Source organism: Corapipo altera, unplaced genomic scaffold, assembly GCF_003945725.1.
Source record: "Corapipo altera isolate COAL_440 unplaced genomic scaffold, ASM394572v1 53, whole genome shotgun sequence".
NCBI lineage: Eukaryota > Metazoa > Chordata > Aves > Passeriformes > Pipridae > Corapipo > Corapipo altera.
This window is the reverse complement of record NW_020884900.1, coordinates 7,005,066-7,077,154: the sequence shown is the minus strand read 5'-3', so window position 1 is coordinate 7,077,154 and position 72,089 is coordinate 7,005,066. Positions and strand designations below refer to the sequence as shown.

At 38.6% G+C, this 72,089-nt stretch overlaps 2 protein-coding genes across 6 annotated transcripts; one reads left to right on the top strand and one right to left on the bottom strand.

The window, feature by feature from the left end:
* Positions 1 to 15,199: 15,199 nt before the first annotated feature.
* On the bottom strand, positions 15,200 to 51,478 carry POLR3A (RNA polymerase III subunit A). Of its 2 annotated transcripts, XM_027649506.1 has the most exons (32): positions 51,362 to 51,478; positions 50,434 to 50,569; positions 49,753 to 49,890; positions 49,046 to 49,217; positions 47,726 to 47,880; positions 46,517 to 46,756; positions 45,435 to 45,597; positions 45,103 to 45,239; positions 44,430 to 44,533; positions 43,586 to 43,727; positions 42,994 to 43,134; positions 41,785 to 41,854; positions 40,974 to 41,101; positions 39,398 to 39,536; positions 37,269 to 37,433; positions 36,824 to 36,996; positions 35,528 to 35,639; positions 34,102 to 34,220; positions 32,610 to 32,747; positions 30,985 to 31,155; positions 30,086 to 30,199; positions 28,751 to 28,786; positions 25,808 to 25,894; positions 25,639 to 25,721; positions 24,086 to 24,256; positions 23,365 to 23,458; positions 23,162 to 23,254; positions 22,539 to 22,703; positions 21,706 to 21,870; positions 21,257 to 21,388; positions 19,879 to 20,011; positions 15,200 to 17,154 (listed from the first exon to the last, which is right to left on the bottom strand). In XM_027649506.1, the coding sequence occupies exons 1-32, from the start codon at positions 51,403 to 51,405 to the stop codon at positions 17,006 to 17,008; spliced, it is 4,209 nt and encodes a 1,402-aa protein (XP_027505307.1). In that variant the 5' UTR covers positions 51,406 to 51,478; the 3' UTR covers positions 15,200 to 17,005. The 2 variants fall into 2 exon arrangements, with proteins under 2 accessions (XP_027505307.1, XP_027505308.1); XM_027649507.1 differs by lacking the exon at positions 28,751 to 28,786.
* A 767-nt stretch (positions 51,479 to 52,245) lies between these two features.
* On the top strand, positions 52,246 to 59,473 carry RPS24 (ribosomal protein S24). 4 transcript variants are annotated; one of them, XM_027649541.1, is made up of 8 exons: positions 52,246 to 52,314; positions 54,153 to 54,218; positions 54,809 to 55,018; positions 55,491 to 55,601; positions 55,720 to 55,722; positions 56,448 to 56,464; positions 58,506 to 58,541; positions 59,379 to 59,473. In XM_027649541.1, the coding sequence occupies exons 1-6, from the start codon at positions 52,312 to 52,314 to the stop codon at positions 56,451 to 56,453; spliced, it is 399 nt and encodes a 132-aa protein (XP_027505342.1). In that variant the 5' UTR covers positions 52,246 to 52,311; the 3' UTR covers positions 56,454 to 56,464; positions 58,506 to 58,541; positions 59,379 to 59,473. The 4 variants fall into 4 exon arrangements, with proteins under 4 accessions (XP_027505342.1, XP_027505344.1, XP_027505345.1 ...); XM_027649543.1 differs by lacking the exon at positions 55,720 to 55,722; XM_027649544.1 differs by lacking the exon at positions 56,448 to 56,464.
* The last annotated feature ends 12,616 nt before the right edge of the window (positions 59,474 to 72,089 follow it).

Genomic DNA, 72,089 nt, shown 5'->3' with positions numbered 1-72,089 from the left:
TCTCAGATTTATAACCTCTAATACATCTAAAATTCACTTTTTATACATTTCAGTGACACTTAAAGAGCATTACGGGTAGTGGTATTAACCCCATTACATCAAATAGGAACCAAAATTATCTGACAGCTTGCTGTCCAAACAACCATATCCTTTATTTAGTGTCCAGAGAGCTGGACACAATGAGGGGAAGCCATTGTTGCCTAAAATCTTCTGTTAACACACCCATTTGGAGAATTTAGGTGCTGAACTAAGTTTCAAGTCACTTATGTAGTTGAACAGATGATGATTTCTCTCATATATGCATAATTGTGCTATGCATTCTACTACTACTAGTGAAGGTAGAGAATAAGAGGACATAGGGATTTTTCTTAGCCTTAAAAGTCATTATTTACAACAATACTGGAAGGTATGGGGTGATTTTGACACACATTTTTCCATATTTGGTCCATTTATGGTTATTTAATGCTCTTATAGATTCACTTCTTTTAACTTTGCATCCATTGCTTTCTCAACAACTGTCTTTGCTATACAAAGTACAGAGATTAGCTTTTTTGCATAATTATTACTGTTGCAAACTCCTGCAAACTGTGTTCTATCTAGACTATTTAAATTTATCAGAAAATCTGCCTATTTCTCTCCAGTAAGTTGGGCAAAGTTTAGCCAGTAAAGTGATTGTGCGTTCCCGAAGTACTGGTTAACACTAGTATGCATTACTTATTTGTTTCACCTCAGCAAAACAAATTTGAAACAGAACAGAGTCAAAAGCTATGGGTAAGAAGTGAAACTCGCCTCCTGTCCCCCAGTGTGCAGCCAAAGCACAACCCTCTCGGCCAGTGTAAGAGCAGGGCACCTCTGTGCCTGCCACAGGACACAGGGCACAGCACCGCGCAAGGGACAGCTTTCGGAAGGCAAATGCCCAACACCACTGAAAATTATTCAAGTATGTCCTAGTTTTTAAGACTGTCTAATCTCAACAGTCCTTTAAATATGGTGTTTTGTTGTGTGTGTGCTTATACAGTTTCCTGTGAAGGAAACGAGACAAACCACCAACTTTCATTACGAGTTATTATGATAAGAGCCAGACTTCAGGTCTATGCAGCAGTCCTCTGCTATTTGAAATAATAAAGACAATCTTGGTTTCTCTCCTCTGCCTGATTTGGCACTCTGATAGGTGCCTTTCTCCAGGCGTTGCAGTAACACAGGCATGGCATCGCTCAGGCAGGGCATAACTCAGCTATCTTGAGTCCCATTTGAAAATCTAGAGGGAGGTGTGCCTTGGCAAGTGTTTACCCTGGACTCTACTTAGTCCTGCCTTTGCCAGAAGTGTGCTTTAGTCCTTTGCCTTCTCTTCCAAATAAAACATCCATCTTCTCCTGCAGTGCCTGCCTCGCCTTTTGCTTGCAGATTCACATCTCCTGTTACCATTGTTCAGGTAGTGCCAGATAGTAGGTAAATCCCTGCTGTACCAGGTTTCTTTCTTCCTAGCAATGCAGTTTCTATCTTTTTGACATACCTGAGTCCCCTACGCTCCGTTTTTCTTGCAAATGCCAAGTTGTCTTTGCTCTGAAAAAATCAGATAAATTTCTTATGGCACAGATAAATGTCTCTTCCCTGAATCCAGTGGCAGCCACTTGCCTGTATAAGAGGGGGACCTTACTGTTACCTCAATTACTTAACTCAGTATAGACCTTCTCTAGAAAGTTCACGGGAAGTCTTCATAAGATTTAGGCATATTTTGAAGACTCAACCTGTGAAATGGATGCAAATTTATTATGCCAAAACTTTAAAAAGTAACCCAAATTCAGATCACTACAGTACTGCAGAATGTACAACTCCACTGCCATACAAAGAAGCAAACCCAGTTTTCAATTCATTCCTTTCTCCTCAAGCTCCCATAGAAAAAAAAATAAATAGGCAAAACCCTTTGGTTCCTCTGCCAAGTTTTTAGAAAATGAATATATCTGTGGAATAAGTTTTCAGAACTAAAATCTAAGTTAATCAAAGACAGATCCTTGAAATTAATTCAAGTCTACAACTTGGACAGACTGTGCAAGAATCAACCAGGTGTTTATCGGAGTACCAAAATAAAGGCAAGTTGTTTGTTTGTTTGTTTAAACCAAATGAAAGGAAGGATTTAAAAAATTTAATTAAATATGGAGCTCTGACAAAGGATGTCATGGATACTTGTGTAAAATTGGATTTAAACCACAATTTGACAAACTAACAGAAGAAGATCGATAGATTTTTATAAGCCGTGGAAAAGCTTTCAATTTTTTTTATTTTTTAGAATTGGAAACCAGGCTATTGAGGATGTATGCTTTGGGCATTAGAAAAAAACTACTGACTATCTGAAAAAGAGTATTAGGCTAGCAATAACTATGCCTATGAAATCTGAGAAAGATTTGGGAGATAAGATGGGGACATGGAGGCAAAAATTGAAGTTTATTTTTAGCCAATTTTGTACCTTCTTTTCAGAAAGAAAAGGAGAAACACACAAGTGTTACCACGCAGAAATAAAGCCTTTCAAATATAGATAGAACATGTGAGGCTTAAGAAGCTATCAGACCTTGGAATTGATTTTCTAAGGCAGAGATTAGAATTAGAAGAATCAAGTTATCTTGATTCAAGATATCTTGGTGTATCTGCCTCTGAGATAACCACCCTCTGTAGATTCAAGATGGGCAGCAAAGCACTGAGTTCCCATCTTGTAGAATTTTCTGTTGGGAGGACAGGATCATCTTCAACAAAAGCATTAAGTTTCAGCAAGACTCACTCCTGCAGGTGAAGACTGTGTCTATAACCCTGTGAAGTATATGAAATCCCTCAAATTCCAAAATATTAACTACAGTGTACTTTAAAAAAGCAAACATGCAAACCTTTGAAAATATTAAGATCAGAATCAAGAACAGGATTCAACCTCTGTACAAGATTTTCTTCCTGTAACTGTCAATGCACCTTTTTTAATACGCAATAATCATCATGTTTGTGTATGCAAACAGCACATTTCCTGAAATATAGTGTTGTGTCATACATTCACACTAGGAACTAAAAAGAGATTCAAAGTCACGTAATCCAGCACTTTAAAAGTCTATCTTCCATACAGATCAGAGAACTTCAGACTGAAACCAAGAAGACTCTGAACAGCATGATGATCAAGCAAAAAAGGGAAAAGGGAGAGCAGAGGAAAGAAGAGGAGAAAAAAGAAGAGAAATAGAAAAAGAGAGCCTTCCTGTTTTCAAGATGGATTTCAATAAGATCGTATAAAATGTTGCACCTGCAATAACAGGGACTGCACCCAGTGACTGTTCTTCTGTCTTGCAAAATCTGTGCTTCCAAAAGCCTCTAGGCAATAAGATTTATATTCTGCATCACTCATCCACATATTGACTGACACTATCATATTATTTTAGCTTGGTATTTTCTGATAAGACATCCTTCAGGAACATCTAGATTTTAAAACAGGCTTCTTATAGTCATTTTACTAGGAATCTTCACAGGACAAAAGTCTACCATGCAAAAATACCCATCACACCTTCTCAAGCACTTCCTCCTCTGCTGCTTACTGCTGCCCAAGTCACAGCAGCAGCTCTGCTGGTGTAAGTTTGCTGGTAAATCCCCTCCTCAAAAATCATCAATTTGAACCAATCAGAAATTCTAATGGCCAAAAGTAGAGGACTTTCTTTAGAATTGGGAATTTTTTTCTGTTATTTTTAAATGCATGGGAGACATTTCATGTGCCTTTTTTTTTTTTTTTGGAGCCCTTAGGGTACGGGTCTTCAAGCTTCATTGGCAGTCATGTATGCTAGAAACGGTTTTGTAACAAAAGCTAAGCTTCTCATGTAATCATAGGATTCAAGCAACTACAGATTTAGAGAAAAATATTGAGAGATTTACAGTAAGTTAATAGAAGGTGACAACACTGTGTGGATCCTGGGAAGGAAGGTTATGCAATATCCAAGACAGCTATATAGCTATATGAAAAATCACCAAGTAATCAACAAGGTAAGATTAGAGCTCTGTAGATAAAAGTAAACACCACAGAGACTTTGTCATAGGTGTCATATGAAACACCAGCAGCTAAGTGGTTCTCAACAGCAGCTTATTTTTTCACATTAGTGTGACCGATAGACAATTAATTAGCATTTTCAGGATAGGAAGGTGCTGGTCTAATGGGCCGGCAGATCAAAGGATCTCATTCATCCGTAAAAAAACCCAAAACCATAATGTGAGCAGTCTGGGCACTGCCCAGGGAAAACATTTCACCTGGCAGTATTGTCTCCAGGAATGGGCTATGCCCATAAATCCTGAGGTCCTCAGAGCTCCTGCTGAAGCTGCAGAGTGACGGAGCTGCTGTTGGACACACACAGAAGCACAAGGATCATTTATCTTCCCAAAAATATGTAGCCATGAACTCCAGGAAATGGTTTAGCTCTCTCTTAAGTGAGCTCCTATGACATACAGTACGAGGGAAAGCAGACCTTTTTTTTTTATTTTATTTTTCTGTAGCCATAAAACCTATCAGTCACTTCATCTTGTACTACACTAGGCAGTTTTCAGATAGAAATTATTGTGGTCTTTTCCCAACCTGGACAAATTAAAATGAAGAAGATGAGATATTTCAGTCAGCTTCAACAGAAAGAAAACAACATTGTTTGATGAAGGTTTTAGATTTCCCTGGGCTGTTGAAAAATACAAATAAAAAAGTTGTTTTACTTGGAAAGAAAAGGGCTTCCTCAAAGGCAAAATACCTGGCAGGAAGGGTGGTTGTTTGTTTGTTTGGGGCAGGGAGGGGGAAAGAAATGGGTAGGCAAATCATCTCCTGAACCTGTGAATACACACAATCGCTTCTGTTTCTCAGACAAAAAAAGGCAGCAAAAGAAAACCAGAAATACTAGAGGCACATTGGTGGTGATACTGCAGGGCAGTAAGAATTTCGGCTTTTGTAAGGAAGATACTCTGCAAGCAAATCCCAAGTACCCATCTGCTTAGAATAGATCAGGGAGTGATTTAATTTTCTTTCCAGGACTGGCCTGACTTGTGATGTGGTTAACTTCTATAAGCAAGCAGATGTTAAACAGCCCCTTTAAAAGCTGTTGCTTGCAGTTTGTTATTGGTTCAGTTTCTAGGTCAGTTTTCAAGTCAAGCCAAGAGAGATTATTTATACCAATCATTTGCTTTTACTTCTTTTAACACTAACGGGGAGATAAAAGCAAACGGGTGCCCTAAACAGCCACAGGCAACTTCTATAAACAAGCCATGCACAAACTGGGAACTCATAAGAAGAAATCCCAAACTGCAGTTAAGAAGGTAGACAAATGCAATAGTAAGGACTCCGGAGAATGCCTCAGCACTTTTTCACCCTCTTCACTGGTTTTCTGTCAGCAATGAGCATTTTCAAACTGGATTTGAATCTAAAGGCTCTTGAAGAAGGAAAGGGATTTCCTTATGTTCCATTTCTTAGATCTGCTAAGAATTGCATATGTACTTTAAATAGCAAGTAGTTTCTCTGCTCACTGACATGCAAAGGTGTAAGAGTTGAATCCATCTCAGTTACAAACTAAGTTTTCCAGGGTCTCCTGGGACGGTGCTTTTATTTGGCACAACTGGACTCAAAAAAAAGGCTCCTGATGCTGAACAGAAGCTAGTATTCCTTGAAAATTCTAGGGCAGTCCAAGTATCTGTAGTCTAAGCCCAAAGAGTTTTCTCCTTGAGGAAATGGAGACAGGTACTCATGCAATCGTGGTTCTGTTTCTCTAGATACTGAGTGACACCTGTCTTTCCACACATGCCTGAAGAGCTCGTCCCACAACTCACCTATTTTGCAATGCTCAGGCTAAGCAGAAAAGAGAGGTGGCAGACCAATTCCTGAAAAAAACCCAAAACCCAGCAGATCTACACGTGAGAACAGACCAATACTCAGATTTGGTTGAACTCCAAAAGCTTATCGTGCATGGCAGCAGATAAGCAGGACTGGGGGGTGCATCCAGCTGGAGGGGATTATTACAGCTTCGTAATGAATGCTCTAGCATTCTGAATTAATCTGTTTTATTACATAGGAGAAACATTTCTGGTGTACTTTCATTAATTGTGTACAGTTTTACAAGTGCCTGTGAGAACCAGACAAATGTACATGCTCAGGATGTTGAAAAATCTGCTGGGCTTTCAGCAGATCCTGTCATACCCATAGCTGACACTTGAATTGCCATTTGATAGTGATATATAGATTTCTGTTTACATAAATACTGCATAAATTCCATATGCTTCTCATTTGAGAAGAAAGTTTTATTTTTAACATTGCTGGATATTTCTTGGGCAGGAGAGGGAAATCATTTCTGTTGGAGATAAACACAAGACTGGAATTACAGTGAGAAAAAAGTCAAAGAGAAACCCTTGTACAACTTACTATAATCAGTTTGCTCAGGCAAAGCACACCATGGGCCAAGATGCAACTTAAGACTGAGAAGTGTTTAAAATGATAAAAATACTGGACTTAACTAAAATTAGTTCTGAAAACAGTAACTAACGTGAAATGAAGTAACTCCTAAAATACACTCTAATTTAGAAGGCAAAAGTAATACAGTCTCTGTGCCAGCCTACATGCCTTGGAAGGGATGGGAAAGCCATCAGAGAGTTCCAGAATGAAATAATGTCTCATCTTGGCACGGTGGCAGCTGCATTAGCTGGTTCCACAAGGTTTGGTCATCGAGTTTAAACTGAGCTACAGATCTTCAACACATCTGTATTTTTGACCCTTATAACACAAATGTAAAAATTAAACACTCAACTGTGGCAATGGATTTGCCATATGCAGGATGGAAGAAGTCCTGTCAGAGATGGATTAGTGAAGAAAATGAGAGCAGTTCAAATGTTACAGAAACTGAAGTTTTTAAGGTGGTTTAAACAGGTTTTAAAATGGCTTTTACCTTTTTGCAGAGTCATTGCCTCTTCTTCCCAACACCCCCTGTGCTCCCACACAAGGTGTCCTGGGAAGGTGTCCTGAGATGTTTCCCATTGGCCTTTGTTAACCCCTTTCTATTGGCTGTTGACCCTTCACCTGATGGTTTTTTCTGTGTGACCCTGAACTTGTGATTGGTCCCCTTTTGACCCTCCTGAAAGCCTTATAAACCCCTACCCCACAATAAACTTCCTCTTTCGTCCGTCCCTCCCTGGTGGTCTGTGTGCTCCTTGCGGGGTCGCAGGGCCACGTGCTGGGGCGGGGGGAAGGGCATTCACCTCGCAGGTAATGGGCTAGCAGCCTAAAGCCTGGAGGTCTCCCCCATTCCCACTAATCCGTCGGACTCAACAGTTCAAGTTAACTAGTATTTTCTAAAGAAAAATGCCATAAAAGTAATTTAGAGCTTAAATTATTTTAAATACCAGGATTTGTCAGAATTGAACAACAAATAAACTCCTAAAACAAATATAAAATCCTCACCTCGATACTAAATGGAAACGAACATACACAGCATGGCCCAGAATAAGCAGAAACATCTGAGACAAAGTCCTGAGTGGCATGAAAGCTTTAAAAAGGATTTAGGTTAAATTTATTCTTTTTGAATCAAGTGTGCAGGAATGAAGTTTAGAGAAGTGTTGTTCAACTGTTTGAGACTTATAAAGATGCATTAACTGGTGGGAGTTTGATGGACAGAAATATTTAATATAATGCATATATCAAAGCTCATCCAGTTCTGCTGAGTTCTCTAATTGGTTTCCAGGGGACTTGGATTAAGCCCCAGTTTGGTCATAAAAATACTGTGCAAAAAGAATAACTGAAATAAAAAGTCTCCAAGTCTGCTAGAGATATTCCATGAAGAATAAATACACTTCATCAGCAAGGCAAGCCAAATATTATCCTTTTTGCTGTGGGCTATTTGTACTGTTTGAGTTTTTTCCCTTAACTCGTCTTTAGAGCTGCCACCCTCCCTTTCCAAGAATATTAACGGGCAGTCAAGAGCTTCACTGCTTTGCCCTCTCCATTTCCAGCTGAAGTCCACGTCTGTCTTGCAGCTGACTTCAAGAGCACTAACTACTAACCTTTTTCACTCACTTTAGAAGATGACAGAATAAAATGAACTATATATAGCAGATGCTAATCACATCCTTAAATCCACACATCCTATTTACTAAATATTCCTATAGCATGTAAGTTTTCACAAGCACAGGCCCTTCAGTCACATTGATTCTATCATCTCCTCTCATAACTGTGTTGCCCAGGAGAGACTATTATAATTTAATAGTCTTTAACAGACTGAATCTAAAGTATAGAGAGTCTAAAGATTTCCCCAGGTCCTACAAGTCTGTGGCAGCAAGTTACCTGATTCTACATGTGCCAGCTACCTACCAAGCTGCTGTGCTGATCCCTTATATTTATTCTCAACAGAATACATACAAACACAAGCAGGGGAAACAATACTGGTGTCAGCTAAGTAGGGAGGACCAGAAGCAGGCTAAAGACAAAAGTAAGTGGAGACTTAAAGGGCTGAATACAGTTTTTAGTGCTGACAAAGAGCCATGTGAAACAGGGATGCTTTTCAGTTTAGAGTATGAATATAGTCTCTTATATTATAAGGTAATTTTTTTTTTCCCCAGAGTTGTTTGACCATAGCTCTAATTTTGATGGCAGTAAATTTCCACCTCCAGATGTGCTGAGGAGATGTTTTTTCCTTGAGTGGTTTAATTATGCTGCAGGCAATCGTTCACGGTAACCTTGCATGGCTGAGTTGACTCCAGCCAGTGGCACAGTATGGTTGACATAGCACTGCTGCAGGGAAGCAGTGTCACCAGCAGTGACAGTCACTACGGGTCCAGAAGGGACGACTCTGTGTGAGAAACAAGGACAAGGAGACAGAAATAAATGCAAAGGGAACTAGAAAATGCTCAGCAGTGGCATAAGTCAGAAGAACTATATATCTTCTGAAAAAACAGAAGTTTAAAGGAAGTCTCTGAAGTAACTGCAAAATGTCTGCATGAGCAGAAAATCTGGAAGAATTGCATATGGGAAAGGGAGTAAGTTATTGTGTGGGCTTGTCAAAGTACCAACACATACAGCAAACATTTTAGCACCATTGCATTGAAAAAGTGCAGGGATCAAGGTAGATTAAGGAGTGAGGTCATTCCTTCCAGCAAGTGCATGAAAGATGCCCAACCCACTTTGCCCTTCAGAAACAAGTCCCACAGTGTCACTGCTGGTGCTTCAAGCCTGCTTTATGGCATGGCCCAAGCCATCCTTGTCACTCCAAAGACAATCAGCAGTTTACCAGAGATGCTGTGAATCAACCTGGGCCAAAGAATCCCCCATCTGTGTCAAACCTGAATGAATCACACCACACTGCTAACCAGTTCCCAGAAACCAACAAAACCTTGAAATAAATTAATTATAAAGTCTCACACCTAATTCTGGCATTTTCTGGGACTCCTGAAGTTTACCAGCACAATTTCACTATCACTTTTGCATTTCTTGGCAATAAATTTCTTTATTTTGCTTTTAAAAATCCACACAAGTTAACATTTAAAAGGGGTGCATGCTGAGAAAATTGCCATATGTATTGAAAGATTAGCTGTTAGGGCTAACCAACCTATGTTTGGACAAAAAGGAGAATAGAAAGCCTATGATTAATAATCCAGGTACCTGCTGCTTTCAGAACAGCTTCATTTCTGGCCAACACTGTTGCCAACTGACAAAACATCACCATCGAAGGGGAGAAGGAACTTGGTATGAAATCCTGGGGGGTAACCCAGGTTTCTGTAGACCCTGAAAGCCACAATCAGAGGTACCTGCATGTCCTGTTTTACCCATAGACTAAAAGCCCTCAGCACTATCCAGCTCTGAAAACAACATGACGATAGCACTGCAATGGTAAACATTAATCACAAACAGCCCTAAGTTTTAACTATAACAGAAAAATCTACATAGAATAGCTTTCCTTTACAGACTTCAGCAAATTATCCATCTGATCTTCATAGCTCTTGTTGTCCCTCTTCTAGTATGACACAACACATAAAATTTAATTGTTGCAATTTCTCAGTAGCAGGACCTGTATATTATTAAAAAAAGTAAGATAAGGATTTTCCTGGAATATTTCTGATCTCCCTTCAGGTATCAACACTAAAAGAGAGATTCTGATTGACCTGCCAATTATAGATATGATCTTCCTCGTGGGCTGTAGCAGAACCCACCAGGAACAGCAGTTTTTGTGCTTAGCTGCAGCATATCACTGCAGTTCAGCAGCTGTAACTACGCACAGTTGGCTGAAAGAGCAGTATATCCAAACTGATACAATAACTGAAGGAAATAATTCAGAGTTATTGCTAATTAGTAGTCATTGCGTTATTAGTTATTGCATTATTAATAGTCATCTACCAAAAGAATGATGATTTAATTATTGTTTGTTACAGCCAGTAACTGATCTCCAGTACAAATGATGAAATCTTAGTTCTCAGGAACACCTATCTTTTTCCCAGCTATTTCCATCACTTCACTAGGACTCCTTATAGAGATTATGAATATCTGTGCATCACTTCACCTAGGTGCCACCTTTCTGTTTCCTCCCCAAACAGATCTGAACTCCCACTGCTTATCCTCTCGCTTATCTTTACATGCCCTGCCTTTTCAGCTTTCTTTCCTCTCTTCCCAACAACTGCAGAAGCCACCATATTCCTGTACAACATCAGTCCTTCCTACCTACAACAGGAACATGCAGTTTTTCCTTATCTTGAAGGCTTGGACTCACAGGACACACTTTAGATGAAGGAACACCTTTCAACATCTGATGCACACGGTGGCTTTACATAAACCCAGAAGTAACTGTGGTGGTTAAGTCAATACAGTACCCAGAGCAACTCAGAGCCCACAGAAACCCTAAGCACAGCCAGCCAATACCAAGTCCTCACCACTGTGAATTGTCACACATAGGATAGGAACTAAGAAAGCTACAGGCACCCTTGTAGCTTTCAGACGTTAAAGTGGAAGTCACCTTTCATAAATCTTGCTGTTTTCAGCTGTCTGTACACAGAGAAGACCACCTGTTTCATATTATTTTCAGTCCTAAACATTGGTCCCTTGCATCGATCAACATCACCTTCAAGTGTTTTTAATACAGCCTTGCTTTGGAGTTCTGCAGCAGCTGAAGAATGTGAGACACTACCCAGTGAGCTGCCAGGACTTCACGCTTCAGAGAAGCTCTCAGAGCTGCATTTCAGTGCTCACTGTGGAGAGTGAGCGCAGATTGTAACAATCAGTGCTGCATGGAAAATGCTGCCACAAAAGACATGTCCCAGTTCACAGGACAGATTTGCTGTTCTCACTTCCCTGGAGTAACTTGCTACATTCGTTTGGGAATCACTAGAGCCTTCTACTTAAGTACTATTTTTGTTTGCTTATTTGGTTGGTTTTTAAGCCAGATTGACAGAAAATATGCAAGTGAAAATGTTACTAATTCATGAAAAAGCCTGTGTGGACTCTGGCTTCTCCTTCTTAAGAAAATGAATTCCCTTTATCTCCTTCCTCATGTATATAATTTTAACAGGTGACCTTCCTTCTCATATTTCAGAGTCCTCATATTATAAAAAACCATTTTTAATAGAAAAAAATAAAGAATTGCTATCCAAATACCTCTTTTCTCAAAAGAAAATGCTGCTCTCTAGTGGAAGATGATGATGCTATAATCTAATTTCATTAGAAGAAACGTTCTAAAATTTTCATTTTATCAGTTACAGGAAACCTTAATTCATTTCCACAAGCACTGATACACAAAAGTAGCAGGGCTGGTTTGTTTTCTATGGGTCTTTCCAATTGGCCTGTGAGATTTTGGTATTTATTCTTCAAGATAAACTTGCTATGCTTCAATACCATAATCGCATCCAAATAACCTGCCAAGTATTTGTGCATTAAAATATTAACACATTTTATAATTTTATCCCTTTAATTTTTCTGTTCTTAGACAATATAAAAACATAGGTCAATTTTTCTTTTTTTTTCCCCCCACATATTTAATTACTGATAGACTTTCCTAGGTCTGTATACAGAGCTTTAGCTAACCACTTTGAAGATACATTTATCAGTTACATTCATAGAAGATTTTAAGCAAATATGCAGATACTATGAAAATCTGTATCCTGTCTGCAAGCACAGTGATACAAAATTGAGGAATTCCTGTTGTAGTGGTTCCTTCAATTTATACTGAAACAGTGACAAATGGTCAGTCATCAGGGAGCATTTGCACTGAAATAGCCAAATTTTATCCTACTTGTAGTTAACTTTATAAAACACACCATTCATGTGCTTTCCTTTTTTTTTAAGCATAGATAAACAAAAAGGTTCAAGGTATGAACCAAAGCAGCACAATTCTGGATGTACTTCCAACTTCCCATAGTCATAACAGGAAACCTATATAGCACGTGTTGCTGTTTTCTTATCTCTCTGCAGATATCAGACATGTGTAAAGTAGTTTCCTGATAAATATACCAAGAAAGTACTTCATAAATAGTTTTTTTTAATTGAAGTGCCTTTTAAAAAAATTACTCTCTGCTTATTGGTTTAGTAATTAATTTTAACTACAGTTTTTGCCTACATACTCCTTTTACCTTGAGTACTCTTCTCCTCAAATGCAAACAATATGGGGAGAGAGCAGTAATTTATCAAAGCATATAGATTAAGCAGTAACAGACTGCTAATTAATATAAACCTTACTGTAAAAATTAGAACCCTGGCAGGTCTGTATTTAGTCTTCTGTTAAAATTATGTAGGCTGTTGTTGTGGTTTAAGTCCAGCTGGGAACTAAGCACCATGCAGCCGCTCGCTCAGCACCCCATCCCCTCCCCGGTGCAATGGGGAGGAGAATCAAAAGTAAAACTGTAGGCTGAAATAAGAACAGTTTAATAATTGAAACAAAGGGAAGTGTAATAATAACAGTAAATAATAATCACAAAAAGGAAAAAAAAAGTGATGCAAAATATGATTGCTCATCACCCACTGGCTGATGCCAGACCCCATCCTTGAACCCATATTGCCTGCCCTCTGGATAACTTCCCAGCTGATAAACTGGGCAGGACTCTGTGGTGCGGAATATCCCTTTGGCCAGTTCAGGTCACTTGTCCACACTTTGCTCCCTCCTCACTCGCAGAGCATGACACACAAAAAAGTCACAGAATCACAGAATAATCTGAGTTGAGAGGGACCCACGAAGATCGAGTCCAAGTCTTAGTCCTGCAGAGGACCATCCCCAAGTCCTTGCTTTAGGATAAACATGACTTAGCAACAACTAAAACATCACTTGATTATCCAAGTTATTCTCATACTGAATCCAACTCACAGCACCTTAACAGCTACTGAGAAGAAATTACTATGCCAGTTGAAACTAGGACAGCTGTATATATTGTAGGATAACAAGGCTTGAAAAAACACTCCAGCTTAACTTCAACCCCCAGGAGCTGAAGCTGCACACCCTCACCAGAGCCCTGCCCAGCACCACGGCAAAGGGTGGCCCCTCCTGCAAGTCCCCAGCTGCAGTTTCCATCTGCACCACTGCCAGACATGCCCTTCCCAGCAAATAGCTCATCCTCCTGCAACAGCCTCAGGAAATGGAGCTTTACTTACCTTCGCCCTTTCATTTCTTTATTGTGTGCTCCCCCTTCACTTACACTCCTGCTCATGTCCTGCTCTGTTCCCACCTCCCAGCAGACGCTGCCCTCACTCCCAGCTCCGCAGATCCCTCTGCACTGTTCCTACTTCCATTGCCAGATCTCCAGGCTGTTCCAGCCCAGCTGTCACCAGCCTAACAGGTGTTCTCAGCACAGGGACCACAGGTTGGTTTGAATTTGTTTTTAGGGCAAAGAGAGACAGAGAGAAGCTTAACCCCATCTCCAAGCATCTACTGAGCTATTGTATAATTGTTCAGCTACTCCTATTGTTAGACAGAAAGAAAACATAGAGATGGAAGGGGCTTTTTTGACCCATCACACATAAAATCCAGAATGGCTAATCATGGATGTATACAAATGAACAATATCTCTGCTTTGCCATTTACCTGAGATTAAAACAGAAAAACTATTTTCAAGTTTTAGTGCAAGTCACAAGTAAAGTACTATTTTCAGTAGACATCACTGAGAAAAAATAAAATGATAAAAATTCAAGGACCAGTTTATAGATAATGACTTGGAGATGTTTCTAAGCCTGACATTTAAGGAAAAGTTGCAATTTGTTTTAAAACAGATGAAAAATTTAATGAACTTTGGGAGGCAATTTTTGCCTTTTAAAACTGTACCAATATGGATGTGGGTTCCCATCTCAGGCCACCCACTTGCAGCTGGCCCTGCTGCACCACTGGCAATGCAGCTCATGCCCGAGATTCTTCAGCAGCCCGACCATTCTAAGTCAACATCCATGTTCTACATGAGCTGGACAATGTTGAAAATTTTAAGGGCATCCAATGATCAGTTTAGAATGATAGTACCTGATTGTTCCCATAACCTAGCATGTAGATTTTAGCATTAACTTTGAACTTGCTTTTACTGCATATTAAGTACACAAACAATTGTGAGACATCATAAATGAACAAGAGATGCTTTTCCATCTTTTCCATGCAAAGAAGTGTTGCCTGTCTGTGATGTTCTTTTCTACGGCTTCTATTGTTATCTACTAATTTTTTGGAAACAAAATTGTGTTTCTTTAAAATTTTACATTTAACTTACTATTTAATTTCAATTACCACATAAATTATAAAATAGATGAAAATGTACATATGTTATCTATAAAATAGATAAAAAAGTAACTTTTTTAAAAAATGAAGCCTAAAGCTAAGAAAATTAATAAAAATGTAAATTTTAATATCCCAAAATTCCATGGTTTTGACTGTTAAAAATGACCCTTATAAAAAACTGCTTATGAGTGAAATCCAACAACTAATTTGTTTACTGACTGTACAGAGAGCTCAAACAATAATTACTAATTCACAGTGCTCTTGTAAACAATCTATTTTTGGTTGAAACACTCATGAGATGCAGAGCATGCTCAGAGGACATGACGTGTTGACTTCATGCAAGATAGGTTTTGTATTAAATATTCATTTAGGCTGTAAATACCTGAGATTTCAACTCAATAATTCTCAAGTGTCTTAATAACTAAGCAAATGAGAGAGATGGAGGTTAGCTCATCCATAAATTAATTATGCACAGATATAATGCATCAATAAACAAACACAAGTTTTACCTTTTCTTTACCTCTGCCCATTTTTATTATCAAAGACAATGATAAGAGGTGACATTTAAATCATACTTTTAAAAAAAACAAGAGAGTCAACCCACCATTTAAATAGCCCATTTCCCTGTATTTAGAGAAAAAAAAAAAGAGAAAGATGTGGTTGTTGCAATACAAACCCATTCAGACCTTGAGAAGAATCTTTATTCACAAAAATGCCAAACACTTTCAATAGAACTTCCCATGATAAAATGAAGTACTTAACCACAGGACAGTTTTATGGGCTTTCTCTTCATGTAGCCCCTAACTGTGTTAAACTTATATCTTGAAAAAGAAATAGACAAATCAGTAAGTGGCAATCTCACTGAGATCACAAAGAAAAATTTAATTTATTCTTAAATTTCTATTTTTAAAACAGAGATAGCAATATACGTATATGGCTTTTACAGCAGATGCTAAATGCACTACATTTTCCATCTTTACCCTACCAAAATCTAGGCAGAAGTAGATCTTAGCATCACACCAAAAATACAAAATAATTTGAGAATAGCTTTGTTGAATTTCTTGTGAGATCTTGTCTGCATGGAGGATGAATTAAAAAATAAACACAGTGGAACCTTAAGACTTAAAGCTACATTCAGAGACTGTAAGTCTGTTGTTTTACGCTTTTCCTTTGGTGCTACATAAAGACAAACTGCAGCACAAACTTGTTCCTTTTTAAATGCAGCCTGCTTTTATTTCATGAGGGCACAACTCCAGTTTTTTCCTCTACTTTCTCTCCAACTTTGACCCAATGTTATGAACACACCGAATACCTAAACCCTGCTGACAAAACACTAAGATACTTCCCCTCCATAGCACCACAGTCAATTTACACATAGTACTCTGAAATAATTGGAAATCTATATACATTGTAAAAACTGCTCCAATGGGCTAAAGCTAAAAATACTTTAAAATTATTTCATGGCAATGCATAAAAACAGTAACCCTTTCTATTTCTACTTTATATAATAAAATAAAACTAAGTTTTTCTGATGATCCTGCTCAATTATGAAACTTTCCCAAAACTAAGACTGCTGTAAAGTTCAGATTCCAGCAGACATCTCCTGTCATATCAGAAGTCACTTATAATTTGCAATATTCTTACAACAGTTCTCAGAATTTAGTAGCAGCTTTATAATGTGCAGCTTCTTGCAAATGTGGTCCCAAAACAGAATCCTGGGGAGGAAACTGATTTACTGGATAATAACTCGGGATAAAGGAAAACCAATTAAAAACACCACAAGCAAAGAGCAAATACTTCAAACACTTTGAACAGCACTCCTGAACTCAGTATGAATTAATCACAGACTCAGTTCCAGCTTTCTGAAGTTTCTGTTCTTAACAGCTGTAGACTGACCTCTCCTGCTTAAAGGCCATTTCCAAATGCACTCTGGACAAGCTCACAGAACTCTCGTGCAATTTTCTATTTATTTTGTTTTTTAATAAAATCTGAATACACGTGTAATACTGAGTTAATAAGAGCTTCCACCCATTAACAGTAACACAAAAAGCTAATTCTATCACATGAAAAAGAAAATGTTATCAGGTGATATCCACTTCAAATTTCTTTTCACTCTCTGCTGCAGAGAAGCCTCTCCCTTTCAGAGTCTCTATTAACAACAGGTGGCAAACAACTGGGCAATTCTTTCGCTAGTATTTCACTTACCAATTCATAGTTATTGAGACACAGAACTGAGAACACACATTTTTAAATTTAAATTATATTTGCTTCTTATTTCTTGTTTTGCTATGTTGCATCATGTCCAAGTGCTATGTAACAATGGGAATATGAAATTCATTATGATCAAATATCAGAGGCCTCCTAGGAGGGGTTGATTCTCTGTCTGCTTTGTGCAACAGTTTAAAAAGTCCCGTTCCAATATTCATTGGAATTCCCATGATGATGCACTCAGAGACACCTAGGGGAAAAGAAAACCAAACATGGTGAACATCTGAACAGTAAGGATTCACAAAACTATTTTCATTTGTCCATTCTGTTCTATCTCCTTGAACCTCACATGTAAGGGCCAAGGCCTCTTCACTAGATCAAGTTAAATGTTACGGTCATCAGATCAGTATATTACTTAAATAGTGTTAAATTAAATAGTGTTAAATTCTAGACAGGACCTAGCCTACATCCCTTCTCTAGTAATGGAAGTGCTTCAGAAGGTTTGTTTTTGGAGCAGACACATTCCATGCAGTGCCTGTAGCAAAAGATGCAAGGCAAACTTACTTGTCCATTCTCTGACTCAGTGCTAAGACTTCAGTCACATCTGACCAAGTTCCCTTGAAACCCCTTCAAGTTCCCAATGAGAAAGGCACAGTAGTTGAGCTATAATGCTTTTGACATTTTCAGCATTCAAAGAGTGCTTGTTTTGAATTGAAAGATTTAGTCTGTCCCAATGATTTCGACAGCTCTAACACTTCCACTGCAATGTGCTGACACATTTATACTCCAGATCTACTGATGTACACTACTTTTCTAAAGAACATTCCACATTAAAAGCGAGCTATCAGATACCAGTGTTTCTTTCTTAGCATAGTTATGATCCAAACAACACCTTTGCACATTCTCAGGAGTATAACAATACTGTCCTTCACAAAAATGTTTAAGAAAGTAGCAATAAACAGCTGTACCTTTGAAAGCACAAAGGATGAAAATAAATTTGCTTAAAATTCTGGCAAGATGTGATGGGTAATTTAAATGTATATGAATGAAGAGTCTGTATTTTTGCTCTTAGACCATTGCTGCATTTCTGCTCTACTATTTGCCAACAACATGCATTTAAAAATCTTGTGCAGGATATAGAATTCTCAGGAGGTACTGTAGATTGAGGCCCCTACAGCATGCAGGTTACAACAGAAAAGGAAATACCTTTCTAAATCTAGCAGAATAAAACTTACCTGGTTTTGCACAATAACCTTTCAACCTGAGCCAACCAATGAGCCATCAGAACTGTATTTAGATTTTGGACATTCCTCTTCCCTTGCAATACTTTCATGTATACAACAAGAAGCCTACCTCCCCACCTCCCTTTGGCCTCACAGACCAAGTAACAAGTCAGGCATCTGCACAGCAATTTTTCACACAAGCAAGCCACTATCATCTCTTCAGTTTTGGTAAGCAGATAACAATTGCTGTTGTGTCCATTGCATTTCCTTATTTGAACTAAAACATTTATATAAAAGGCAACATCAAAAGACCTTTGGTTTTCACATTATTCAAAACAAGATTTTACCAGCTCAGAGGGGACTTAGAAAAGATTTTCTTTTGCTTACTGTCCAGGATCAAATCAGTCTCCCATAGGATCATTGCTGTAATCACAGGCAAATAATAATTAAAGAAAAAAAAAATCCCACCCATGTGGAATGCTGGAGAGCCAGAAAGTGGCAGAGTTCTTAAAATACAAACTACTAACACAAGGGTTTCTAACAGATTCCAGTGATTCAGAAAATACTGTCTACAAAAGCCCTGCTGGAAATTGACTGTACTAAGACTACCTACACATACACACAAACTAGTCAACCTAACTAGTAAACCTAGTAAACATAACACACTCATATTTTTTATTTCACTAGCACCCAGAAACTCCCCACAAGCAATTCCAGCTCGAGGATGGTAGGCCTTGCATAAACTGATGTTGAAACCTGCTTAACTTCTTCTTTCTGTTTAACCCACCAGACAGAGACTTGTTAACAAATCATTCCCAAAATGTATGTGAGCTTAAATGACAAGAAAATCTGAGAGCAAAGAGATAAAAGCATTCAAAAAACCCAAAAAATAACTTCAATTCCAAATATTGGAGTGCATGGCAAAAATACAAAATAGAGACAATCAGAAGGCCAGAACTCATCTACTGATTTTTTTTACTGTATGTGAGCATGCATGCACTTGTGCACATGTAGGCACATAGTTCCTAACTCTTACCAGATTATTCAATGAATTCAGTGAGATGATTCAATGAACTTAAATTTAAACCAGATACATTTAAAAAGAAATTTCTGAGGACAGGCATCTTGTCTGTTCTGTTAATGCATACTGATAAACAGAGCTTCTAATTATAAAAATTAAGAAACAATTTTTATCTGTTTAGATTAGAATTAATTGAAGAAGTCAAGAACTTGGCCTTTCTGTTTATTTCTAGGTATAACTGCCAAATCCCCTAAGTAATTGTGTAAGGCTGTGATCTTCACCTAGGCTGAGACACATATGCCTTCCTACTTCTTAGCAGGAATGAAAATGAAATGTAAATACTGAGCGAGGTAATAGATTTCTTCATCAGCTCTAAGTGTTGTAGATACACAAACTTTCACAATGGAAAAAACAGAACTACTGATAGTGGGACAAATTTCCTGGTATTTCAATGAGATCCAGGGTGAGAAGAAAAACCAAATTACTAAAAGTCTATTTTAAGAAACATACAACAAATGTCTGACATAAAGATCTCTGACTGAGATTAGAAGTAGAGAAACATACACCAAACTTCTAGGACCAAGAAGATCCCAGAAAATGGATCAGTCTAAGACCTGAAGTTTTTGACAGGTAAGCTGAAGAGGAAGCTTAACAAGGGCAAAAACCCATTGAAGAGGTTTACAGACACTGGTTAAGGACCACAGGCTGCCACAGACTTGGAAATACCTACCACAAACAGAATCCTTCTGTCCAAAGTAGGCAGCATCAAAGAGATGGTCTGCAGTCTTTTCAAAAGAAGCCAGCATCAACACACTTTCCTTCATTTTTGCCAGTCCAAACCTAGTAATGCCCAGCACTTCACCCTTGATTGAGAGGAAAAACCAAAGAATAAGACTGAGTAAAAAAATACACTACCTACAATATAGCATTGTCATAATATGCTGCTTCACAGTTCAGCATTCTGAGGGTTAATAGTTTGGCAGTAATCAATATTTACCTAAAACAAAAGTCAGTATTCATACAAAACAGAAACTATTATAAATGCTTAATAGATTATTTTTTTAAGCAAGAGTATTGAAAAGATTGAAAGAAACATGGCCACGAGAAAAAACCCCACAGTTGTAAACTAGCTGCTCAGCTACAAACTTCAGTGGGGTCTGAGAGCACTGTGCTGAATCCACTGCCCATTGTCTGCAGATAAATCTGACTTCCACTGCCAGAAGATTACAGAAGATGCTAAATCTTCATTTTTCCACTCTCCAGAAAAAAGGTAATTAGCTGTTTAAACTAACTTGGAGTTATTTCTGCCTATGTTTGTTAGAAACATCCTGATTATATCAGATTGTGCACAGAAGCTTAAGTCAAGAACTGCAGTCACAAGAACACATGCTAGGAGCCCAGCATATTTACAACATGGCACTCTGATGCCCTTTTCCACTGTTGTGCTGCAGCTCCACAGGGTCAGCCCTGGGGACTGCTGCAGCTCAGTACAACAAAGCTCTACAGTTTTGGAACAAGTCAGAGCTCCATCCATTTCACCCAAATTAAACCCTTGTGCTCTGGCAGGCAAATTGGAAAATCTTACTTCACTACATGTACTTACTCCTTCATTGGATGTGAAGTAAAGAAAATCAATCAATAAAGAACAGATATGATTTTCTACTAACAAGTTCTGTAAGACTGGTTCATGTAATCTGATTCTATTTGTCTATCTGTATCCTTTGACTCTTTCATACAGTGCAGCTGTTATGAGCCACACCCCATGTGGTTTTCTGCACAGCAAGCCTTAGATTGCATGCATGGTTACCCAAACAGTTAATTTTCATATCATAATTCTGAGGATTCCTATTTCCACTATGAAATTATGGTTCCCTACTCATTATATCAACTTGTTTTCAGTCAAAATAGGTCCCCTTTCCCCGCAAGAACTAGAGTAATTAAGCTTTTTGTTTAAAGTACAAATAACAGTATTTGGTCAGTACAACTTTGAATTCTAAAAACCTAGAATGGACTTCCATCTCCTTAGCTCACCTGTCCTTCTCAAACAATGCTAAAATTAATTTGTATAAACAGGTTAATGTAACATTTAGAAAAAACATAGTACAGACCTTGTAAGTCATTAGATCAGACAGCAACATAACGTGTCTCCTGTCAATGCTCATACCGTGGTTCACCATCGTATACTGAATCTCATTGATAATGGTTGTCCGAGCAGCTTCAATTCCTAGTGTCTTCTCTACCTACACAAGGGATTATCTTAGGTTAATGAAAATCCGAATGCTTGGTGCAAGTATAGCTCTAGAATAAGTACCATCCATTATCATATTAATACTCCATTCCCATTACTACCCTTTTGTAGTTCTCCATTTGAAAAATATTTATAGTAACAGTTTCTTTGAAGTGCTGCCACTCGATTTATTCTCTCATGTTAATGCATTCTGACATCTATTAGTGAAATCAGGCTTGATTTGGTATCAAATGCTGCATCTGAGCACAAGCAAGCACTTGTAATAAAGGTGCCACAGGGAAAAATCCACAGTACCCATTTAAACATTACCTCGTAAGTGTTGTTAGAGGATGTTTTTGTTCCTTTCACTCCATGAGTAGCCATAACAGCTCGCAGATTATCACCTTCAACTAGAAGTTTGTATTTTTCCTTTCCACTTTGTTCATCAACATGAATGACAGCTCGGGAAACCTCTGGTATACCTTGCACTACAACCTTCAGAAAACAAAAAAACCCTAGTAACGTTGATATATACAGTAATGCAGTATTAAAGGGTAACTCTTATCAGCATTCAAACCTACATAGGAGCTCCAGTATATGGAGTAAATGCTCACTTAGAACACATACAAAATAAGATTTCTTGCTCCTAAATACACCATTGCAAAATTGACATTGACACTGTACTATAAACCTTACTCACTACCTACATTTTATATTTTATGCCAGGTATTCTCACACTCAGACTTGGGTATCTGAATGGTGGCAGGCCCACACAAATAAAAGGACATGCTGCCAATAATAAAGCTTCACTTATCACTATTTTTAAAATCCAAAGCAGTCTCCTCACAGAAAACTAAAAACATGCGAGATACTGTAATTTGGTTCAAGAAGCAGCTGAAAGAAGATACAGCTGCTTCATGCTGCTGGAACTTGGAATGCTTCAGTAAACTTAAGTATCAAAGCTTCAATTTTTTTTACAAATATTAAAGGACGGCTTAGTTTCAACAGCAAAGCAGTACCATCACAGTCTAACAGTTACAAACTCAGCCCATCTATCTTCATTGGCAATACTGACAAGAACTATTTCATGTTCCCACCATGGACCCTCAAATTATCACTACTGATTACATCCCACAAAAGCACAAGACAGCTTTTGCTTTTACCTTTGGTAGTTCTTCCTTTAGGGACTGCAATACATAATACATTGAACTCTTGCTATTTTCACGAGGGGTCACACATACAACTGCTTCTCCATGGACAGCAACATCCCCAGGTTTTACTCTGAGTTTGGAAATGCAAATAGAATAGCGCACAGTCTCTGCATTCACCTGTGGCAAAAGTCAGCCAGCAAACATCAGGGTTATCTCTAAACATCTATCAATCTGCTCAAATAACTGCAGTAGTCTTTCAACAGAATATAAAGAGGAAGAATGTAGGAAAAACGACCCCCAAATATATTCTTATAAATTACCCTTATAAATTGCATGAAATGCTATGCTGTGCTGAGGGTGCCAGCCTGTACATTAATCAGTGGACAGAAACGTCATCCCAATGTTTAGCAAGACATAAAGGAATGTATGTTCTGTCATTTCCAAATAAGGGGGACATTATCCACTTTGCAAGGAAAAAAAAGAGACCCCTCCAGATGTAATTGTAGCCACAGGACATCCTTCATTCACTTCTTTTTTTTAACTTCCACTGATGTGATTTCTGTTTCTGAGCCAGGATAAAGAGACCCTTAGGAACATGCCCAAGGCATACTCTGCATAAGAACTGAAGAACTCACCTCTAACCTCAGTAGTCTAATGCGCTCTAAAGACAGCTTCACTAGGATGAAACAATCATCGGGAAGAAACACTTCTTCAATATATTCAGAAATCTTTAGGAAACAAGGACAAAATAGTTAGCATGTGAAAATAGCTCAAATGCCCCATAGCAACTGGCTAATGCTTACATTTAAAAGATTAGCATTAACACAATTTTTCTTACCTCTCCTAACAAAGTTTTTTCAATTCTTCCTTTAACTAGACGGGCAAAATCAGGATCATCATCTTTGTCCAAATGTGCTGTTATAATAGGGGTGCTAAAAAGAACAAACAAACACATACACACACACACACACACACACACACAAAACCAGTTAGGAAATTGCTCAGCTAGATTACAGATGGTAACTTGAATTACAGCCTGCTTTATGGAATTTATCTTGTATCTACAGTACTATTTAATAAAATAAAGAGATCTTCAGGTTCCTCAGGTATATTTAAGAAAGTTATTGTTCATGTACTTCAGGCTGGTAAAAATAAGGAAATGCATGAGAGGTTATAAGATATGTACTAGTGACTGTTTTCATGGTGTATGCTATTCTAGTATTATTTAATTATGGCTTCATACATACCTAGGAATAGGTATGCTTCACCTACTGCTAAACACCAGAAAGCTTCACAATATATGAGACAGATAATGGAACATTAAACTTAAATAATCATTTTCCCTCATTTGATTTTCAGAAAAATAAAACTTTGCCATCTCTGGGCCTATAACCTACAGCTGGGCAGACACTAGATTCTTGTTTTGAGTATTTGCTTTGGATGATATCTAATATCTTGCTGAGAATAGGGAAATGCTATCATGTAATGCAAATTAATCCACCAGGTTTCACTTAGGCAAAGGAAAAAAACTGCCAAACAAATCAAAACAGTGTTAGTACCTAATAGCCTTTGAAGCATTAATGATTTCTTTGATTCTTGGCACACCCAAAGTAATGTTCATTGAAGCAACACCAGCAAAATGGAAAGTCTTCAGAGTCATCTGTGTGCCAGGCTCTCCAATACTCTGTGCACAAAGAGCTCCTACTGCAGAACCAGGTTCCATCTGTGCCCTGATAAATACAGAATGAAACATAGAACTCAATGAAGTATCAAGTCCTAAGCACACAACAGAAACTATTCTGGTAGATATACAAGAAGTTTCTTAATATATTACTGGGTTTTAATCAACAAACAAGAGAGTGGTTAAAAGGTCACCAATACTTAAGATTGAAAAAGATGCCCTGTCATACAGGCATTCCACAGATTCAGTGCAACTTCCATAACAGATGAAATGCTTATCCTCTTCCTCCAAAGCATCGAGCATGAGATCCAGGATTCTCCCTTCAGGGAAATCCCATATGCTAACATTTACTTATTATAGTAAAATAGGTTAATTCATGTTTAAGAACATTTAAGACAAATTTAAGCAGGTACTCCTAGTAACTGAAACAGAAAACTGGTAATGGCTTTGAAATAGTTAAGAATTCAAAATATACGTGAATTTTCTAAAACAAGAAAACACATTAGAAAACAGTTGATGCAGGTGAGAGTGAGGTCACTAAGTACATGTCACCAATGGCTGCATGGGAAGGACCAAATCCAAGGAGACTAGTAAATGAAATAAATGTCAATGAATGAAGAGATTAAAACATCCACACTAGCACACTATCCACATTATCTTGTTAGAGACCAAGAATAACAAACAAAAGGATCCTACAAGTGCATAACAGATCCAAGAATATGTTAGAACAAATTGTGATGTAATTCCTCATAGACTGTGTAGAGCAAGAATAACTATCAAGATGCATATAAATTTAAAACTGATCTATTCAGACTTTGTTCTGCATGGACTTCTTGGAGGTTTTGAACAACCTCCTGCAAGAGGGGGAGGAAGCAAACATGTCTGCCAGTGGGTGTAAAAATTTAAACAATATCCTCCCTTACCCTGAATCCTATCACTTTTGGCTTTTACCAGAATCTGTTGTCAAAACACAATCTGTGGATATAAGCAATAAGTAGCTACAGGAGAAAACTGTGTTCACTGGTATGATTACTACTATTTCAGAAGGAAGATGCCTAAACACAAGCAGATAGCTTTGCATGCTCAAGAAATCTAAAATGAAACAAAAGCATTTTTTCTACAATGTAGAAGGAAAGGAAATTCTTTCTAATGAAAGAATCTGATTATGACTCAAGACAAACATAAAAACCTCACCTGTCTGACCTCTACAACTGTCATACAAGACTCAAATCTGCCTTAACAAGCCCACATGTAGATGATGATACTTTTTTTTTTTTTATCCTACCTTGGTCTTGCAGTGTTTATGTCATTGGAGCCAACTTGCACTGCATTCACAACAGAAACAACATTCATACAGTAAAAATAGCAAAATACACTCCTACGTGGCCAAGAAAGCAGCAGTATTGAGAACACAGCAGGGTAAACACTTACCTCATGTATTTGTCTCTACAAGTCTCTAGAAACTTCTCTAATTGAGTTGGAGTAATCCTATCCAACTGATATAAAACTCTTGGCTGAAAAGAGAATAGAATAGTTGGACAAGCAGTAACCTATGAAGACTGAAAAGAACTTACATAATTACCCTGTTGAAACTATTTACCTCTGTTGTGCCATTGTCATTAATCCCATACTTGTCTCTAGTTTTTTTTATCTTCTCAGAAACACCTTTGATGAATTTTTTAATTTCCTGAAATCACATTAAAACAACAGTAAGTAAAGACACGGTCTTCATATTGAAGTCTTCAGCAGCAAGTAATTTGCTTAAAGCTCCCAACAGAGTATTTACAAAATAAACTAACAAGGTACAATATGAAGAGAAGAACGTCAAAACTTAAACAAACACATGCACTAGAACTTAGCAAACCAGATTGGCTCTTGTGTAACCAGAGATCAGTAGCAGTACATGAGGAATATGGTCCCCACTGAATAAATACATCCCTTCTGAGAATACACTGACAATCGAAGGTACTTGACTTGGGTTGATCCTTCCTTCCTACCCAGCACCTACTGAAACTGATTTAAAAAATAGAAAACCCCACAAACCTCAAAATTCTTATTTTTTGACTATACTGACATAAACATGTTCTCGCTCATTTCTCAGTATTCAAAACAGTCAAAATGGAAAGACCATGGCAAGAGAGGAAGTATATAAAGTGAAGCTGGATAGATTTCAAAGATTCAATATGTACTTTATTTATTAGAAAAAACCTCAAAATTGATATATACTTGCCAGTCTCTACCTAACATAATTCAAGTAACTCCTCTATGCTGTGGAGGTCTTGTAGGTAATTGTACTTGACATGTTGAAGTACATAAACTTTTCGCTCTCTTACCAGGCTTACTCAAGAGCAGTTCTAACAGTCTTTACTGGAACATTAATTGAAACAATAGTGTTAGAAAAATATCCAACACTTCTGTGAAAGATCATTCAGTTATTATACTTAGGATATGGACATGTACACTACAAGTCACAAAATATGAAGTCCATGATTAAACTCTTCCATGGAAGTGGACTCAGTGCAAGTCATTACCATAATACAGAGTTATCAAAAACAAAATATAAACAAAAAGCAAGAGGAAATCCTTTCCATCTACTTCAACAATGATTTAGGAAAGCCTCTGTGGAGAAATGAACAGCTTGATTTTTTAGAGTCCTTTTAAACCTTCTCTATCTAAACCACTAGTCCTACCAGACAAAGAGGTAATTACATCACCTCTTCTGCACTAGGTACTGGACTCCCTGCAACCACCACTGTAGCTGAGCACTGACAATTACTTGCAAAATTGAATTAGTATTTGAGGGACCCTTTTTTTTTTTTTTATTACAACTGAGTTCACAGAATCATTATGAAAACACTTCTATGACAAGATGCATTCATACATTTTTGCCCCTTTTGCCCTGCAGTAAGCAGTACTCACAAATGAAATATTTGGCCACTTTAGAGGTATTTGACCCTGAAATATTTGCATAAAATTGACAATGTGATTCATGTCCTTAAATAAGTCTTGTGATATTAGAGAAGTTAACCTTTTCACTACAGGTGCATAAAAAAAGGAATATTGCAGGACTTGCAGAAGTCTTTTTCTCTTTGACAGTCCCTGAGTTCCAGAGTACTTAAAAAAAATCCAAACAACTCCAACATACTAAATTGATTATTATATATAATTCTGAGTAAGATACTCAAATTATATGTTACTTCCATACACTAGAGTCAAAAAAGATGGAAAAAACCAATAATCTCTGAAGTCTTTTATTTTTCATTGTCACAAGTTTTATTCACACACAAGACCTAAAAGAGGAAGTGATTTATTACTCTCAACGGTTGGCAGTTTATCCAAACTATGGATTAATTTATGCTACAAAGGGAATGAAAATGTAACTCACTCCTTGCTGAGCTTAAATACCTCTATGGGCTTACAATTTTCAGTACAACACTGTCTTCCATGAGCACAGCTATGTAACTTCCAGAGTGGGCTCAAAAAAACATTATAGACTTAGACACTGTGAAAAAATTCAAGTCTTTTAGCCTTGACCAGCTTAACAGAAAGGCCCCAGCCAGATTCAGTAAGCTCTGACTCAATGTGGGCCTTTCGTCAGCTCCTCCAGAGCCAAGTCAAAACAGTCCAGGGTATAAACCACAGTCACCCAGGGTTTTGCAGCACATCTCCCAGCACTGGTGGGGTCATTTATAGACATGAAGCACTGCTCATATCAGAATCCTCACAGTGCAGAAGCCACTGACATGCAGCGTGGCACAGACAATGCCACAGGATTCAGAAAAATCCATTCAAGTCCAGGCAGACCCATTAGGTCAGCTCTACATATGGCAGCACTGAGTGGTTGCCTGCTGAGCTTTTTCTGTGTTTGCACTCTCAGCACTCATATTCTATCATCTTCAGAAAAACCACACAAAAGGGACTGACTTTTTTTTTTTTTATAATTGAGAGGGTTTCTAGAGATTCCCCTGATTCCAATAAGAAGAAAAAGAAAATTTCCCTTGACCTGTATCAAATACATTAAAACATTAACACAATTGAAATTGTGCCAGTCAACAATCTGCTTTTTTTCAGCTGAATTCCCCCCAGCAAGGGCAGAGTGCAGGCAGAACGAATGCTAGTCTGTTAGGAAAGGGCTATTTAGACATACTGTGTTCTGGACAAGAGTGGATAAGCCCATTAGGAACCTCCTGCTAAAATAACAACAATAAGAAGTATCTCTGTCCTGGAATGGAAAAGTGGAGGAAGGGATAGGAAAACACCAGGAAAACACCAGAAGAACAAGCTAATATGCCTAAAGGTTGAAAGAAGAGTCAATACCAAAAGAAATGTTCCTCAAAATCCTTAAATGTAACTATGGAGATTAATTCATGTGTCGTAGTTTTCACCATCAAAAAGGTTAAATTATTGTGATGAACACCTACATCATAATTTAACAAGCACTAATGTATATATGCTAATCAGTTACTTTAGCACTATACACACATCTTTAGCTAAAAAGCACTAACATTAATGCTCACACATTGCACACACATGCTACAGTTACCTCATTATATTTTTCATAACCTGTCTCAGTTAATGTCTTCAAGGATGAACAGAAAAAAAAAAGGAAAGGAAAGAAGAAAGTGTAACTATCTAAAACTTTAAAATCTTAAGTCAAACTAATTATCACTAGGGTGATGTAGTGTTAATATTTTTGCTTCTGAAATTCATAACAATTATTTTCCTAATATTATTAAAAATATGTATACTTCAAATAACAGCTTTATTCCCAAACTCTGATATTAAAATATTGGATTTTTTTTCCTTCAGAGATGCAGGTAAGATTCACAGCATATTTCAAATACAGATATAACTATTTTTTCCAACTCCACTCTACCAACGGAAGTCCTAATCAGGTTTACCTTCTGCTCTGAGGTACTCTGATCTATTAAAAATAAACCCTTCAAATACAAGTCATTAAACTCATGTTGCTCTCTTCACTGCCAGTAATCAGAAGGTTCATCAAAGTAGCAGCTTAACCTGAAGGGAAGGTTAGTTCTACAGGTAGGTTAATTCTACAGTTTTTATCACTGACTCCCAAAGAACTCTTGAGAGTGTCTGCTCTCATAAATATTAAAATTGCCCAATACTCCTTCAAATAAATCAACTTTTACAATTCAAAGTGCAAGCAGTCATGTGAACATACCCTCATCCTTAAAAGACACGTAAGTAGTCTCCAAAGGCTTTATAAAGCCCTGTGCAGCAAAGCAGTTTGTATGACCCATTTTTTTTCTGTGCTAGTTTCATAAGCAAGCCAGGTATACAGGTGTGTAAATATATATATATATATTTATACACACACACACACATATATATGTATGTGTGTGTGTGCATATATCTATGCAAGCATATAGGTGGTGTTTCCACTACAGCAAAACAAGCAAATAAGGAAAATCAGTTGTTCAGAGAACTGATAATATCAAAATATATAAATATCATATGAGCATGATACTCAGTCCTAGTGGTTTCTTACATAGAGACAATAAGTATTTAATTTCTGATGTCCCAGGGAAGCACATAGTTACTGTACCATCTTGCTATGGAAAGGAAACTCAAGAAAGATCAATAAAACTTCTGCTCAAAAAAGCCCCTAGATTTTTCTCATTTCTAATATTCCTGTGGTGAACATGAACAATTACCATAATAAGAATCAAAATCCCTAATCCTAGCTCCCCACCCCTAAATGTACAAAAATGCAATACTGAACAAACCACTATTCCTGCTACTAACACATAAAATTCAGCTGTTGCTTCACCAGATTGATAAGATCATTTTATTTAATTTCCTTAATTAATGAGGAAAAGTTAATCACACTGTGATAAAGAAGTGAGGTAATTACCTGCAGAAAACTGTCTTGGCAGCAAAGGAATTCATTCTTCTTCATGATGGACTCGGACGTTAACACCAATTCATTTTTACTGAGGGCTGGTTCATTTCGGCACGGATATACAGCCTGGAGAGGAAGAAACAGCACTTCTTCACATAAAACACATGCACAAGACACAGAATACAGATGTGTAGAATTGATTAACACCATTCTTTAGGTTTGGTTGTGGTTTTTTGTAGTTTGTTTGTTGGGATTTTTTGTCTAGTTGTTCTTGTTTTGCTATGCTATACCAAACTATTGTGAAAAGAAGAGGCACACACACTTCTACTTTTATATGTAAATATGAAGGTATACACACAGGTATACACAGTTCTATCCATTTACTATGCTCATATTACAGAAATCTTAACAGTTATTTCAGCAAAAGGCTTTTCTGTGAGAGGGGCCATAACATACCAACCAACCAACCAGCAACAAAACCCAACCATACAGGTCTTCAAACATCACAATATATCCAGAGTTATTGAACAACACATCAGTCAGTTCAACACAGAAAACATGCATGCCTTGATTTAATAAGGAGTTATTTTGTGCAATGTACCAAACTAGTACCCAAATAGGTCAGTAGTCATTTATCTAGTGAGTTGCATATTAGGCCCCAAAATTATGTTTAAGCACAGAAAAAATTTACTTTTCACTGCTTATACACAGTTTGGTCCTAGTTGCTCCGTTCCACTGTAAAAAATACCTATTCATATACACACATGCTGAAAGACTGAACAGGATCACTCAAAAAAGGCAATTTAAAAATAAATACTTAAACTGAAACCATTTTCCTCACAATTTACTACTTCCTCCTACATGCTTTGTAGTCTTTTCACACTTCAAACAAGGATTTCAGCAATCCTTACCCTGATATTATCTAGAACTCTCTTGAATTCCAGTGGTTCATCCTTCCCTTCCATAGCTGCAGGATCCAAGCCATCTCCTCCATAAATAAACTGTATAATGTCACCAGTAGAACTTCTGACTGTTAAATCATACTGTGAGCAAAGATCTTCAAGTGATTTTACCAGCCGCCTCTGAAGGGAAAAAAAGGTGCAAAGAAAGTAAAATGGAACTTTTTAAAAACAGCTATTGATTGAGATTACAAGAACTATAGGAACTGGACTCAGGAAATAAATCTGACATAGTGATAAGCAGGCACGAAAACCTATTTAAAATCACACATTAGCCCTAGGGCTTTACTCAACATTCCACAGAATATAAAAATCAACAATAACAACATTCAAAGCAACAACACAATACTCCACATTCAGAAATTCTATCATACAGGAAACCTAATGCTAAGCTGCAAGAACCTATTGAAGTCTGAGGAATTTGAGGGGTTTTTGACATCATATTCTTCTCATCAGGTTTATTTCTTAAGAGATACAATGCTTTTTGTGTATGGAAGCAGAACCAGTAAACAATTCTTTTCACTGACAAAAAGCAAAGAGGTCATCCATTGAAGCCATTTTTCTATCTGTGTTAACAACTTCTCTTACATCAACTCCTGGTTTTGAGAAATCAAAACCTTTACTATCATCTTCCTTGGCATCCCAAATAGAAGGCATATGCTGTGAAGCATTAATGGTTAAAAACATTATTACTTGAGAGGTGGATTTCATTGTTCTATGGAAGCAAATTAGATCTCCAAAGACTAAATTGGTATTTTTTCTCACTGAGGAGAAAAAAGGTAAGATGAAATAAATGTGGTTTTTGTTTTGTTTTTTTTTTATTCCAAAGTCCAAGTGCTACAATTTATTCACACAGGATCAAAGTTGAAGAGGAAAAATATTTTGCAGGTTGCTTTTTATATTTATATGTATTTGTAAATACTTACACACATACCAACATGATTCTATTAGTTTTGGAGACAAATGGTCTAATTAGTCACCCACCCCAAGAGGTGGTTTTTCTGTCTTTGTACAGTTACTTGCACATCTCAGAATGTGTCCCCAGCCACAAATTATCTTGCCTTTTCTATTGCCTGTTACACTGAAAAGAGGTCTACACTTCAAATACTATGTAAATATTTGCACAGAAGCACCAAGACTGCTCATAATAGCAAGAAGCTTTATTGGAGGGACATTTTCACAGGAGGTACAGCAAAGACACTAACATATTACAAAACTAGTCTAAGTCTATATGGCCCAAGGTGCCTGTTACCTAGAGAGAATAGACAGTGGAAGGGAGTTTTAGCCATCATTCACATCAGTTTTAGGAAAACACACAACATAGAAATTAGACTATTAATTTCTAAGCTTTTACAACCCATATTTGAAAGGAAACAGCTTAATAAAAGCATGTTTACAAACCTCACCTCTGCTGGAGAATACAGTCAAGTCATGTATTTCACAGTATAAATTATTCCATTACACTGAAAACACGCACATGCAGTGTATGCACTTCTCCAACCCGTAACCTCAACACACACAGGAGAAATATCCACATTTTGCAGGACTGATAAAATCCCCACCCCACTGACAGTTACCTGCATATATCCAGTTTCAGCTGTTTTTACAGCTGTGTCAACCAGACCTTCTCGACCCGCCATTGTATGGAAAAAAAATTCAGTGGGAGTCAACCCAGAATAGAAGCTGTTAGCAACAAAGCCTTTTGCTGCAGGGAGCTACAGAGAAGAGTGGGAAAAACACAGTTAAAATGCAATGTACATTCTGTATGTTACAGGAAAACATGCTGCATGTCATCTAAATTCTTTCAGAGAGATAGCCAACACACTCACACAGGGTAATCAGCTCACCTGCATTTAGCTCTCAAGTTCCATGTTTGTATAGAAGATCTGAATAAAGGCTTCAAAACCCCTTGCCTAGTTCTTCCACATTAATATAACAAACTTTCTCCTTCTCATTACAAACCTTGTCACACTTCCAGCCATTCCTTGCAAACACTATACCGACTTATAACGCTTTAGACTCCCTTAAACTTGCAAAAATTGAAAAAACAATTAAGAACATTCATTTTCCAATAGTAGTGCAAAGGTATTTGCAGTGCTGAAGACTAGGGAACCCAGAAAAAAATGACTGGATATATGTATATAATTAATTTTCTTGAGTGGTTTGCTCTCAACCCGAGAAAGTTCTTGCCAATCAACTTTACACAGGCATTCCTTGAAGTCAAGTAACACCAAACTGCCTCTGTGATCATTTTCATCTTAGAAAATCACTTTTTGTTGTTATTTAACAGGTAGTTAAAAACAGTAAAAATGCTAGAGTTCAATTTTAAGTTTTACCTTCTCATCTAATCCAAGAAGTATTGTTTCTTCTTCTATTTTTTCAGTATGTTACAGAACTCAGAAGTGGAAATTTGGACACTGAATGACAAATGCAAGTGTCATGGCTACCATCTGACAGTTATTTAACACACTAACTAGATGAATGGCTTATACCTAGAATCTTCTTCACTGTTCATTAGATTTCAAATAGCAGTTTAAAAAAATTAATTTCATCGAATTATATTAACAAGTGCATTAGACTCTTCATGTAGGACCAAACTCAAACAGGAAACATTGAGAGTAACCCATGATACCTATTCTGGTGGAAAAAGAAAAAAAAACAACAACAAAACAGACTCCAGAAAGGTTTATCTGGCATGTCTCACCTGTCTAAAGACACCAATACATACCCAGCAGTTGACCTGAAAAGTATTAATGCAGTCACACATAATACATGAGAGAAACTTTAACAAATTATTTTTACGACTCTCAAGAGAAACAAAAATGTATCATCAGACTAAGTTAGAAAGGTCAAAGCAAGGCTTAGTTGTAAAAATTCACAGCATTCTATGGCAACTCAAAACACTACTGTTAACTCCCAAATCACACTCAGGACATTTTACATGGATCATATGTGATCCTTTTCCTTCAGCCTATCTGACAACATGTGTTACCATGCATCCTTCTCAAAACGTCTTAAGGAAACTTGTTTCACTTTTCTTCACAGTCCACTGCAAACGTACAGAATTACCTTAGAATGCTTCTCAAAGTGAGGCAAAGATCTGTTCTCAAATCCATCAGGAACTCGGGACCCACTGATAGCCTGCTGACCTACACAAGCAATCATCTGGGATATATTAATGAAGGAGCCTGAAAAGGAAGAAAGGAAAAAAACTCTCATTCACAAATGAGGGATACACTCCTTCTCTGATGAGCTATCTTCACTTCCATGAAGATCTCAGCCTCATAACTGGTCAAAAAAACACTCAGAATTTCAAAAGTTAAAGAAGCTTTTCTGTTACTTGTCCTGTTCATTTCAGCATTTATGCAGAGGCTGACAATCAGGTCCATGATACAGCCAACAACTCCTTTTAATTTTTTTTCTTTTGCATCACAGATATTCATGCCACCACCACCTACAGTCCTTATATTATCCTAGTTTGTGTTATGGATTGTGTTTCATACAGCCCCTGATCCTAACCTACATATTTGGCTTCACAATTTCTTCAATGAACACATTTTTCATAAAGGGTTCAGTATCTACCAAGATTCCTAGAACAAATTAAGCCTCAGAGCATTAAGTCACAAAATTAGAAGTTTTCTTTGCTGAACATCCTTGTAAACAATGCCTCCCCACCTCTCCCTCCCAAATTATACACTTAATATATTCCTCTTCTTAGAGTTCAGTATTTCTTTAGAACACAACATGTCACCCTGAGGCTTTCCACAATTTATTAGACAGCTAATAAAAGGCAAAAGGTTAAGTGATTCCTTCAGATTCTCATAGGAAACAAAGGGAAGCTCAAATAAGAATATGTGAGACCTTATAGCTCTTTCCAGTACCTAAAGGGAGCCTACAAGAAAGCCAGAGAGGGACTTTACACAAGAGTAGGTAGTGATACAACAAGGAAAAATTACTTTAAGCTGACAGAGGGCAGGTTTAGATTACATGTCAAGAGTGATGTGTCCTGTGATGGTGGACTGGAACAGGTTGCTCCAAAGTTGTGGATATCCCATTCTGCTCTATTGACACCCCTCATGGTAGGGGGACAGGAATTAGATGTTCTTTAATGTCCCTTCAAAAAAATTCCATGATTCTGGGAAATATTAATTCCAATTCTGAATATATAATTTACAGTTGATTTTTGTATGTGATATAAAAACTTGCGGTAGAAATGCAACTGAAAATTTTTTACTGATGAATTAGAGTCTTAACAACATCCAAAGTTCCAATAAGATGTTTTTTAACTTGTACTAAAAATTTAAAGACACAAAAAGTAGAACATCAGCTTGATTTTAATTAATTATACCCAACCTGTACTTACTGAGTCACTTAAAATAGATACAACATGAGCCTGCACAACTGACAGTATCAAACAAGCTAAAAAGGTGGAATCAGTAGTTTTCACAAGAGTGATGGAGTGAGCAACCTACATGCTAAGTTCAGCTATCCCTACCTTTAGAACCACAGAGAGCCATGATAAGGGGACTGTTGCTCTTGTCCAGTTCTCTGAGACAGGCGCTGCCAGCATGATCTCTGATGACAGAGAGTTCTTTAAGGATTAAGGCCTGAAATCAAATATTTCAGAGGTTCAGCATTTGTTAAAAAACACATACACAAACAGTACTCTGTCACTCCCAGCAACACCCTCAGTAGTCAAATTCAATTCAAAATACAATCAAGAAACCCAGTCATTGCTTTGGGTAAAACAAGTTTAAATTTTAAGTTGCATAACTTCCAGTTTGCTGCACAAAATTTCTTTGTTGGGACAAGACAAGAATATCCAGGAACATGATCCTCTCTTACCAGCAGCACAAACTTAAGCTAAATTAAGCACTGCACTAAGCTCTAAGACACACTGCACTACATGAAAGATTACCACAAAAATAATGTATTTTTGGACTGTACTCAGAGAGTACAATGCTGGTCTCTCCAACTACAGTTACAAACATAACTGTATCCAAAAAAACATTCTAGGACATACACAGGTGTCCAAAAAAAGGAGGAGAGGAAAGGACTGCAAGATGTTTCTTTAAGCCAGAATTTCACTTCAAACTGGGTAACTCTGGCAGTACTTCATCATAGGGTGGCATTCTCTGGTTGGGGGGTGGTGGTGTTTGTTTTTTTTCTTTTTTTCCTTTCTACTTTTTTTAAAGGTAAAAAGTAGACATTAGTCATCCAAGATAAATATATAAAACCATGAAGTACAATGAAAAGTGTTCTTCAGCTGACCTGACCAAGTCAGTAACCTTTTGGGCAACATTCATTGCTCTTCATCAAAATTTCTACAGAAAAAAGAAAACAATCCAGCATAACCAAAGACCACTTAACTTTCACCCCAATAAGGAACAAGATAATACTTGCATGAGATCTACAACCAAAGAAATGTCTTGCTTCTTGTATCACTTTCTTTACTGTTACTGTACTTGATAAATGTAAATCTTGATAAATGTAATCAACTCCATTTCAACTACCTATGCCATTTTATTCTAGTGTATCAGCCCAGTACTTCTTGAAAGGAGGGAAGATCTCAGTTGTTAAATGGTTAGCTAACATTTTTAGATGCATACAAACAATGTTAAGTCTCTATAGAGTCAGCTCAAGTTGCATGCCTAGGAAATGCATTTGCTTGTATTTTTAGGTTTCAGAAGACAACTTTAGCTGTCTTCTTTCAGAAGACTTCACAAAGATATTCATGTACATTGTGAAGTCTCTAATCTAAATGTGTAGAGATTTAAACCAAAAATTTTACCTCTAGTGTCTCTTCTGCAGTACAACCAGGCTGCTGCTGTAGCTTGCCAGTGTTCAGAGCTTCAATATACTCATCACATTTCTTGTAGCCAGCATTCAGGAGCTCATACTTAGCTTTTAGCAGGCCCTGACCAGGGGTTACATCACCAATTCCAATTGAAAAGCCACGATTAGCTATTATTAAAAAAAAAAATAAATTGATAGCTTCATCTCACATAGTGAAAACAAATGAAAACCAGAATATTATCATCATTGGGAACTTTTATTTTTGCCTCCCATCATGTGACCGTCACAAGCATATGCACAACCGTTTGTTTCCCCATCTGCCAGCTTCACAACTGGCTTATTTTTTTTTAAGCACAGTATTTCACATTTGAAGCAAAAATCTTGCTTGCTTGCACTCTATTTCTGCACTGAAGTACTATTTTACAAGGTAATGTACTTACAGAGATAGACTGGAGCAAGTCTGGCTAGACGTGACATGGCATCTGCAGCTTCTACCTGTCCCCAGTCTCTCAGCAAGATGTAGAAAATGTTGTTCTTGGATCCTGAACCCAATGTTCCTTTGTCCATACTGCCACTCATTAACTCACTGTTTTGAATTGTGACATCTAGAAATAAAAAGGCAAAAAGAATTCACCAGTTTTCTAAAACATGAACTAATCACTAGTAATCACTTACAGAGAGAATTTAAGAAAAAAGCTCCATTCTTAGAAGAAAAAAAACCAAAGATATATTTAATGTATCTGTAGAAATGCACAATTAAATGTTGCAAGGCAAACAGCCTACAACCTGATCTTACCAAAGAAAGTTAAAACTTATTTTCCTTCCTCCTTAGAAAGGCAACTGTATCCAATTAAAGATCTGTGAGAAACATTGTGAGTAAGTTTTTGGTAGAAATCTAAAAATAAACTTTGCTTCCTTAATCTAAATAATGTCTTCAATCAATTTTATCCATCCAGAAATAAAGTCCTCAATCATAATAAACCAATGCAACTTATGTATTTATAAAGTAGAGCGAAAAAACTTCACAAAGTTACAGTTCTCTTATTTGAAGATTTTGATATTCAGTTCAACCAAATCACCTCTGGAGGCTTGGCCTGAAGTTCAAAGACACGGTAGACTCCTAAATTTCTTTAATTACAAGAGAACCATAACAACCCATCTGCCTTGCCCTTATGCCTGTACACGATGCCTCTCTTAGATTATTCCTTCTTCCTTCTTTAGGAACCTTCCATTTCAGGCACTGAATCTTTCTTTAAGATTTAGTCTTGAACCAATTAAAAAGTATCTTGCGTACATTAACTTTAAACTTATTTTCTGATAGCAGCACAATATATATTCATCACCAACTTCATTATAAATCTTTCAAAGGAGTGGCGTATGTAGATGGATCCAATTTAAATCATTTTATGCAGAACATAGTAGATGTTTGCACACTGTACTCCATGCTCAATATCGTCAATGTAAATTAAGGTAATCATCTTCTTGAACCACAAGTCAGGGCTCTAACTCTTATTATATAAAATCAAAACATGATACTAGGAGTTCTGGTGTTTTTTGAGAATTTGCAGAGTACTTTCTGAAGAGAATTAGTATGACTTCAGAAATGAATTTTTTTCAGAGAACTGAACACAGTCAACAACAAAATCCAAAGGTTTTCCACATTATGTGCTCCTGTCAAACTCAGAAAATGGAAATTCTTCCCAGACTTCCTAGAATGAATACACTGTGGAGCAAAGAAGATGGCTTATGTTCACACAAGTGTGAGGAGAATTGCTTTGTGGCCTTTCATCTCGTAGTATTTAGAGGTTGACAAAAATAGTCCCACCACATTTATAATAAACTTCACAGCCATAGAGTGGTTCTATCTTCTACAGAAATCACTCAGTCTGCTGTAGAGTGGATCTGAGTGCTAACTGGGAAGTTCTTTCTCACATCAACAGTGCATAAAAGAATTACTATAAATCAATGGTTCCTCTTCTCACACTTCTTGAGCAGCAAGGAGCCAGCCTAATCCTGCCTGCTCATGTTCCTTTCCAACAGTTACCACATGCATGTTAAATTAATTAGAAGCAAAGTCTTGCTTATCTCCTACAGCCTCTTCAACAGTGGTCCTTTGCATTCCATCTGCCACTCTGACTTCCCTAACTGGAAGGACACAGATGGCTTGATATCCTAGGGATTCCTATCTTCCCTATGTATCCTAACTCCTTTCAGTGTTTGTCTCCTAATCTCTGTATTACTGCCCCCACTTAAGATATCAAATTTTTCCATTTGCCCTCTGCACAACCCTTTCCTAAGCTGCTTAGCTTTTCTCTTTCTCTCAGTTCAAATACTAAGTTAGCATCACGACAAGCCCAGCATCAGCCAGAAGACATTTTAGTTTAAGAAAACACCCAAAATCTTTTCTTTGGTGTTCAGCATAACTTCAACTTTTGAGAACAACTGCATAATTCTATTTTTCATTTCAAGAATACTTATGTGAAGTACCACTTTAACTCCTACAGTGAACTCAACAAGAGTACAATTTCTTTGAAGACTTTCAAAACACAGCTTCAGAAGTGTCACTCACAAGAATCATTGTAACACAGGTCCTCCCCTTTGCCACAGTACTGTTTGCCCTTCGTTCGTAGATTGGCTTTTACAGGACAATCATCACTGGGTTTGAGAATGAGGCTGAAAACCTGTTTTCCTGTCCAGAGTGTTACAGGCTTAAAGAAACAGAAAGAGAAGAATTAGGTTACAAGTTGATGCTATAACTACAGTCAAACAGTAAGCAAGAATGTAATAGTAAAACTGCTTTATATACAGAACCTTTCTATAGAAACCATACTCGTAGAAGTGCACAGTAGCATTCCTTTGAATAGAGAAGTATTATGCACTTTTATAGTTTAAAAATCCCTGAGTGCAGGATGGTTATCCTTTACATCAGTTATGTGCTTGCATTTAGAGAAACATGCTTTTTTGCTCCCTCTTATGTTTCCCTTTCTGATTAGAAAAGAAAAAAAAAAGATGTTGCTGCTGTCATTTAATTTCTCGAAGAGGCTGCAACATTTACAATTCCTTCTTTATATAGTGCCTTTGATATAAAATTTTAAGAGTTTGAAGATTCATATAATTATGTACTCCCCTCAGTTGGGGTTAGATGTAAGCAACTGTCACAGCTAGCAATAAAATTATTAATTTGGAGTGACAGAAGTAGTCAAAGAATCACTGTTCTTGGTTATTAGCAAAAGTTGATATAAATTCATAAAATTCATATTAGATACTGCCCATAAATTCCCTGATCTTGCTTTAAGTTGTATTATTCACTGGTATTTCAATTCCACTTCCTGAATTCCCCTAATATTTAACTCAATATTTTGAAATTAAATAAAGGATATAAAAATGTATACACCAACATTTAGTATTTAACAAATTTTAAAATGTACTAACTCTCTCCAGACAATACTATTTGCCTTAAATACCAAATTAATCAAACACCCTCAAATGTATGTGAATGAAGCCTTAACATACCATAATCTAATAAACGATACTAAAACTCTCTTCAAAGTTTGTAAAAAATACACAAATACTCTGCCCTTCATAAATGTTTAGTGTAGATGATGTAACCAAGGAAAAAACACACACCCTGCAAGCAAACAAATTACACAGCACTCATCCTCTTTAACCTTAAACACAGCTAAAGCATACTCTTTCCCAGGTTTACTATCTCCTAAACCTTGAACTATTGAGAATTTCAGGACCCAAGGAATAACACAGTTTCTGCACTCAGCCCCATATTACTCTGCACAGTCAGTAACAGTGAGGTCACTAAGAACAATGTATTTTCTGCTGGTCACAAACAGCCAGGAGCTCTGTGTCACAGCAGCAGGACAGCAGCAAAGCCATGTTTGAACCCTGAAGGAATCCTGCATCTGGACAGCACCATGTAAGGCTGACAGCAGTCAGTGTCAGGAACCCACAAACCAGTTCTGCACAGCTTTGACCCCAAATTCTGATCCTTGCACTTTACACTAGACAAATACAAAATCTCATACAAAACTCATGTCAGAGAACAAGAACTGTCTCTGCTGAGAACATCACCATAGGTCAAGTACACACAACAGAGAAAGTCTTAGTTAAATGACAAAAATACTTTGACACACCTTCAGAATTGCTGGGGGTGGAAGGCGAACTTTAATCTTTTCATCCTTGCCAACCAGGATAGAAGCAATAATTTGACAGGCTTTGGCTCGATCAAAAAAGGTATCTTTTAATGTAAGAAGATAGGCACCTGGAATGTAAAAAAAGGATTATGACAGAGTAAATTAAGATTAAATTTAAAAACTATTGCATATTCAGTGTCAATTACTTCATTCTAATACTAGTTAGCTACTTGTGCAAAATCACAATAGTTTAGACAGCCTTGGTTGTAAATACTTTCCAGATTTTTTTTAAATTGCACCCCATCAAATTTCTAAAAATGAGAAAGAGTGCATTTCTGTAATCTATCCTCTCTCTCTCTCAGAGTCTATCCCATCAATGAATGGGATTTATTTTTGTACACTTTCTTCCTGATGTCCATTGGACATTTCCCAAAGCATTTAGGACATTGGTACTTACTGTAGGTTAAAACAAATTTTTAATGAATGAAATCAACTCCTCTACCATAATCACGAACAGTTTATGCTATCAACCTAATGCAGACAAAGATCCCAAATATTCATTTGCAGAAAAACACTGCAAAACCTATGCAAAGGTAATAATAATGGCAGCCACAAAGGTAGGCAGTATAAGAAATCAGTCTGAGGACATCACTATATTTCAGGCAAACAATGGCTTTATTTCATAATGTCACTTTGACTTGTGAAAGAAGAAATTTTTTAATTAATATAGAAAAATTCCAGAAAGGAGGGAAGTGATCCTGAAGGAAAAACTGTTAAATATCACACCTCTGATATAAGCTTATATACATACCTGTGAGAAAATCCTGAATAGCAGCAATAAGAGGTTCTCCATTTCTTGGTGTTACCAAGTTTGCTTTAGTCTATATGATACAAAAAAACATGCATTTGAAGACACTTATATTCCATTTGCTATTCAAAACAGAACTTTACCATTTAAGGTATTTATTTTAGCAAAAATGGTCAAAGCTTATTCTAAATCAAAGTACAGCTTTCTTCAAGAAGATAGACAAGTAAAACAAGTTTCAGTTCACTGCAGTCCATGCACATCTACTGACAGTTAAGGAATAGTCTGAAAATAGTTACTGGAAATTAGGTATTCTGTTTCCAAAACAGAAGTTGCAATCAACTTGATGTGTTTTGGTAGGGACAGGGAAGGGAAGGCAAGACAAGCTAGCTTTGAGAACCTGGGAAGGGAGAAAAGAGGTTACCCTTACTATGGGGAGCTACTGGAATATTCCAAGTTGTGTGGTCCACTGCTCCAGTTCATCACTCCCACCCCCCACCTATCCACCAGGGAACACACACCCACAGAGACCTCAATCACACACGTGGGGGCTGAGGGTTTTCTTTTTAAGCTCATGAGGTAGTTCAGGGAGCCCATACATGCTGCAGCCAAGGGTACATCTGAAGTAGCAGTGTCATTTAGTCACCCTAAAGGAGCAATGTACTGGAAAATCCTCAGCTTGATACTGCTGGCTCTACTTTCACACCACAGATCAGAGCTTGCAACCATGGGACCCCTATTTATCTACCCCCCCTTCTCCCTTTTTGACCCTGCCCTAAGAGCCTCCTGCCTTCTCTGGTAAGTTGCCTTCTCCAGTATAAGTCCAGTATTGCTGCCACATTTCCAGCTGGTCTGTCCATCTTAGATTTAACATGCATGCTATCAGACCAGAAAGCAAATATCTGTTGGTAACAGAGCCACCCTAGTTGGGTAGCAATCCCTAAGGACAGTCAGGCAGAAACGTACTAATGATATCTGCTTACTTAAAACCACAGGATTTTCCACAGATATTAAATTTAAGTCTATTAGGCTACCATTAACAGTCCTAATTTATTCTGAATTCCCTTTTGCAGAGTTTTCAGGCAGCTTCAAAGTTAAAAATTATCCACATCCAGTAATCTAGATAATATTTCAGATTTCATGTGCAAGTTAAGAAATACAGGGCTCAGCCAATCTGTCACTAACAAAATCCCTCCCCAAACATTATCAACCTACCCCCATTAAAACAAGTGCTTCTGCTTTTGCTTCTTCTGTCTGAGGAAGGTGAAGGTTCATCTCATCTCCATCAAAGTCTGCATTGTATGGTGTGCAAACACATTCATTGAATCTGAATGTCCTATGAGGTTTTACTCTAGCCTGGAAAAAGGGGGAAAAAAAAAGTGATGCACATTCAGTCAAGCACAGATGAAAGATGAAAATTCCTGATTAAAGGATTTAACTCAAGCAGGAACTGACAGAAATAGTGCTTACTGTATTATAGAAACATAGCTAATAGTTGTCATTATGAAGAATTTATACAAAGCACAGAAAGACAATATGCTGTGTAGAGATCACATCAACTACAAAAATGAAATGCTCACATCAGAACAGATACTGAAGTCAATTATGGCTACTGGCAGAAGACAGCTATCCCAGTACACATCAGTTCCCATGCAAAGGCACAGCTGCACTGCACTCATGCTAGTTCCCATATACTGCTTTAGAAGATGCTGTTTATTTGTGCTCATGTAAGACAGAAGCACCACCTAAGGTAAACCACCCAATATCCAGGGATGCCCCACGTCTGTGTTAGACTGTGTGCACTTACAATGTGAGCCATGATGCTCAGCTTGTGAAGAGAGGGCTGTCGGTTGAACAGGACTATGTCACCATCTATAAGGTGCCGCTCCACAATATCACCAAACTTCAGCTCCTGGGCCATCTTTTCTCGGTTCCCATATTTCAAAAATCTTAATAGCAACATATAATAACAGAGTCAGAAGAAATACAAGCAGTAGATGTAAAGACAACTGAAAAAATAATTCTGTGTCAATAATGCAAGCTTTTTCATTAGATGTTGGAGCATTTGTATTACAATAAGTAGAAGGCAAAATTGGTGCGGATTGAATCATTAACCATCAGTCCTGCTGCAATTTAAAGTAATGAATGTATTCTGACATCAGTTAACAAAGCTACAGTAATTAGACCAGAAAGTAAGAAAAAAGTCAATCTATAAAAACAGAATTTGTTTCAATTGTATCAGAGAGTATAGGAAGTTTTATCATATATTATCCCTTTTTACTACCTATAAACTGACTGCAGACTAGCTCTCATATGAAAACAGGCAGTACAACTTGCCCATAACTGCCCATTTTCATTTATGTCTGTACTACACCCTCTATTTCAACTAAGTCTCAGTCACAATAAAATACCCATCTAATTGCAGTTCATTGTCATCAGTATGTGCACTTCAGATTAAATGTAACAGATCATTTAGAAATAAATATTACACTAAACCTGAGGACATAATGACAATTCTTTTGCTACTGCCTATAATGAAGGATTCTAAAAATAAATTTTAATTCCTTTAGATATAACTTGTTTTCACGCAGCAGTAAGAAAAAGTTGATGAGGAGAAATAAAAAGTGAATCATTACAGAAAAGCTTGATACCTTTTCATTTGGGTGTGCCTTTGCTGTATGAAGTTGGCTCCAGGATGAACATCAGGACCATTACAAACAAGTTTCCTCATAAAATTAATATTTGCTTTGTTCACCTGTTGCATAAAGACTTCAATCAGAAACAAACGAAACATGTTTCAGCATCTCTTGTTTTTATTGGTGGTTTTTGCATTTTCAAATTTTAGGCTCAACAGACAAACTCCTGTCACAGCCTCAAGATGCTGAAGGGAATTGGCAGGAGGGAATAGAGGAGGAAAACATAAGCCAATCTTCGAGCACAATATCAGAGTTAAATTAAATTAAAAATCTGGGTGATAAACCTAGATATAAAAATACCCAACTGCTCCTTAGGTAGATACACCAACAAACACATGAAGCTATGTAGGAGTTCAAAAAATATGAAGCAAAACTCTTCCCTCCAGATAGGTCACACCTTACACCATATGCCTTCTCAGCACTTGCCATGTCCAGTGCTAAAGCCTTCATTTGCCAACAGCAACAAAACTGGCAAAGCACCACTGAATGACCTTTCAAACATAATGCAACACATTCACTCCCTTCTATAGAAAGGCTAAAAGGAAACGACACTGAGGTCTGGTTTCAAGAAGAGAAAAAAAAAAAAAAGCATAGGAAGAGTTTTGAGTTTTGGTTCTATACTACTTACCTTTTCAGGAAAGGTCAGTATTTTAGCAACATGAATAGGCACTGCTACTTCATCTATTCTTAAGTTAGGATCAGGTGAAATGACCGTTCTGCCAGAAAAATCCACTCGCTTTCCAGACAGATTGCCTCTAAAACGACCTAACAAAATAAAAACGTTAAAACTCTTTTATTAAAAATTGTTTTCAAAATGTTATCTGTTAAGCACCATATTAGAACATCCTTTAAGGTACAGCATGGAAGTGTAACACAACAGTGGCAGAGATACACCTGATAAGAGCAAATATTTGCAGCTCAAAAAAAAAAAAAAAATTAAACCCAACTTTGTAGACATACCTTGCTTTCCCTTAAGCCTCTGAACAAAACCTCTGGTCCATTTCTTAGGTGCCATGTTGAGAGGAATTCCTGAGAGCTCACTATTAATGTACAGGGCACACTGCAGTTGAAGAAAATCCCAGTCTTCCATAATCATCTGTGTTTTGGCTCCTGATATCCTGTGCTAAACAAAATAGTCATCCAGTTCAGAAAATAAATATAACAACACATATTAAACTAGCGAAGTATTTTTCTGTTATAAGTAGAACTGTTCTTTTGCAAATAACACTATGACACTTCCATACATTGGAATGAAAAAGGCAAGGTAACTTTATTACAGTGTGCATACTGCTATAGCATAGGGCCAGTCACATGAGAACCCAAAGAGGAATTTCTTTTTACTAACATGGGCTTTGGACAAAACTAGGGATTTGTTTAAATTATATTCTTCCCAATCCACCTAAGTTAAGGTAATATAACTTAACAGTCAGGAAAATCACCAGTATTTCATAATTTGTCAATCAGGGGAGAGTCAGTACTCAACTGATTTTGTTTGCTTGACAAAAGACCAGTTTTGAAAAGCATAAAAAGTATTAGTTTGATAGAAGTGCTCTTCTAAACAACTGATAAATTGTCATATTTACTTCTAGTCTCAATTTGATTACCATGCTAAATGAAACCTGACTTCTTAAGAACAGATGATGAAACAAAGAAAGGACAAAGATGTAATAAAAAAAAGAGGAAAGTCTACAAGGACAAAAAAGAAAAAAAAAAAGCACAAAGTAATAGGTGCAATATTTTCATTGTAAGTGACCACTTGAAAAGTGTCATAGGAGGGAGAGGGAAAAAAGAAGTTTACAGACCAGAGCTGAAACAACAAAACATTTCCCATAAGAATCTCAGCAGATCTTCAGCAGGTCCTAAACTGCAAGCAGCCAGTCAGCCAGCTCCATCTGGAGCAAGCTTTTCTTATTTCTTTCAATAAAATCCCCAACAACATAGAAATACAGTAGCAGATTGTAAGCAGTAAACCCATTTGCTGCATTCAGTTCTATCCAAATCTTTTCAATGGCAACAGTTTCAGAGCTTGAAGGATAGCTCACCTTTTTTATTACATCATTGAGGAAAATGATCTCGGTCAGCTTCATTGTCAAGTCGTCTTCATTGGTGCCCGACTTCAAGTCACTCACCACAGAGGGTCTGATACACAGCGGAGGCACCAAGAGTCGTGTGAGGATCAAATCTGAAGGTTTCCCTGCTTCTGGATTCATTAGAAGTAGAGGAATGTCTTCTGCTGGGATTCTTCTAAAGAGGTTCAACACTACCAAAGGATTCAAGTTTTCCTACAAAATCCGTTGGAAAATGGGGAGAAGAAGGCATCATAACAAGTTTCAATGCTTCCCTCCTCCCCTTATCTACTAATGTTCAAAAAGAAAGTCTTTTTCAAAGGCAAATAGAGAATGATTCATGCAAATAAACCCACGTTTTGGTTTATTTATCCTGAACCAATGCTTTTAGCATCTCAAATGTTAACTTGCTATATTCTTTCCTCACTTTTCTTTTCCTATGTATTAGTGTTTACTTGTCATCATATTATTATCTTTTCTCAAGAATTAACAGAGGGTATTTCATAGCTAGTAGACAAAGCAGTTAACATCCTAACATGAGCTTACAGTACATTGTATTCATTTTATTCGCAGAAACTCGAATAAATTACAGTACTTTCTAGACTCTTTTCCAAAACTTAGTTTCTTTCTTCTTAGAACAGCTACTGCTGTAGTATAAGAAACTCCAGATATTCACTGCTTTTTCTATTCAAAGATGTACCTGGAGATCTTCCCAGCTTGCAGAGAGCAGAAGGAAACAAAACTGCATACAGTGCAAAGCTTCATGAAACAGAAAGTTAGTAAATAAAAGTTTCCTCCCTCCTTCTCAACATTAAGGTCTTCTGAAGAAAAAAAGTATCTGTATATTGGAATTATATAGGAGTTACAGTAAATCTACCTGTATGTGCAAACTTGTTTTTCTTCTGTGCTTATTCTTCCTTTTCTAGCTTATGGAAGCCTAACACACCAAAAAGACCCCCATTCTTTACAGGGAGAAAGTGATGTATCAGAACATACCAGTAAACTAATTTTCTCATTTTAGGGAAGCTAACGTTATTTTAATAGATACAAACATTCTTCATGTGTCTTTTGATATACAGAATTCTTGGACTACCATAAGTCCTTAGCTCATACATTGAAAACCCTTGAGGAGTTTCATGTCATGCACAAAAACTAGCAGAAAATTTAAGTAATAATAAAAGTCACCTGAGCTCTTCCCAGTAAGGGTTCTACTTCTTTGTTATGTTCAATAGCAGTTTCAAAGGACTGCAGAAAAGTAGATACTATTGGATCTACGACTTTCTTATTTGTCTTGTACTTTTCATGTATTATTTTCAATAAACCACACTTCTTCACAGTCCCTGCAAGCAACAAAACAACACCAAAACTTAAAACAAGTACAGTTCCAAACTAGTTCAACCTTTGGTAAACACAAGAGCAAAATAAAACTTTATTAGCTTTATTAATCAGCTATCTGAACTCACAAAATACGAGGACAACCAAGTCATACTTTCTTGTATGGATGGCTTGGTGTGTCTACATCATGATGTTGCATCTGAAGCTGAAAGCAGATGGTTTAGTCCACAGTTTTCAATTCAGTTTCATCTCATTCACAGTAGGTATTTTTTTAAAGTAGAATTTCCAACACTAAACAACAGGACTAAGATGTTACATTTATGCATCATACCACTATCTTCTGAAGTAATTTTGGAAGTGAATTATCAGAAATATCTAATAAATACTTTCATGTCATACAGGTAACATTCATGAAACTTTCACAAACTAGAAAAAATGCTCATTTTTTTAACTGAAATATTCCACCCTAACATGTAATTTTGTAAATGCCTACTGTTTATGTCCCCTAGATGTACATATGGCACTCATGATGAAGTAGTTCTCCATTTATTCAGGTTGTTGAACATTACAACAAACAACCCACAATTTTCATGAGTTAAAATTGTGAAGTTTTAAGTTATGGATTAACTATCTACTATCAATCTGTAACACCTCAAATCCTTAAACAGCAGTAACATGTGATCAGTGTAGGTGAAAAAAAATAAGACATATTTTGAAAATCGATGTGAAACTTTATGAAGATACTCTGCCCTGAAGAAGGAATAATCTTAAGAAGGACAATTTAATACCATGACAAAAAATGATGTTCACTCAAAATTACAAAGTCCACCCATGTTTTTATGTTCAGGTATTAATCACTGCCAACAGCTCCCAGTATTTTTAGAAACACGCTAAACAGGTTTTTTTGCCATTATTCAAGTATCAAATATTGGTTACTTCCATGAAACAATACAAGCAACTAGGTGAATGTCTATATCCACACAAATGAGACATGAACAAGCATGTGCCTGGCACTAGAAATAAAATTACCTATTTCTTAATAAAGGCCAGAGAGAACACCCACTAGCTGTGCAACAAACAAGTACATTCAAGATTTGGACCCTATCACAGCTGTCGAGGTAAAAACCATCACAGGGGACAGCTTCACAAACTGCTAATGCCAACACTCACCATTAAAAGCCCCACAGTAAGGACAAGTGTTTTTCTTTCGGCACTTCTCAGACACTTTCTTTTTTAGCCCTCTCTTCTGAAGGTATGTAAGGCCGGGTCGCTTCAGGTAATCCAAAAACTGCTTTTTTTCTTCCACCGACAGCATGATACGGCAACAGGTTTTGCAGATCATCTTCAATGTAAACACATAGAAACACAGTTGTCTAACATTCAGAGATGTAACCTCTTGATCTATACCTTAAGTTCTTCAATAGAATGCAGTTTTTTGAATGTGATACTACTTACCTTAGTGAAAGACCAATTTACACATTGCAATATACATTAAAAAGCCCAGGAGAAAAAGAAGTTACAGTAATTGAGGAAAATCCTTATCTAAGCTCTGCAGGACCTTAAATATCCATATATAGCAAAGAGAGCTTTGATTTACTGGGATGTCCTTAAAGGCAAGTTGTACTGCATATATTTAACTGAAACAACAGAAAAATAATGGATTAAACTTATCAGTCTAAGGTCGCATAAAACAAAATGGATGTATTTACATCAGTAAGACTGGTATTGAAATACATTTATTTTGCAAAAGAAAACGTATAGATAAATTAATAATGCAACCTTATTTTGGCCTTCTCAATTAACTTTCAGACGTCATCTTTCCTCAATTTTTCCTTTTTCTAGACTAAAAACTGACAACAAATCATAATCATGTTTACCTGTAAGATGCCTATCACAGCTTTGAAGTATCCAACATGAAAACACGGCAGCTCTAAGTCAATGTACCCATAATGTCCTAAACAATCAGCCAGACTTTTTCCACAGGTTTCACAGGGACGGTCTTTTTCACTGGTTCCCTTTGGGAGAAAGAGAATGCACATGTAAAGAAAGAAAAAATTGCTGTAATTGAGTAGATACAAAATACAGCAGTTTTTAAGTTAGTCAGGTATCCTAAAAGCAGACCCACTCCTTTTCCCCAGCATCAGAAGCAGGTCAGTAGCATTATATTCACTGCGACCCTTAAGAAAAATGGGTTTTTATGCACAGCCCCTACTGACACCAATAACATGGACTTACACAGCTCTTGAAAGTAATCCACAGCCCATTAATCTACATTATGGCATTCTGTTCCTGTTGATATGGCATGATGTTGAGGGATGTCTCTGGGTCTCCCAACAACTTGGCAGAAAGAACTTACCTCCTGCCTCAAAAGAATGCCTTCCTGAACCCCCCAAAAGCATGAATAAAGTAGTTGCCACTACAGCTAAATGTCTGTGAAATTCAGGTAAAGACTCATTTTTGTGTATTTTGGATAAGCAGTACATTTCAGTGACTCCAACTTCTTTTAACCACTTCAGTAGTTCCACAAAGAGAGTCTGGGAAAAACAAATGGTTCTCACCATGCGATGGTCCAGCACTCCATACTGCAGTGGAGAATGATGGTTGTCCTGACTATACAAGTTTTTGCTGACCACTTGAATGTGAGCTTGCTGACGCATCTCTTCTGGAGATTTCATGCCAAAGCAGATGTGGCTTCTAGGACGGAAAATTCCACATGTATGTATAGGCACACATACACGCATGCAAAAACACTTCTAACGACAAGCACACACCTCCCTAAGCATCACAGAATCAATTAGTTTGGAAAAGACCCCTGAGATCATCGAGTCCAAACTATGACTGAACACCACCCTGTCAGCTAGACCACGGTTCTAAGTGCCACTTCCAATCTGCCCTTAAATGTCTAACCACACTCTCGGTGCAGAAATTCTTCGTGATGACCAACCTAAACCTCTCCTGGTGCAGCTTGAGACTGCGTCCTCTTGTCCTATCCATCGTTGCCTGGAAGAAGAGACCGACCCCCACCTGGCTGCACCCTCCTTTCAGGTAGTTGTGGAATAATTAGGGCCCCCTTGAGCCTCCTTTTCTCCATCCTAAACACGCCCAGCTCCCTCCGCCGCTCCTCACAGGACCTGTGCTCCAGAGCCTTCACCAGCCCCGCTGCCCTTCTGCGGACCCCAAAGTACTCGAAAGCAACGCAAAGCTGGTTAAATTGATTCACAGCAGTGCTGAAACAGGATCTTTTCAGATAACTATAAAGAACACAGCTACTTCGCGGTGAGCTGGTGGTTTATATTCCTGAGCACCCCCAGACCTGGGCACAGGCATAGCCCAGCCCGTGCCAGCGCTTCTGCGGGCGGAGCCGCCGCGCCATCAGCCCCCCCACCCCGCACCGAACCTCTCCCCAGCTCCAGTGGTTCCGCCCCGCCTCGGGAATCCTGCCGCTCCCCGCCTCAGCCCCCGGAGCACCGCAGGGGCCCCACTCACATTTTCTTGGCCACGTCGGTCTCTCTGAACTGCTCCTTCACCATCGCGGCGGCGGCGCCGGGACCCGCCGGGCCCACGGGGCTGCACGCGCCGGGCGGGCCGGGCGGCGCGGCCTCCGCGCGCAGCGCCCCCTGGCGGCCCCAGCGGGACCCGCCGCGCTCGGGGCTCCGGGAGCGGGCACGGGATGGGCTGGATTGGGAGAATCACAGTGGGGCCACCGGGTCACACCGCCCCGCCCTTCAGGAACGGTCAATCCTCGCACGTGGCACAGGGTTGTGTCCAGCCTGGGACATCTCCAGTGAGGGAGACTCCACACCCTCACTGGAGATGAGGTTCCGGTGCACGGTCACTGCACAGTAAAGAAGTTGCTCCTCGTGCTCAGGGGGAACTTCCTGTGCAGCAGTTTCTGCCCGTTGTCTCTTGTCCTATTGCTCAGCACCACCAAGAAGAGCCTGGTCCATCCCCTTACACCCCCCCTTTAGATATTTATACAAATGGGTGAGGTCTCCTCTCAGTCGCCTCTTCTCGAGGCTGAACAGTTCTTGCTCCCTCAGCCTTAAACAGCTCCACAGCCACGCTCAGTCCACGGCTCTGGGTCAGCCCGTGACTTTGTGCGTGGCGCTCCAGCAGCAGCCCCAGGACAGGCTGCACAGAGGCGAAGCCAGAGCCGCGGCAGCGCCAGCACATAGCAGGAAAACTAAACTGAACTGGACTGGACTCAGCCAAGCCAAGCCAGAGCAGGCCGAGTTCGTCCCGCCGTTCCTGCGGGACCCGACGCCCCAAGGTCCCTCAGGCACACAGAAAGCACCCTCCCCACCACGCCCGGCATTGAAATAGACACCCCCACGCCCGGCCCCGCCTCGTGGGAAGGCCCCCGAGCTGCCTTATGATTGGCCGGGGGGCGGTGCCGGCCCTTTCCCCGCCGTGTCGCCGCCGCCGCCGTCGCCGCCATGGTGAGTGCGGGATCCTTTCCCCGCCATCCGCTCCGCGCTGCTGCCATCCCGGCCCCGCCGCGCCCCTGAACCGCCGCGCCCCGGCGGGCTGACCCACCCGCACCCGCCCGCGCGGGTATGGCGCGCACCGAGCCGGCGCTCCGGCGGCCGGGCTGCCGAGTATCTGTGCCCGCTGGTAGCTGCGGGGCGCGGGCCGGGTGCGGCCCCGGGCTCTGATAGCGCCGTAACGCTGGGCTGCTGCTCGGGAGCTATCGGGGAGCTGCCGTAGGTCAGAGTGTCTCTTATGGGTGCCCATGTCTGAAGGCGTTACGGGAACAGACGCGTGCGGGGTTTTTTTAGAGAAATGTGTACGTTGCGTTAAGAAGAGTATTGGCGGTAGATCGAGGGAGGTGATCCTGCTCCTCTGCGCAGCCCTGGAGAGGCCCCATCTGGAGTGTTCCAGATGTGACTACCTAAATTCAACAGAGACATGGAGCTCCTGCAGCAGATCCAGTGAAGGGCAAGAAAAAAGGGTCTGCAGCATCTCTTTTATGAGGACAGACTGAGGGAGCTGGGCCATTTCAGCCTCGGGAAGAGGAGCCTTCGAGGGGCCCTCCTCAATGTCTGTCAGTATCTGAAGGGAGCGTGCCAAGAGGATGGATCCAGGCTCTGCACGGTGGTGCTGAGCAATAGGACAAGAGGCAACGGGCAGAAAGTACTGCACAGGAAGTTCCACCTGACACGAGGAAGAACTTCTTTACTGTGTGAGCAGCTGGAACAGGTTGCTCAGAGAAGGTGTGGATTCTCCCTCACTGGAGATACTCAAGAACTGTCTGGACCCAGCCCTGTGCTGAGCAAGGCCAGATGACCCTCTGTAGTTCCTCCCTCCCTGACCCATTCTGTAACAATTAAGAAGCTGTAGAAGCCTAAAAGCTGAGTGGGCTCATGTGCGTCTCCAGCACCAACAGCTGGGTGGCAGCGGAGCCAACTGAGTGTTGGTAATGACAGGCAAGGAGTGCTGTGGCTGGGGAGAGGGGCTGCATGGAGGTAGGGCAGCACTTTTCCAGGAACAGGCATTCTTATTCTGGTTCCTGGACATGAACAGAGCACAGTGCAAGTGAAGGAATGAGGCCAAGAAATGGGCATGGACTGTTGGGGGGAATCAGAGTCCTCCCACCTATTTCCAGAAAGGTCCAGAAGAATGGACTGTACATGATAACTAAGTGACATAGAAGGGGAGAAACTTATCTATAAAAGGTTACCCAGGAAGCTGGAGCCAGGATTGGTGATCCCTTTCTCCCATTCTGTTCTCTCTCTCTTCCCTTTCGGCGTATCCCTTTATCCAAAACCCACTTGACACTGTCTTTACACTGGGAGGTCAAGGTCTAACATACCCATTTCCATGCTAAACGTGGAATTTGCTAATAGAACTTAGTAAGCTTTCGTGGATCCTGTGACCTTTGTCATTCCTTTCAGCCACAAATATCTAGGAGTCTTCTGTGCTCCTTCCCATTAAGGGTGGGACAGCACAGAGGTTGTAACATTTGAACTTCCTAAGGAAACTTCTGTTACGTTGTTCCAATGCTTGGGCCCTAATCTGTGTGTTTCACTAAAAGCTGTTTAACCTTCTCGGAATGGTGAAAGTGTGTGTGTGTTGCTGTGATATTTGAAAACTGGGGATGAGTTTGTCAGTTTTTCACTGTCCTTACAGGTGTTTTCTGTAGCCCAAGACCGTTCTATTTAGGTCATGAGTTCACTGTCAGTGTCTGAGGCTCCTGACTGTTGCTGTAGTGTGCATTATTTACATATTTATTAAATTTCAGTTGTATGTGTAGCTATTGTTTTGTTTTCTCTTGCAGAATGACACAGTGACCATCAGAACCAGGAAGTTCATGACAAACAGGCTGCTGCAGCGCAAGCAGATGGTAAAAGAATACAGGAATTTGCCTTTAATTATTTGTCTGTTAATTCAGGGCTGCAGGTGGTTTTTAGCCACTATCAGTACGAGGCCCTTGAAATCTCCAAAGTTCTTATTGTAAAAGCTTATGGCTTTAGATGTGTTGATGTATGCTGAATGTAAATACTGATGGTGAGGTAGCAAACTCTTCTGTCGTTTGAAGTTGCACCAGGGGAGGTTTAGATTGGATACTGGGGAAAAATTCTACACCAAAAGGATTATTAGGCATTGGAACAGGCTGCCCAGGGAAGGGGTTAAGTCGTCATCCCTGGAGATATTAAAAAGACATGTAGATTTGGCACTAGAGGACATGGCTTAGTACCATTGAGAGACTTGACAGTGTTGGATTTACTGTTGGATTAAATGATCCTAAAGGTGATTTCAAATCTGAATGACTGTGAAGCAGGAAACTTTTGACTGCTTTTATATCAAATTGAATAATACTTTGTGCTGCTAGGGTGGGTTACTTTAAGTGTTTAAGTTCATGGTGGGACTGTAGCGCCTGGCTGTTGTACTGGATATTGATCTCTTATACAACTTGTCAAAATTCTTTCTTAGGTGATTGATGTGCTTCATCCTGGGAAGGCCACAGTCCCCAAAACAGAAATCAGGGAAAAGCTGGCAAAAATGTACAAGACGACCCCTGATGTAATTTTCGTCTTTGGCTTCAGAACTCACTTTGGTGGTGGCAAGACAACCGGTTTTGGCATGATCTATGATTCCTTGGACTATGCAAAGAAAAATGAACCAAAGCACAGGCTTGCCAGGGTATGTTGTCTTCTAGTATCTTGGAAGCAGTTAGGGTAGGTTAAAGTGTTTAATTACTCAGTATTTGCATGTGTAAAACCCCAAGTTTTGTAAAAGTACTGGTGGTGTACTCAGTCATATGAGACATCTTAAAATAACATAGGTTAGCCTCTGCACTTGCAGAAGAGGCTGAGTTTTTCTTAGTTTGCATTACAGGAGAATTGGAAAGGCAAAGCCTGTTACCAGAGATGTTTAGCAATACTAGATAATAAATCACTTTTAAAGGTTTGGAAGAAGCATAAGAGATGGGGCTGATGCATATGCTACTTAAGTGTTTATGGTCTGTATTGAATCATTTATTAGTTGATGAACTTGCTGTTTAGTTAATATTTCAAATTTAAACTGTATTTGAAGAGTTCAGAAGTAATAAAAATAAAATTGAGAGTTGGTAACAGAGAAACAATATCAAATGCTATTTTAACTTTTTTAATAGCATGGCTTGTATGAAAAGAAGAAGACTTCCAGGAAGCAGCGAAAGGAGCGTAAGAACAGAATGAAGAAAGTCAGGGGCACAGCCAAGGCAAATGTTGGTGCTGGCAAGAAGGTAGGATGAGAATATGTTTAAGCTAGAGTGAGCATTTGCCTTTGGAATGTTGATTAGAGTCTACAACAGAATAACGCTGTTTTTCTTCCATTTTTTCACCTGTTCTACTGGATAACAGAAGGTAATCTGTGTGTTGTATAGCTTGTCATCAGCTCTGTAGCTTAGTTTTGCTCCTCACTGCTGCAAGCTTAGCTGATACAACATGAAAGAATGCTTCTTAAATTGCTGTTTCCCAGGTCTCACTTGAACTAAAGTTACACTTTCCTAAATCTAACAGTATTGCTCTAATCACATAACTCAGTCTCGCAGTACACACATTAGATCATCTTAACACTTGTTACTTAGACTGCCTAAGTACCTAATGATTACTCCACCAAGTTACTGTTACTTATGGTGTTATTTATCAAGGTGAGTTTGTTAAGGATATTGTAGGCAATGATGACTGAGAGTAAATAGAAATAAGTAGAATGCCTGTTTTATCCTGGGTTTAAGTGACTGATTCTGAAGATAGTAGAGTCTTCTTCTGGTGGGAGATTGCTGGGCTGAGGCTGGAACTTGATACCAGCAGCTAGGAGGGAGGCAGAGTTCCTCTGTCGTGAAACAAAACCACAACTGAGGAATAGCCTGAGTGGGAAGCCAGTCATCTTCCTTTGTGGTGTTTTGTCCTTTGACAAATGCAGAGTAAGCTGTGCAGCCAAGTGGGTTTTCTTCAGGTGTTTTAGTAAGGGGAGAGAGAGTAGTGGGTTTCGATGCTTAGTTCTGTAGTTGAGAAAATGCCTTGACATCTTGTACTTTAGTAATCTTCACTTTTGCTTTTTTTTCTACTTTCTTGGAATTCTCCATCAGAAATGAAGTATCTACAGGTACTGGAAATGAGCATGGATGTGGTGACTGTATTATACATCACTGAAATGTGTCCATCCTTTCAATTAAAGCACTGTACTGCCTTGCATGCATGTTTGATTTACACTTAGATCTGTCTCGTGAGGGTTAAATAATAACATAATGAACTTTGTTCCATGTGAATTAGAAATAAAATTTGGCCAGTTACAAACAAGACTTTTGAAACCAGTGAATCAGCTTAAAAATAAGGAACTCAGTGAGAAGAAAACCAAGGAACTCAATGTTCTAGTTTGAGGCATTGGTTCAGAACACCCCAGGATCTGATTCAAAGTAGTACAGTGCAATTGCATGTGTAACTTGACTGCTGTGTGTAAGTAGCTGTGTACATGAAAGCTGAGTCACATCACACCTTAGTGCATTTGAGATGTTGTTTGGAAATAAAAAAGGCACAGTTGTCTGCCTTAAACTATATTTAACTATTGCCCTGTAGTATTCCAAGCTAAGACACAAATTAAAGCGAAATTGGAAATTTCAGTGAAATTAAATTTTTTTGTTAGTGTGGAAGTCAAATTCTTTCTATCACTGGATGGAAATGGACCAGTGTTACTGACAATTACTAGATGAGGGAACTATTCTACTACATAGGTTTTGAGCCTTCTTCCTTTCTCCTTTAATGCTGTTTTAATCATGAAGTCCTACAATTGTTTATGGCACAAAAATAGCATTTGGTATAGTAGTAACACATAACATACACCCTTTTGTCACTTGAATTACTAAAGCTGTCCAGAGAAATCCTCTTAAAGCATATCAGCACTTCACAAATTTTAGGGTCAGGATCATGTTCTGTGGTAATTATGTAGAAGACGTGACTTCTGTATCAAGTGCTTCTCAAACCAGCATGCAATCTTAGTAGTAGGTAAACTGTGGTTTTCATTAGTATTTTGATATCTTTTTAAATTATCATTCAGTTGATAAGTATGCATGGGTTAGATGTTACTTGTTTACCACCTTTGTTAATCTTTGTGTCCTCACTTAGGATAAATTATTTTGTGTGCATTCTGGAAAACTTGCTTGATAAGAGTTTTGTGCTGCATTATAGAAAAATGTAAAATACATTGGTGTCTTTAAAATTTATCTTGCAAAATGCATGTTTAAAGGTAATGATGTGGCATGGTTCTTCATCCTTTATCACAGCTATGCAGAGGAATTTTTACTAGGAGTCCTGGAATATGTTTTTGAGTCCACCTATACAGTCTGTGAGAACTGTTTATCTCAGAAATGTGTAGCACTTGATTCTGAAAAATCTTCAGGCAAGTGTATATTATTCTAAAAGTTATGTACCATCTAGTCATGAAAATGACTGAAATGGTGAATCATACTTGAATAATTTTTTTTGAACTTAAGGTCATATGTAACTGTGCCAGTGTCTGGTTGTTTTCTTTGGTACTTCCCTCACACCCCATTAGAATTCCCATTTTGTTTTCCCTGCAGTTTCAAGAGAAGTATTTTAAAGTGCTGTGTGTTATTTAATGTAACTGTACCTCTAGACTTTGCTGAGCTTGCTAAAAATTTGCAACAAGTATATGTGGATGTCCTTCACCTAGTCTTTGCTTTCAGAGCAGTGACCATATACCATGCAGTACTGAAATGTAAAAAAAAAAAGCCCAGCCTCCCTTTTAATGTCACAGCTGTACCTGTGACAGCCCTTGACATGTGAGGCTTTTCTAAAAAAAAAGCTATCAAACAGAAGTGTGGATGGATAGGCACTTTAAGCTGTTGTAGCCTGTAGGCATAATTGAACATGCAATTGTATTCTGAATATTAGTTAAGCTCTGAACAACTGTTGTTAGGCCTCCTTTTGAGTTTGAGAGAACGTGTGAAATTTAAGTCTTCAGTCTCTACAGTAGTCAAAATTCTGAAGTTTTCCTAGCACATTTCCATGTGGTTATTGAAAAAAGCATATTGTGAGTGTCAGTAAAAATCTTCAAGGCTCCATCTTCTACAGTAGTAGAACTTAGATAAAAATATTCTTATTATTAATTAATGCTTTCTCTTTTTCAGTAATTGAACATTCCTCAGATGGAAAATGGATCACAGGTATGACTCAAGAATGCTTTGTAAGTGTAATTCAGCAGTCCAGTCATTATGATGACGTTGGTCTAACATTGATTTTTGCAAAGACTGTGGTACTTGTGCAGATGTAGAACCAAATGCAAGAGTTTAAGACTAGGAAAGAATATTTACAAATTTCTTTTGTAAATTACTGCTATCAATTACTACTGAATTGATAGCTTATGTGACTTCGACTTACATGAAATACCTGATTAGTGTAAAGACTGAAATAAGAAATTGGGCAGTTCACATTTGCTATTCCTAAAGCTGCTGATTATTTAGTCTAACTGTAAGCAAGGCTTACATTTTTCACTTGCAGGTATGCTAAAGAGAGGATAGTAGACCTTGGTTTTTATTGTCTTAAATAGATTAAAGTAGTATGATAACTATTTTCAGAACAGATTTCTGTTGTTTTCTTACACTTATTTCAAGTAAATTCCTTATAAACAAGCGTGATACTCTCACAGATAAGTCCCTGTATTTCTGTTGCAGAAACCTAAGTGCTGTGTTCAGTAAGTGTTCAGAAAAAAAGTGGGTTTATTACAAATGGTCTGTCTGGGAGCTGATACAGCATGTCCAGTGTCTTAAACAGAAAGGTGTCAAAGCACTTGTAGCTTGTGGAGCTCTTCTAGAGAGATGCCGCAATCTAGGCTCTGATTTATTCCCATGACAGTGCTGTGAAATTTTGAACTTTATGCTCTTAAAAGAAGAGGAGTGTGGTTCACCTGACTTGTTTGGGAACCAGTTTTTCAGGCTTTATAAATGTATGAGTGCAAAAATTGTTTTAATGTTGTGGTAGTAATGTATTTTTTTCCTTTACAGTCTGCATCCTTCTATGAAGAAGTACAGAAGGAATTATTCTGGAAAGCAGAACCTGTTCATCTGACTTTAACATCAAATAAACTGTGTCAATAAAATGCTGATTTGTCCTATAGTTTTGATTTGAAAGCTACTTTTTGTAAAGTTTGAGAAATTCAGCATAGGTGCATTGTTTGCACTATATTAAAATCTTTTCATAATTAAACACCTCTTGTTTTGAGTATAAATTTGAAATGCTTTCTACAGGTAGTAGTATGAACTAATTCCAAGCAGGCAGTGTTATTTCATGGATATAGACAGGCTTTTGTCATCTATTGTTCAAACTGTGATTTGGAAAGTCCTTTTAAGATGTTCTTGTTTGGCTGCCTGATTTCTATAGACCTGTAGAATACAGCGTAAGGGAGAACAAAACATGTACACAGAGATACTCAGAGCTACCTGCTTCCACAGTTATGATTTTTGGTAGGAAAGGAGTTGGGCATGATTTGTCTTTTGTTCCCAAGTTGCCAGGACAGGCTGTGGGGTCTGTCTCTGGCCTGCCAGCTGTGTAGTACACCCCTAATTTTTCATCTGGTAGTGTTAAAGGGGCCATTTAAGATGGAAGCGAGGGCATTCTGGTGCAGATGTTTTGAGGAGCAAACAAAATACAAGTTTTATACTCTAAATAGGACTGAGACTGCAGCTGTAGCAGCTCTGCTGATTATGGTTCTGATTTTGTTATCTAAGTACAGTATTTTTGAATTGTACTACCATTGTACTTAGGCAGCACATTGTAATGCAGGAAAGGCATTTTTACTGTTTGGGGGAGGAAACCAACAGTACCATAGGTAAGAGTTGTTAAAGTGGTTGAAAGGGGATATTGTGCAAGATCTGCTCAGTATAGATGAAGCACTTAATGCCTTTTCTAGTACCTTCAATCTGAGCGTTGAACTAGTGGGGTTACTGTTACTGTTGTCTGTATTCAGCAGCATCACACTATTGGCTGTACCATAAACTCTCTGTACCTCATGCTGTAGTTTTTTTGCCTTTATTGATGTTAGTAACTGGGAGTAATAGGCAGTTGGTCTGGTGAAAGGGCTCTCCAATTTCTTAAAGCCACAGGTGAACTAGTGATATTAGACTAAGGGGGTGGCAAAACATGCTGGTCGATTCTAAAATGGATTTGATTCTAAGGTCCTGTGGAAGTTAAAAGGCTCTTGTCAGGCAGGGCTTCAAAGATAAGCACCTATTGGATGTTCTTCCTAATGGTATGTTCTGAATGTATGTTCAGTGCAAGTAGCTCGGTGTGCAGCAGCAGTGGGAGCTGCAGGATGAGCTCTTGCTGGGAACCTGAGACAAGAGGCCAGTGAACTGCCAAACCTCTGAGGGGCACAAAGACACTCAGGGCGGCAGGAGTCGAGGAGTCACGTGCTTAGACTGTGAAGGGGTAAAAGCCCAGGAGTTCCTTAGTTTGGAGTCTCTCCTCAGATGTCCCAGTTGGAGCTTTTTGTGTGTTACTATACCATGAATAAGTGACCTTCTGGAATGAGACTTCTGAGACTGCTATGGGAAACCTGGTCTGTGAGTGGGGGTGTGGGGACCACCTGTTGTGGAGGGGCTGCCCCCTGGTGCCAGCAGTGAAAGTCTCTGACGTTGGGAGTGTGACTGCCAGAGAGTCTCATGAATGATCAGACTGGAAAGTTCTCTTAACAAAAGAATTGCTAGAGGGGTATTAAAAGTGGGACGTGTGTGCTTTGATACAGTATGTGCACTGTACTCTGGAGTCTCTTGAGTTGGTGAGTAAACCTCAGACAACTGAAAATACTGTAAGGGATATGGAGCAGATGTTATGAACATAAGTCTTAGAATCTAAACCTGTTTCAAGGGTAGTATCTGCAGTAAGCCCTTTACATATATAAAAGGGAAGAAGAGTCATGCTATTTAATGTAGTTGAACAATCACTAGGGGGTGATGCGAGCACAGCAATACAAATACAAAGAAGAGTTATATAGTAATTTTTCAGAGAATAGACTGAAAGGAGGTCAAATTATCACCTGCCAAAGATGTCAACTCCTTTGAAAATATGCATTAAAAATAGTTGTGTTTAGAAGCTGAGGCTTTAAGTCATGTTCTTGTTTTGGATTCAGTGGAAACCACTGTAGAGAAGCAAGATTCAGGATGGGAACAGTTCCATGCATGGAGAAAAGCATACAGCAAATGGCAGGACTTTCATATGGACTTTACTGTTATTATGTGGTTTCACTGTATCCATGCTACACAGTGCACAACTGCACATGCCCAGGCTTCCTCCTCCCCCTTTTGCCTGTGCCCTATTGTGATTTGCTCCCCTGCTTGTCTGTCTGATAGCCCACCCTTGGTTCTGCCCCTTTTTCCCTGGCAGGAAGGTTTAAGAATCGGGCACACGCCTGAATAAAGAAGTCTGCTTTGCACCCTTCCTGGTGTCCTGTCCCCTCTTCCCTTCGGACCGCGACAACAAACCACCAGTTTCAGTGAAGACCATACAGTTCGTGTTTTCCAGATGTTTACGACTTGAAAGGTGTAGAGTGCTGGCACAAATCCTAGTTGCTCTTTTCAAAAGCCTTCTTGTCTTAGTTTTGTGCAATCAACAAAGGACCTATAAATAAGTGCTCTCATAGGGGCATGTGTCTTGCAGCCTTGATGTTCTGAGTTTACACAGTAAACAGTACTGTTCCAGGGGCATCTACCTCTAGCAGAAATTAATTTTGGAGTTGGAGTATTAAAAGTTCCCTTCTTCAGTTTTGTAATGTCTTACATTGTACTTATTACAGATTTATGTGATACAGTAACTTGCCAATGGAGTTGAACTGAAATAGATATTACTTGGTGCCATAAGTTGGTATTTGATGCCCCATTTTGATTGAAGATTGACAGCAAAAATCACATAGTGAATCCATAAAACAATTGACTCTTGTTGGATGATTAGGTTATAAACACATATCCTAAGCTGCACTCTGGTCTTGCAGTATGAACCATTAAGCACAAAAAAATGGGGAGGGGGTCAAAATGACATAGATCTAGAGCTAACTGAACAAATCAGATCAGCCTGTTGGAGTTTTTCCACTATTCTGCAACATTCTGTGTTGATGTGGCTATCCTTTCTCCTATCATTCTGCTTGGAACAGAGCAATCGAATGAATGGCTGTCATCTGAAATCTTGGTGCTTCAGTGATTGGGAGTTGTGAGCAGCTCTTTGTGTATCTGTTCTGCCAACCTTTTGCCCATATGCATTCCAGTCTAAGCAACGTGTAGCAGGTGTTCTGTAATTCAGAGGTTTAATGCACACGCTGTGCTGTGCAGACTCTAGGTTAATCCCCTTTCCTGTGGGAGGTGAAACAATTAAGTGGAACTGGAATCTGCACTTCTTTCCCTACTGTGTGCTGAAGGAACTCTTTTATTTTCTGCCAATCTTGGCACATCCCATCATCTATAGCTAGGAGTTTTGTCACTGTTGCTTGCTTTCAGACTTTGGCCTGGCCCTCATATTTCAATATCTCAAGTGTTTTATCAATCTGGAGTTCAGAATAGTCTCTGAAGGCATTTTGGAGACCAGTTTATTAAGCTGGTGGTGACCAATCTCAAACTGATACACATGGAAAGACTTTTATTAATCACCATTTATAATGGCCTGGACTTGCTGGAGTTACATGCACAGAAAATGTTTGGGGTTTTCCGTAGGAAGGACTTAAAACTGTATAGCCAGTCTAGTAAGAATAAATTAAATCTTTGTGTGAAACACTTTGAAAGCTGTGCAGAAGCCTAAGGGCTTGTCTTAAATGAAACTGTATCCAGTGGTCCAGCTTCTTGCTGAAGTTCTATTCCTATGTTCAGTGAGATAGATATGGCACAGCCAGACAATGGTGGCTCCTGTCTGAAGGAGATTGTTGTACTGAAGGCAAAAGACAAACTACAGCATATCAGAGAAGGACTTAGGAGAGTCTGTTTGGAGGAACCAAGAGTGTCTTGACTTCATAGAAAAAGATAACTGTGATAAAAATGATAGTAAAATTTGACATCACCTGTGCAAAATGAGGTGGGTTGGTCTAGGGAGTGGCTTGTAACAGGTTTGAGAACAAATCTTGAGGGGAAGAAATGAAGCTAATATTGTCAGTGTCTTGAAATAAATGAGGCATAGTATGCTATGTGATGTGGGTTCTTTCTATTGATAGTAGAGGTGTCATTTAAGGACTAAAGTATTTAGGTCACTATCAACTCTGTTTGCAACAGTCAGATGAAATTAAGTTGTTCATATTGTTCTGGTCAGTTGCTGTAAAAAATGAATTTTTAATGTCATTGATTTCCTACACAGAGGAAATAGAACATTGTCCTGTAGCAGCTGTTGATACTAGACGCATACAGTAAGTTTGAAATTCCAGTTGTGAATGCTCCCTGTTGATTTGCTTCTATTTGAGCAAAACAAGGTTGATTGAGCCTTTCTTGGGTGGTTATTTTGATACTGCTAAGAGATCAGATAAGAGTAGTTAATTTTTTTTTTTTGCTATGAATTCTGGCAAAATTTCATCTGAGCAGGTGAATTCTCCAGTATAGGTGGCAAACATTTATTTTGTTCATCATGTTCCCAATACAATAGCAATTTCTATGAATGCATTTTTTACAATGCCTGTAAGATGTAAAATGAAAAGGTTTAAGTAACCTTTGACAACTCCATGTCAGGAGCAGGCACATCCAAGTACATTAATGCCTCTGGACTCCTTCATTTTAAAGGAATTAAATGGAAACTTAGGTTTGTTGTTAGTATTTTTTAACTCTAGTTGTGTCTTAAAAATGTTGCCTGTGGAATTTTATCCTCATTTCAAATTCAGTAAGTTTCCTCATAATTTTCGTCTTAGCTCTCTGTAAAGGCTGTGGCTAATGGAACAGCTGCAAAAGTGGCTAAAAGACACATCATGTGCTAGAAGGTAACTGTATTTTCCAACAGCTGGCCATCGGCAACCAATACTACTAATAAAGCTCCATCTTCCTTTCAAGTTACTGCTGTTCATACACAGAGATCTTAAATAAGCTCAAATAGTGTGCTGAGGCAGAAGGAGATTCAGAGCATCTGTGCCTTCTCTTAACATAGTAGCTATTACACAATCAGCAAAAATCCTGTGAGTGCAATGCTTCACTGAGGTAGATGATAACAGTTTGTACTTGTGTTCATCGGGTTAAAATGCAGCTTGTTATTTAATGAAGCTGACCAGGCTGCAAACTGACCCCCATTAGGAGAAACATGCTTCACTACCTTTCATGATGATCTGATTTGATTGTACTGGAGCTGCTACCCTGCTATCATTTTCTGTCAATTTTTGCTAGCCTGTTTGTTAAGCCAGGCATCATTTGTGTTGATTTGATAACAGGTTTCAATCACTGATAATAAAACTTTTCTGTGACAAATGACCTCAGATCCATATCTCTTGCACGGTTTTGGCTGTAAGTAGAAAATTGGGACTGACACTTTCCTTTTTCAATGTCTTCTGTCTGGTTTAACAGCCAATGTAAAAATCACAGTGAAAGAGCTTAATATTTTTAAGTTAAAATGGAGGGGAAAGTTGATTTTTAAAATGTTGGTTAATAGTTCTTGCATAGTTTGTTTTACAGTTCTCTTTACAGTAGGATGGATCCTGCTACAGAGAAGGTAATTTTTTTTTTAAGGTAAGCAGAGGGTTATAATAAAACATGAGAACGGAGAGATTTCATGTTTTGAATATTTATTTTAATTGATCACTTCTGTTTATTGAGGAAAGGTTGATCTAGGCCCTACTTCAGGGTTTTACAAAAGGAAAGACTAGTGTAAGGGCCTAGGACTGGGACAAACTGCTTCCTATTCGCACACAACTATTAAACTTTTAGAGTTTTTTTCAGGAGTTAATTAAAATGAGAATATATTTTTCCTAGCATTGAAATCCACAGTGCTTGTATAAATAAGCATGAAGGACTGTGCTCATGCATAAACCACAGAAACCATGGTGAAATTGAACTGTCCAGAGTCAAATGTTGAAAAGTAAGCATCTGGCATTAAACAGGGAATAAATGCAACATGCATCAAATTTTTTTCTCATTTTTATTAACCATGAACATCTACAGAGGCATAAATGTCTGTTAGCTGCCTTTCATGACTCTGACTTGTGTTTTTGAAATAATAAATCTCCTTTTGGTGTGGTAAATGATTGCTTTAAAATACTTTCTTTGGTTCAAGAGTGTTCTTTGGGCTCCTGGCAATACTTCATTGGTGTGGCATGTCTGGTAAGCTGGGTGAAAGCCTTGGTGTAGGACTAATAAATATTTCTATAGAAGCTTTAACATGGTATGCTGCACAGACCAATCCTTGGAAAGTCTCTTTAGAAAAACCTACACTGGTTTTGAAGACAAGTGGGACACTCCTATCGTCCTGGCAGGATGTCTGTGCTGGTTTAATGGTAAACTGGCAGCAGAAAAGAGCCCAATTCAAAAGAGAGATTGTAAGTCAGAATAACAATTTAATAAAAATAATACAATAAATACAATTATACAGACAAACAATTGGTTTTAACCCACAAAACCCAAATGTATAACCCAACACCCTGGGGCATGAACGGAGTGCTGTTCATTGAGCCTCCCTCCCTGTGGTCCCCTCGAGTCCAAAGTAAAAGGAGAGGGAAAACCTGTTGGTGAGAGTGCTGTTGCAGTCTGGTTGAGAGTGGTGGTCACAGTCCTTCTCTGGATCCCACCAGAGGTACCAGAAGTCCCAAGACCCCAAGATTATATATCCTCAGGTTCAGGCAGGAATGCCCAGTACCTCCCTCAGGGCAGTGAGTTCCACAATGGGTGTGAGGACAGAAGTATCCTCGTATCTCTCAGGCCTCTTAACAACCAGTTTATAGCCTGAGGGGTCAGGCGTGCTCTGGACAGCTGCTGTAAATGGTCTGTTGTAAACAATTTCTGGGAAATGGCATGGAAGGCTATAGAATACACAGTTTTGGGTTACACCCACACAGTGATGAGCTGGTCCTGACTGTTCTAACTAGGACAATGTCATCAGACAACCCTACAATTTCCTATAAGGCTGGAATTTTCCAGTATTCCCACTTCACAGATGAAGCACAGAAGAATAAAGTATGAAGATTTTTTTTTTAAGTACCCAACTGTTTTAAATGCAAAGAAAAGGAGACAGAGAGGATACCTCATTGCAGTTACAACTTCCTTGTGAGGGGAAGAGGAGAGGCAGGCACTGATCTCTTCTCTGTGGTGACCAGTGACAGGACCCAAGGGAATGGTCTGAAGTTGTGTCAGGGGAGGTTTAGGTTGAATATTAGAAAAAGATTCTTCACCCAGAGGGTAGCTGGGTACTGGAACAGGCTCCTCAGGGAAGTGGTCACAGCACAAAGCCTGACAGAGTTCAAGAAGCGTTTGGATGATACTCTCAGACACCTGGTGTGGCTCTTGGGGATGGTCCTGTGCAGGGCCAGGAGGTGGACTCAACGATCCTTGGGGGTCCCTTCGAACTCTGCATATTCTGTGATTCTGTGAGATGTACTTCTGTACAAATAAATAAACGGGCTACTTCAGCTGAAAGAGAACTGCAATGATCATCTGGTCCAACTGTCTGACCCATTCAGGACTGACCAAATTAAAGCATGGTATTAAGGGTGCTGCCCAAAAGAACTCTTAAAACACTGACAGACTTGAGGCAGCCTGTTCCAGTGTTTGTCCAGCCTTGGTAAAGAAATGCTTTCTAAAGTCCAGTCTAAACTTCTGGTGCAGCTTTGAACCTCCTCTTAGTATAACAATGATTCCTGTGGCTTTCTCCACAGATCAGAAATGAAGCAAATGTGTTGGAGAATTGAACCTTTGTGTCAAGGTAAGCATCTCATTAACTGCTAGACCTGCTCTCTTTTCACAAACCAGAGATGAGACTTGACTCTCTGGAAATAGTCAGGGAGAGGCTCAGTGTGTAAGACACACTGAGTACAACCAGGTATCAACCAGCTCTACTCTACCTCGGTGGTGTTCTATAATACAGTCTTCAGGTCAATAGCTGTGCCACCCTTAAACTTCAACCTAGCAACTAGTCCATGTTTGATATTTTGACCAGCACTGTCAGCCTGATGCAAAGCCCTTAGGAGCAGGTTCATTTTCTTACTTGCCCTTAAAGAAGCCTGAGATTTCTTTAACCCACAAGCTTGCTTAGCCAAGAGAGTATCTTGTCTTTATTCAAGGTGTCTGTTGCATATGGACCATGCTTCATTTTGAAATCTTTCTACTCGCTTTTGGGAAATGCTACCTCTGTATGGCTGTTGCACTGACACGTCTCAAGGCATATATCCTTAGTTATGTATCTCTATTTTTCTTGTGTTTCTACCTTGCATTCTTACCCTTTTCATTCCAATGGCTTTTTGTTTCTTAGGTTTGTTCTGCTTGCAGATGCTTTTTCTAGCTTTACTGTCCCATAGACTGTGTAGGCATGAACAATAATCACACAGCTCATACAAAGCAATTTATTAATAAGTCTCTTTCCTAGGGGTTGATCAATGTTCCACTGGCACCTTTGTGGGTAAAAGTGCCAAAAACCCCAACCCTGCAGAAACCTGAGGTTGCTGTCTGCAGGGTTGAGGGAACTTTGTAAAGCATTTTTTATTGTTGTTATGTGGATGAAAGGAGATAAGACTTCCCAGGTGTATCAAGGTATTATGCTTCTTCAGTCCTACATTAACTGTTTTTCTTTAGCAAAGATCCAAAATAATTTCTGAAGGGTTTTTCAATTTAAAACAACAACAAACAAAACACCAAAGAGGAACAGAAACAAACCTTTCACTGCCTCACTTCTTTAAAATTAGTAAATGGAAATAGAATGCTACAGCAGACACCTACCAAGTAAACACTGCACAAGGTATTTCCGAAGTCCACTCTGGAATCGGTACTTCTCAATAACATAGTTACAGCAACACTATAGAGAGAACAGATCCTTCAGTCTCAAATGTAATGAAGCTTCTGTTGCTTTTTGGCTTAGTTCTCCAAGTACTTATCACCTCCACTCTCCTTTTTTTTTTTTTTTTTTTTTCTCACTTAAATAGCTCTCTTGGGATGTGAAGTGCAGGAGCACATGTAAAATAATTTCATGGGGCTTACTGAGTAATAAAAATGTTTTTATCTAGCCATTTTTGATCTACACAAAATTCAAGAGCAAATATCATGCTTTTCAGTAAAGACTCATGCAAGATTATGAAAGAGGTTGTGCAAAGTAATTCTTTAGCCAGCAGAGGACTGTAGAACCACGTATCACACAGTTATGCAAAAATGCTTCATCACAAAGAGAAAGGGGAAAACCCAAGTACCAAACTACGTAATTGAGATAGTCTCTTAAATATGGTAAAATACTGAAAAGGGAGGGCTCTTTTCATTATTTGTTTCTCATTAAGGAATTTAATTTGCCCCAGGTTCCCCTTGTCGATGAAAATCTATGGGAATTTTGTTTACATTTTGGAGCACATTGCCAAGAATAGTACCTCATATGGCAAGTATACTGAACCTTTTGGGGGAATGACAACACTACAGAAATGGTGGTGCATTCCCTAAAGGAAAACATACTTCATTTGTAATGAACATTATGTCTGCAGAAACTAATGGCACAACCTCCTATTCAGTTTATGTAAAATAAAACAGGCCCATATGTTGCTGCTTTTAGGGTTTGGGTGTTTAAATTAAATGTTGTTTAATGAATATTCAAACCCATTTGCTCAAAAGTTGGGCTCAGTGTAGCATCTTTCTACCCTGTCTTTGATCTTACCTAGAGTATTAAGCCATTACAAGAGGGTGCTAAAGCTGAAGCATCTGTTTCTAACTAAAACTTGGATATTAAAATGCCAGAGCAGATGAGAGGGTAAATAAAGACATACAGTAAGAGGATAATATTATTTTTTGTTTTGTAATTAAGACTGAGAAAGGTTTGATATGCATGACACCCTTTAAGGAACAGGAACATTCACTGTGCTATTACAGCAGCTGCAGTTTGAGTGTTACAGTGCAGTTACAGTGGCACATTCACTTCACTCCCCACTTCCTACAGGAGTTAATTTGATTTTTTCAGTATGTGTGTGCCTGTGCTGTGCTGCCTCAGCAGACTAGAGATATTTATGCTTTCTAGAGACTTTTGTGTCTGTGTGGGGCTGTAGGCAGCTTCTGGACCTCTGTGCCTGGGTGTGGGCAGGTTGACTAGAGGCACTCCACAGAAGCTGGCATTTGCTTACTGGTGGTAATGAGGTCTTACCTTTTAGACTCTGTTCCCTGCTCATAGTCAAGTAGAAATATTAGTAGCCTGGAAGAATTCCTCTGGTAGCCAGATCTGTCCTATCGACTGCCCTGAAATGCACTGGGCATTCATCGTCAAAGGTAAACAGGTAAGCTGGGAAGGAACCCATGGCTACAAATGGTGGTTTAATTCAGTCTCACTGTGTGTTTACTTGCTTCTATTAAATCAAATTTTTAATTCATGAAGTCACTCCTGCATATGTTTCAATTCATCTAGTTTCAGGAAAATCTCCCAACAAGACAAAACCCGGAATATATACTTAAATGTTTTCATGAACTTTATCTCTGAGTCCAGAAATTGACAGCACTATCCTCTTTTTTAATGGCATGGAAAAAAATCTCATTAGAAGACAGCTGGAATGTAAACACAAATCACAATAATTGGCTTTTATGTATTTTCATGAGGGTTCTTCAGATGCTTGTTTTTACTGCACAAGTGCAATATTGTAGATATACAGTGAAGCCCTCTTCAGAGAATAATTGATACACAGATAAAGTACTTAAAAACATACCCTAATGCTGTAAATCTAAATGAAGGCTGAGACTATTACATGAGAAAAACAAATATGCAAACACTCAAATTCTTTAAAATTCTGCTATTTGCTTCAGCTTCTCTGGCCTAACGAATTCCAGTGTCTCTACTGAGCTGGGTTGTTAAGCACCCATTAGTGCCAGAAGAGAACAAGAAATTGCCTACTCAAGGAGGTGTCACCTGAAGATAGTTAACCTGCTTTAGGCATGTCTGTAGACATAAAAATTCACCACTTACCTGTATCTTTTAGAGCATTTGTTAGGGATCTTCAATTAGAAAAAGAAATCTCTACATAGATGAAAAAAAATAATGGTGTTCGCAGTACCATCACTTGTCTGCAACATGAACTTCTGAGATGAACCAGACTTTAATTTCTTCTCATGCTTCAACAGGAAATTACACTGTTCTGGCTACTATACAGTAATCAGTATGACACAGTCCTACCCTGAAATACTGATTTTATTTTGCGTCTCAATTCTGAGCTCCTAAAGCTTGTAATACATAGGAAAATATTTTTTCTTTTAAAAACTTGATATGATATGGAAAGACTTAGTAGGATAAATATTTATCTTTAAAATATGTTAAATATGTTAAAATTATTTCTTATACAAGCTTCCGTGTATACAGATATATGTATATCTTAGTCACTATAGTGAAACAATTCTTTTTGAATTCAGCATTCATCATGGCTTTGAAGCCAGCCCAGATGACAAAGGGAAATGAACTGTCCCATGTTTGTCATCAGGAGGACTGTTCAGTGGTTGCCAACAGCTACTTTTTTCTAAACCCTCCATGTGCACAAGGGTAACCAAAAAAACCCTAAAATACTGGGATGTTTTTTGAGTCAAACTGTGCTGCAGGTGAGTATATGTGTATGTGCTGAAATGGCAGATAATCTGCTCCTCTTAGCTCTAGGATAAACACAGTCTGAACCATTTTATGTTATGTCAATAGGATGACTAAAGTACAGGCAGTTTGAAATCCCTAGCAAATGGCTTTCCAAGTTGCCAGTGTCTGTTTGACTTCCTAGACCCTCTATCATAAAGCATCCTGGCCAGTTCAGCACTCAGGAATTAGCCAACAATTTCCATTTTGTTTTCCTATGTCCCTTTGTTTGAAGGACTCCCATCCTTCCTTTACCAGTTACAATCTGTTTAACTTGCAGAGCAAGTTAACTAGCGAATTTCACTAGCAAATATTCTCCAGACACCAGAAAAACATAAAAGACTTGGGTTTTTTTTCTTCTCCTATCATGCTTTAAAACACACTAGCTCTCTCTTCCTCACCTTTCTTGTTGTCAGCTATAGCAAACACAAACGGTCCCTAAGGAGAAAACAAACACTTGCTGTGGTATGCAAACACTCTACGACTTCATGGCATCAGTGCTAACATGGCTTGTTTCAGCACCAATTTAAAACTCATTCTCCTGCACCTTATGTCATCTCTTCCTGGCTATCTATCCAGCTTCTTCCAGGTTATTCATATTAATCTGGCACCCACCCTTTTCAATGCTAAAATGTGTTATCCCTCCTTTCTACAGTAGTGAGCGTGTTAAAACATTGAAATATTTCTGCATCCCCCTTTACGCTCTATAGGAAAGATGAAAGAGGCCGTGGAGAACAATTGTACATCACGGATCTAGCCCTCAGGATAGGAATGATACTGATGACAACCTGTCAAAATGCTGAACTTGTGTTGTTGTTTGGATGAAAGAGAGAATGCAAATGAGGGATAAGGAGAAAATAAAAGCTTCAGGATGGGCAAGGGGGATTTTCCACCAACAGAACAGCAAACATTGTCAGGACACTTGTGATTATAAGTCATATAGCCCTCACTGTTGGGAGCCAGAAATGTCTCTTCCTCATTTACACTCCTTC

Coding starts and splice junctions, on each gene's coding strand:
- POLR3A (XM_027649506.1), bottom strand. CDS start 51,405: ATGGTGAAGGAGCAGTTCAGAGAGACCGACGTGGCCAAGAAAAT. Junction 45,240..45,434: donor GAGGCTTAAGGGAAAGCAAG/GTATGTCTACAA, acceptor TTATTTTGTTAG/GTCGTTTTAGAGGCAATCTG. Junction 22,704..23,161: donor TTAGACTACTGAGGTTAGAG/GTGAGTTCTTCA, acceptor CTTTTGCCACAG/GTGAATGCAGAGACTGTGCG.
- RPS24 (XM_027649541.1), top strand. Junction 54,219..54,808: donor TGCTGCAGCGCAAGCAGATG/GTAAAAGAATAC, acceptor ATTCTTTCTTAG/GTGATTGATGTGCTTCATCC. Junction 55,019..55,490: donor CAAAGCACAGGCTTGCCAGG/GTATGTTGTCTT, acceptor CTTTTTTAATAG/CATGGCTTGTATGAAAAGAA.